The 53,210-nt window shown below is 42.0% G+C and overlaps 2 protein-coding genes across 7 annotated transcripts; both read left to right on the top strand.

Moving 5' to 3' along the window:
- Positions 1–653: 653 nt before the first annotated feature.
- On the top strand, positions 654–28,128 carry LOC103707052 (V-type proton ATPase catalytic subunit A-like). 2 transcript variants are annotated; one of them, XM_008791398.5, is made up of 20 exons: positions 654–942; positions 4,988–5,114; positions 5,277–5,332; positions 5,419–5,475; positions 5,805–5,916; positions 6,006–6,043; positions 6,182–6,283; positions 6,406–6,462; positions 6,552–6,623; positions 6,733–6,834; positions 6,929–6,991; positions 7,071–7,203; positions 11,527–11,633; positions 12,186–12,380; positions 12,480–12,566; positions 12,900–13,004; positions 26,262–26,359; positions 26,481–26,559; positions 26,980–27,068; positions 27,632–28,128. In XM_008791398.5, exons 1-20 carry the CDS (start codon positions 871–873, stop codon positions 27,744–27,746), a joined length of 1,866 nt encoding a protein of 621 aa, XP_008789620.2. In that variant the 5' UTR covers positions 654–870; the 3' UTR covers positions 27,747–28,128. The 2 variants fall into 2 exon arrangements, with proteins under 2 accessions (XP_008789620.2, XP_017698277.2); XM_017842788.4 differs by having other exon boundaries at positions 662–942; positions 26,969–27,068.
- A 7,067-nt stretch (positions 28,129–35,195) lies between these two features.
- Positions 35,196–48,803, top strand: LOC103707053 (glycosyltransferase BC10-like). Of its 5 annotated transcripts, XR_015971411.1 has the most exons (12): positions 35,196–35,517; positions 36,597–37,032; positions 38,680–38,778; positions 41,254–41,354; positions 41,440–41,511; positions 41,743–41,833; positions 44,686–44,766; positions 45,777–45,836; positions 45,940–46,062; positions 46,167–46,205; positions 48,254–48,631; positions 48,720–48,803. XR_015971411.1 is itself a non-coding variant. In XM_008791401.5 (11 exons), exons 2-11 carry the CDS (start codon positions 36,649–36,651, stop codon positions 48,380–48,382), a joined length of 1,179 nt encoding a protein of 392 aa, XP_008789623.2. In that variant the 5' UTR covers positions 35,196–35,517; positions 36,597–36,648; the 3' UTR covers positions 48,383–48,803. The 5 variants fall into 5 exon arrangements, 4 of the variants coding, with proteins under 4 accessions (XP_008789623.2, XP_026660432.2, XP_088563547.1 ...); XM_008791401.5 differs by having other exon boundaries at positions 48,254–48,803; XM_026804631.3 differs by having other exon boundaries at positions 36,505–37,032; positions 48,254–48,803.
- Positions 48,804–53,210: the final 4,407 nt, after the last annotated feature.

The following is a 53,210-nucleotide window of genomic DNA, read 5'->3' as shown; positions in this document are numbered from 1 at the left end:
GTTAGTTTGGGTATTTTTTTTTTTGGTTTTTGGGGGGTGTCCTTAGCAATAGGGGGGGTGTATATAGAACCACCCCCCCCTTGCTCATGCGAACCAGGGCAGCCCATTCCGCGAGCATTGGTTAAGCCCCGTTTTCTCAGCAGGGAAACGACCGCAAAGACGGCCAAGCACGGACGTCCGCATAAGAATTGCCGCAAGGGCTCATAAACAATTCTTAATACACCCGATTTTCTACATAGGGAAACTACGAGGCCCAAGTCTGGTACCAAAACAAAATGCTGTGAGGCCTCACAGCAGTAATCTTATCAACTTTTTTATTTATTTATTAAATGGTTCCCCTTTTTTCGCTTCACCGAACTGAACACCCGCCTCCCTGGACGTGGGAAAGGTAAAGGTGGGGCCCCTGAGTCGCTTTGCCGTTGGTTCGACGATTTAAACGTGGGTGAAGGACATCGCACCAGCGTTCTCGAGGTGACGTGGCGAGAGCTAAGCGAGATGCATGGGAGCCGTTTCTGTGGGCCCACCGGTACGTCGGATTCGTTCTTGCCACGTCATAGAATAGAGACCGGTTGCTGTAATGCTGTTCGGTGTATGACAGCCGATCCTCCCAATCAGTCTTGGTAACATATTATTAAATATTCCTAAATACGGTCGCTCTCACACTACGTTTCCGTGTAGAGGAGAGGTAACTCTCAATTCATGGCATCTCCACGGGGTTCTTGTTCTCATCTTCCGTAATCTCTTCTCCCTCTCCGGCCCTTGGTCTCCGGATCTCGCCCTCTCCCTCCCCCTTCCGGCCGCCCCAAAACCCTAAGTTTTGCTCTATTCGGATCAGTTCTTTTTCTTTATTCTTGATCTTGATCCGCCGAGATGGCCTACAGCGATAGGATGACGACCTTCGAGGATTCGGAGAAGGAGAGCGAGTACGGATATGTACGCAAGGTATCGCTTCTGGACTCGTATTTGTTCTTTTCCCGCTACTTGGATCAGATTTGATGGAGTTTGTATGGTTTGCTGGATTCGAGTTTTTGCAAGTCGAGATGTATTTAGGGATTTTCCTGTTTTCATATATGATCGGAACATATTCAATTTCTTTCGCGTCCATTTCGACTGAGTTTTAAACATAATGGATTTTATAAGATCAAAATTTTTACCTGATTTGGCCTGATCAAAATTATCTGGTCATCAAACTGTTAGATTTTCCGTGGAGTAGTGTTTGCCAAGTGCCTAGTAGCCACGCTTTTGTATCATGATTTATGTTGATTTTTTGAAAGTTGTTTTCCCCCTCCTCCCACATTATCGGTCTCGATACAAACTGTGTGATTGTACTCTAGTATGTTTTGCTTGAGGGCGAGATGGGGATTCTTTTGCTAAATATGTATACTTTGGTTGTTGCAGCATACTTTTATGTTTTTTTCCACTCAGCCTTCATGTCAAGGGAGATTTTTTGTCACGTGGTTCGATTGATTCAGTATAGAGCCATTATATACTTCTTGAGAGAAAAGTTCATTTGTTGGCATAATTCTCTTAATCACCAAACAATCTGCATAAACTTGGGATCTATATGAGAAAGACATGCCTTCTGTTAGGTCTTTAACCCCGAATGTCCAAATCAACCAAAAAAAATGATTGCATTTATGCATGTTTATCAGTTTAAATTCCATCCTGCTATAATAAAGATAAGTTTTTCTGCCTCCCCTTTCACTGATAACATTCTCCTGTGTTCCCTCTGACTTTAATCATTAGATGGAAAAAATGGCCCAAATATATTTGAGAGATACTCTGTGCGAAGAGGATCATTGTACTTAGACTGTTGCTAATTGCTATCATCATTTTCTTAAAAAAAATATATGCCTTTTATTATATTAAAAGCAAATGAAATTTTAGATTAAACTTCTTAATTTGATAGTAAAATTAAAGATCTGCTAAATGGTAGCCACTGCAGTTGGGTGGAATGAGTGTGAACATTAACTTCTGTGGCCAAGGGCTATGTACATGAATTGAAACTTTTGCTATATCCCAAAACTTAGTATGAGTACTAGGAACACTTAAATGCATTTTCAAACATTTGCCATTTGCCCAGTTGAGACCCTTCCACCATGTTCTTTTGGTTGTGAACATTTCTATGGTGAACACACCCTAAGAACTAAAACATTTTGCTATGTCCCAAAATCAAGTATTACTGTTAGTTGCATTTAAATACATCTTCAAACATTTTGCTGTTTTCCCAATTGAGCCCAGTCCACCACATTCTTATATCTGATTTTGGAAACCAGATCTCACCCTCCTCATGACATCCGCTCATAAGACTGATTCTTGTTATAAGTAATGATAGAAGAACTGAAATTCCTTTTTTAAAGGTTAAATTAATGAATGAACAACTGGTTTGTTCATGTAGCTTTATAGAAGCTTTGATGAATGAAAGGCTTTAGACTAAACAAAGTGTATCTATCAAGAAGCACTTTGACAAACTAAGATATGAGTTCTCTTGTTTGTGGTCATGATAGCTTCTTTCAAGTGCCAAACGACCAACCATGTCTATTTAAATGGATTTTTTCCATCTCATTAACACCTTATCATACTTTTCCCCTTTGTAATAACATGCCCTTGAGGGAAAAGAACTTAAATTAACTAGGATGGTTTTGGCATGTGCAACAAGGGCTTTAGGAGATTTCATTGAGAGGAGTTGTAAGATGTGTGCCTCAAATTTTGGAAATGGAGGGGGTGACATAAGGTAATTAGGTTATAAATTTTCTAAAAGGGAAGAATTTTGCACTAGTATATGAAGTGCCTTTCAAAGAATGAATGGAGAAGAGGCATCTGCAAAGTGGACCTCACATACTTAGGCAAGGGTTGTTATTTGTCAGAAGTTGTGGTTGTGCACAAGCTCTTTACATCTTCGGCGACACTTTTCGATTGAAAACTTGGTCCTTGCTCATCTAGCTTTTTTAAAAGTTTAAATCTTCCTTCTTATAGTTGGAATATTTCTTGCATCCAAATAGGTGTATGCTGACCATGAGATATGGTGTTTGATATATCACTATTAGGATCAAATGATCCATTTGGAGGTACAGATATACCTTATCCTTTAATAGTGTCTTCAGAACATTACTTTTGAGTCCTGTATCCAATTGTGAAATATCTGTTCCCTGACTGTTACTGAGACATGAGCCTACATCTTCCATTAACAAAAAGTTTTATCTTTAGCTAAATGTCTTGAGACCAGCTCTTATTTGGATTTCCACTTGGTTATATCAGGATGCAAAGGATTCTTGGTTATTCCTGTTTCACCCATGAATCGTATTTTCATATCATGTTTGCTAGCAGGTGTTTTTTTGATTTGTTTTAATATGACTAAAGTTGAGATTATTTGCCAAGGTCTGCAACCTTAGTACCAGATACCGTATCGGTTCGGTACGTTATGGTAGGGTATGCATTCTATATCGAAATAGCTTTCTAGCCATTTTTATCAATTTTTATTTCGGTACGCCTCATATAGGTTGGTATGCCTTGGTACATGTTAGTATGCTTCGGTATGGGTCGATACGTACCTCGATATACCTTGGTACGGAACTTGTACTGGCTCAAAGTTAAGTTTTGTACTGGTTTCCTTCTAGTACGATACGGAATGCTCCGCACTGGGTGGTATGATAGACCATGCTATCTGCTTATTGAAATGTTTTCATCAAAATATGTCTTTCTATTCATATACTGGATTTCTTTTTTGAATGCCATACATAAAATAGAAATATACTATCCTAAATATTTGTTAAAAAAAGAAGTCTAGATGTCCTACTTAGTTTTCTTCAACATCAACGTTTGTCGGCATCAACTTGCTGGTTTGATCTCCAAACTTATTCAAATGTTTTTTGTTGGTGGATTGTCCTTTGCCAGTATGCAACTTCATATGAAGTAGTATCTTAGTTGTAGCTGATCTTTACCACAGTTTTTTCCTTGTCAAATTTATGAATCGTTGTAGGAAACATTGGGCTCAACTGAACCATGACGAATCTATTTATTCAACTACAATATCTTTTCCAACACCATAAATAAAAGATTTCTGTGCAATATGACCACACTTGCAGGGGCATATATAGAAACATTAATCTATAGTTTCAAATTCATAGTAGTCTCCAAACCAACAAAAAATTTTATTTCCAATTCTTTTAGTTTTAAAGCTTCAAACACTGTTTCTGTAAACTGTTATTTAGAAGAGGGCAATAAGTCAAAAAAATGTTAGACTAATTGCTAGAGAGTACGGGCTTGTGAATAGACTCCAAACCAACAAAATTTTTTATTTTCAATCATGGTCTGCTGTACCAGTCCATACCGGCTGGTACAGGCCGGTACGTACCGGTCCGGCCTGGGACTGGTACCAGATCAGCGTGAAATCTAGTACCGGTAGCTTATTGTTGGAGAACCGGTATGGAACCGGTACAGACTGGTACAGACCGGTACGGAACCGGTATGGGACGGGTACGTACCGGTCTGGACTGCCACCGGTACCGATATAGTGGACCTTGTTTCCAATTCTTTTAGTTTTAAAGCTTCAAATACTGTTTCCTGTAAACTGTTATTTAGAAGAGGGCAACAAGTCAAAAAAATGTTAGACTAATTGCTAGAGAGTACGGGCTTGTGAAATGTTGCAGCATTCCTATGTCAACTGGGCAATAGAATATGTCAACTGGGCAATAGAATTTGTTTCATATTATGGGAAAAAAGGCTCTATTCTTTGGCTACTGCAAATTTTTCTTTTTTTAGACCTGTGTTGCATTAATCCTCTCCTTGCTATTGCATGTCAACAATCCCAATTAGTTTGGAGTTCCAAAATGGTCTTTTTATCATGCTCAACTCTATCATTGACCCATTGAGTATGCTTTTATTTAATATTTGGAAGTAGGACTTCCATTTCCTTGACTGCAACATGTTGATTTTGGAACTGAGCCTTTGTATGTAATTTGACTGACTCTTCCTTGAAAATTTGCAGGTATCTGGGCCAGTTGTCGTGGCAGATGGAATGGGAGGTGCTGCCATGTATGAATTGGTTCGTGTTGGTCATGATAACCTTATTGGTGAGATTATTCGGTTGGAGGGAGATTCAGCTACCATTCAGGGTACAGGGTTGATGGACCTTTAATCATATCCTTAGTTTTTTGTGTATCTTATAACATCTTTCTTTCTGCTGTTGTTCTTGTTGAATCAATTTGATTTAGTACATGATGGTACATGAGAACTTCAGAGTTGCTGTAACATGTACATTGTTGCTTGTATTTCAGTTTATGAAGAAACTGCTGGTTTGACGGTAAATGACCCTGTTTTGCGAACTCATAAGGTATATATTCTGGGACGTCTTTCATGAAATCTATATCGATTGATTATATCATGTTCCTTTTTATGAGGTTGATGGTTTTTCTGCAGCCTCTTTCTGTGGAGCTGGGGCCTGGTATTTTGGGCAATATTTTTGATGGGATTCAGGTTTGCCTATGAACTTAAGAATAATTGAAGTACATTTTGGCTTATATAATTTGCACGTTTCTACTTAATTAGCAGCTTATATTGATGAGACTTGTTTATTGTTGAGAGTTATATGGTGCAGCGGCAGTTTGACCATATATCTCAATTTCCTGTGTCTCAAAAACTATTTGGCTATTTGTATGTCTTGTAGGTTGTTGTTGTTAGTTCAGACGATTCACTTATTCCAACATCATGTTTTAGATGCCTAATGTGGTTCAACTATCATGCAGTGATTCAGTTTTAATAAGTGATTACCTAACAGCACACTTCTTTATTCTTCTTTAAAACAGCGGCCTCTAAAAACTATTGCTTTAAAGTCTGGTGATGTTTACATTCCTCGTGGTGTTTCTGTCCCTGCCCTTGACAAAGATATATTGTGGGAATTTGAGCCTAAGAAATTAGGTGAGTTGACTGAGTCATTTCAATCATTGGACTGTTGGCAGCTATTTTGTAGAGTCCAGAAGCTTGATCTTTTCTTGCACTTGTTGCAGCTGTTGGAGATCTTCTTACTGGTGGGGATTTATATGCTGTACGTTATGCAACATTGAACATGCCTTTTCTTTTTTAAAATTTGTGATGGATACTCTTCTAATTGATATTCGAAAAACTTTTAACTTTCTTTTTTTCAGTTCTATAGAGATCGTAATATTGATTATTTACTATGCAGACTGTTTTTGAAAACACTTTAATGCAACACCATGTTGCACTTCCACCGGGTTCCATGGGCAGGATCACTTATGTTGCCCCTGCAGGTCATTACAGCCTGAGGGTCTGTGAGCAGTTTTCCCTGCTTTTGAATTTTAAGTCTATTCATCTTTATTGGGCAAGCTTGTTTGGTTTTTCATCATCTGTTTTGCTTCCTGTATCTTTACTGTTGCATGATTTATTCAGGATACAGTTCTTGAGCTCGAGTTTCAAGGTGTCAAAAAGCAATTCACAATGCTTCAGGTTAATATCTTGTTTATTTTTCAAAGTTTGATTTTCTTTTAGCATTATGCCAAATTATTTCCAGGTTTACATAAGGCCATTTTATGCAGACTTGGCCAGTGCGTACACCGAGGCCTGTTGCAGGAAAGCTTGCTGCTGATACACCTTTGTTGACAGGGCAGGTAAAAATGAAATATACTTTTAATGGATCTCTGTTATTATTGACCCCATTTTTTTCTTGCGTATTCCTTCCTCTCTTTCAATTTTCTGAATTGTGTAATTGGTCTTCAGCGTGTACTTGATGCCCTTTTCCCCTCTGTTCTTGGAGGCACTTGTGCGATACCTGGAGCATTTGGTTGTGGAAAAACAGTTATCAGTCAGGCACTCTCAAAGGTGACCATATTTTGAATGATAATTCCTTTTTTATTATTTTTCTGTTTAAATGTGATTTTTCACTTCTTTTTGTCGCCTCATCCCCCTCATCCAGTACTCTAATTCTGACACGGTGGTTTATGTGGGTTGTGGAGAAAGAGGAAATGAAATGGCTGAGGTTTGTGCTCCCACCTCTCCAGTTATCAGTCCTTCCCGTTTTAGTCTTGTTGGATATATAATGTTTATCACTATTCTAGGTGCTTATGGATTTCCCCCAATTGACGATGACATTGCCTGATGGCCGTGAAGAATCTGTGATGAAACGGACTACACTTGTGGCTAATACTTCCAATATGCCTGTGGCTGCTCGAGAGGCATCTATTTACACAGGTATCTGTTCTAATCTTTGCACCCAGATGCAAATGATGGACTATTTGTATCAAGGTATGCCTATTGTACCGAACTAGGCGGTATAGGGCGTATCATACCGGTTTGATACCGATACACGGTTAGGGGAGAGGAGCGTACGGTTAGGGGAGAGGAGCGTACGCCGAACCAGCCCCCATACTAGGCCTACTGACACATTAGCAGGGTGGCACTGGTATGGGGCCCAGTACTGAAATGGCGTACCTTGATTTGTATGTTCAAAATCAGGAGAGAGTTAAACATATGCTTGGTTGAATTAAGAGAGAGAGGCAACATAAGCAAATTGGAGCTGAATACTCTTAGCCAGATTGCCTCTATTAGCCATTGCATGCAGGAACAAAACAACCATGTGTAGGGCTCTTAACTAGGCCTGCCAATTCATTGAAATTAGTTCAGATTGAGTCTTTTCCAAATCTGATTTGAAAATTTAAAAGCCAGAGCCCAGCCAACAACCAGGTGGATTGGAGAGAAAGCTACCTGAACCCAATCCAGTCTCATTGATGGTTAGGGGTTGGGGATGGGAGTAAGGGCAGGGATGAGGAAGACAATGACGGAGTGGGGTGTTGGTTTAGGGTGTGAATTCAGGGCCATGAGGTGGTTGGGCTGGTTGGTTTTGTGTGGGTGGTCGGTATTGCGGCAGAGGGCTGCAGGGCTACGGTGAAGGCATGGAGGGTAGTGGAGTGAGAGGGAAAAGGAGGGCAAGGCAGCCAGTGCTGGTTTGGGTTGGGAGAAGGTGATTGGACCTGTTGGAAGGAGGGGTAGGGTGGAGGAGATGGAGACATCGTGGGTTGTGAGAGAAGAGGACATGGAAATGATATTATACAGGTTTTGATATTCAAATATGTGATATAATTGTTATATTATTTAATATGTATTAATATCATGTGGTAAGATAATTGGGTCAGGTCATTATGAGATTGCTTGACCCAGCCTGACTTCAGTCCTATAGAAATTTTAGATTATCCACTCATCCTTAAGTTGGATCACTATTAGATCACTCGAGTCAAAGATATTGAACTGATTCAGCTTAAATCTGATCAGATTCTAGTCAGAAACAATTAATTGACAGGCCTACACATAAATTAGACTGATATAGACATGTGAGATTTTTTGTTTTGCTAGTCATGTTTGAAGATAATTGCATAGTTGATTTTATTGCATAAATTGTACTGCTTAGGGAATGCTATCATTTTTGACTATTGAATTTTCTAAGTAGGCGTTGTTAGAAGATCTGATGTATCTCTAACTTGATAATATCCTGTTGAATTTTGGTTATTTTCCTTCTCTTGATAATCACTAATTGGCTGGATTGAGATGACTCTAGTACTTATTTGCTATAATTTTTTAATTTTGTCTCTTCTCCTTCAATTGACTGTCACTCATTCTCATAGGCATGACCATGAGTGCTCCTGCATAGTTGATTTATAATTGTAAACTCGGGTTATGCAGTGTGGTTCTATCTGGACATTTTGCAATGGCTCATGTTGAAGCAAATGCACCTAGAAATTTGAACTTTTATACAAAGCCATACTGTAAATCCTGATATGCCAGAGCAAATATGTAATAGAGTGCATGCTATCTTATCGGTGCCTCTTTTAGATTTATTTATACTTGTGTTAGGCCCTGTTTGGAGGAGCTGTTAGTAGTAGAGCTTTTGGAAGTAGAGCTGTTGGAAGTAGAGCGTTTATAAAAAGCTGTTTGTTGTTTGGTAACTATATTTCTAAAGTGCTGTGGTACTTTAACATGTGTTTGGTAAACAAATTGAGAAGTACTTTTGTGTGACAAAATGACCATAAATGACATTACTAGTATTATATAACATAGCATAATAAAATATAATATGTATTAATACATAAATATATGATATAGTATAATATTAATGTAATATAATATAATATTATTATAATATAGTAATATAACATTATGTATTATAGAATAATAATTTAATATAATATTAAATTATTTAACATAACATATCAATGTATTATGATATAATGTAATATAATATTATATTTATAGTATAATATAATAATAAATATATAAAATATTATAATTATTAGTGTAAATTAATTTTTCATCCTTCTAATGATCATTTATCTTTCTATCAAATTTTCTAGCTAGATGATAAAATTGGTTAAATAATTATTAATATTTTTATTTATTTATTTATTTAGATCAAATTATTTGCCACTCACTCATTATTTTACTTTTTAATTTATTTATTTATTATTTTATTTCATTGAAATATAGAGGGTCGCCGGCCATGGGTGGTGGCCGGCATGGTGGCTGCCACCGTGGGCAGCCACGAGCTTCAAAAAAAAAAAGAAGGAACAGAGGCGGCGGCGTTGAGAGGAAGAAGAAGATAGAGAGGGAGGGAGAGGATGGGTGAGAGAGGAAGAGGCGGGATGAGAGTTTTGGGGGGAAAAAGTGTGATTTAAATGGCGGTATTTTGGTCCAAAAAACAGCTTTCCGACAAAGCTGAAAACAGCGTTTTCAGAAAGCTCCAAATTGGAGCTTCTCCCCAAAAGCTGTTTTTAGCTTCCCGCAAAAGCTGAAACAGTTTTTCGAAAATTTTACTAAACACCATTTTTTATCTAAAAGTACTTTTGAAGGGTCAGGAAGTACTTTTTGGCCCTCCAAAAGCTCCACCAAAGGTCTTGTTTGGGGGAGCTGTAGGTAGTAGAGCTTTTGAAAGTAGAGCTGTTGGAAGTAGAGCTGTCTGAAGCAGAGCGTTTATAAAAAGCTGTTTGCTGTTTGGTAACTACATTTCTAAAGTGCTGTGACACTTTAACATATGTTTGGTAAATAAACTAAGAAAGTACTTTTGTGTGACAAAATGACTATAAAGGATATTAGCAGTATTATACAACAGAGCATAATAAAATGTAATATGTATTAATACATAAATATATGATATAGTATAATATTAATGTAATGTAATATAATATTATTATAATATAGTACTATAACATTATGTATTATAGAATAATAACATAACATATCAATGTATTATGATATAATATAATATAATATTATATTTATAGTATAATACAATAATAAATATATAAAATATTATAATTATTAGTGTAAATTAATTTTTCATCCTTCTAATGACTATTTATCTCTCTAACAAATTTTCTAACTAGGTGATAAAATTGGTTAACTAATTACTAATATTTTTATATATTTATTTATTTATTTATTTAGATCAAATTATTTGCTACTCACTCATTATTTTTCTTTTTATTTTATTTATTTATTTATTATTTTATTTCATTGAAATATAGAGGGGTCGCCGGCCATGGGTGGTGGTCGGCATGGTGGCTGCCACCATGGGCAGAGCTCCCAAAACAAAAAAAAAAAAGAAAAAAAAAAGAAGAAGAAGAAGGAATAGAGGCGGCGACGTTGAGAGGAAGAAGAAGATAGAGAGGGGGAGGGAGAGGATGGGCGAGAGAGAAAGAGGCAGGATGAGGATTTTGGGGAAAAAAAGTGTGATTTAAATGAGGGTATTTTGGTCCAAAAAACAGTTTCCTGACAAAACTGAAAACAACGTTTTCGAAAAGCTCCAAATTGGAACTTCTCCTCAAAAACTGTTTTCAGTTTTCTGCAAAAGCTGAAACAGCTTTCCGAAAATTTTATTAAACACCATTTTTTATCTAAAAATACTTTTGGAGAGTCAGAAAGTGCTTTTTGGCCCTCCAAAAGCTCCCCCAAACAGGGCCTTAGTATTCTTTTGATAGTGTGAAAATTAACAGAAAAAGAAAAGGATCAAATGGAAGATTTTGATCAGGGAAAGACACAATCTTCTCCCAGTCTACGCACAGCGAATACTTATTTTCTCTTTTTAAGTTTCTTTGATAGCATTCACAGAGCCTTCTTAAGATGCATGCAATTTTTTTTGTCAACATTAACATAATCAACCATCCAGCCTAGTTTTCTTAGGCTCACTTTTTCATTGCCAGCAGCCAAACAGGGCTTTAAAAATCGAAGCATTAGAGTAGAATGGGATTTGGTGCACACGAGAATATTATGTTTTATAATGTTTCTTAATATATGGACCATTTTAGCTATGTTCCCATATTCGATATCAGTGCATGCGCCAGTTATAGTTTCATTCCTCAGATCACATGAAGACATCATTGTGCCTCGAAGAACTTTCTTTTGCAAGTTATCTTTATTCTGAAGCTTATATGAACATTTATTATGCAATCTTAAATTGTGATCCTATGGTTTTACATTTCCCGGAAAATGCATTTCCTTACGTCCAATAACCTTGGTTGTATTCAGGAATTACCATTGCCGAATACTTTAGAGACATGGGCTACAATGTTAGCATGATGGCTGATTCTACCTCTCGCTGGGCAGAAGCATTGCGTGAAATATCAGGTCGACTGGTAATTATCGTCAGATTTTCTTGTCGTGATAGATCTCTCTCTCTCTCTCTCTCTCAGCTGATGTATTCTATTTTACAGTAGTGAGGAACTGAAGGTAGGCAATCTGGGTTCTAGATCTTTTTCTTAATGTCTTTGATCTCTTAATGTCATTGGAGAACATCTTTGTAGACTGCGAAGCAGTAGCGATCCAACTTCATAAACGGCATTTAGTGGGTTGCTAGGAAAATATAGATGATTGAAGCTGCGATACAAATTGTTCTTGTATATGGAGGAGTGCTATGGATATATGTATAGACCATCTTATTGTGATTTTTAAAAGGATCGTAAACAAATAATTAACTAGCCAAGTCAAACAGGAAACTGCTAGTTAATGCAGAATGTGACAGTTTTCATCAAGAAAATTTTTTCTTAGGGAGTTGTTTAAGCAATATATATCCCATCTCAAGTAGTGTCTTGTCTTCTATGTAGCCTTTTGAGTTTACCTACTCTAAAAGGAAAAAAAATAGTGCATCATTAACTCTGTAACTTATGGTAACCATATTCCGTTGACAGGCTGAAATGCCAGCAGATAGTGGTTATCCTGCTTATCTTGCAGCACGTCTAGCATCCTTCTATGAACGTGCTGGTAAAGTGAAATGCCTTGGTGGTCCAGATCGAACCGGCAGTGTAACAATTGTTGGTGCTGTTTCCCCTCCTGGTGGTGACTTTTCAGACCCAGTGACATCTGCAACCCTCGGCATTGTTCAGGTAAAAGGAACTGCTGTTGTCTTAAGATATGAGCTTTTCCGCTTCTGCTTTTGTTAATCCTGAATTATTTGTCCATTTCTTTGTCAACTTGATTTACAGGTATTCTGGGGGCTGGATAAGAAGCTTGCTCAGCGAAAACATTTTCCATCAGTGAATTGGCTTATATCATATTCAAAGTACTCAAAGGTTTGCTAATGCACCATACTATTTATGATGTGGATTGTTATTTGGAAGTATGATTCTCTTGTTTGCTAGAGAGACTGGAACAACAAAAGAAAAAAGTGAGAAGAATATGCAGACTTTAGTGAGGATTTCTGCCAATATGACACTAAAACCAAGTAGTCAGCAACAGTAGTTTCTGTTCTCCCTCCATTACTATTAGTTGGAGCACTTTTTCCATGCAAGTTTTTATATGTATGGTCTAATTGCTGTTTCTCATAGTGCACTCACTAGCACATACAAGTGAGACACTATTTTAGCCAATTTAATTTCAACTGTCCATTATATTATGTACTGCAGGCCCTAGAATCTTTCTATGAGAAATTTGATCCAGATTTTATTGACATTAGAACAAAAGCCCGTGAGGTATTGCAGAGAGAGGATGATCTGAATGAAATTGTCCAGGTAACCTTTCTTTCCATCTTGACTAATCTTGATGGCTTGCCATTTTTAAGTATGTTCATCTCTTTACTTATTTTGAATCCTCTTGGTAACTCATTAAGGCCTCATTTGGTAAAGCTTTTGGAGGGCCTAAAAACACCTTTTGGCCCTCCAAAAGTACTTTTGGATGATATAGTGACGTTTGGTAAAAAATTAGAAAGTTATTTTTGCTTTACCAGAAAGTTGAAAAGGTCTACTTAGGAAAAGCTCTATTTTAGAACTTTTTTTCAAAAGTGCTTTCTGACCAATGTTGGAAAGCTGTTTTGATTTTAATAAATTTTTTTTGATGACTAAAATGCACATTAACAAATTTTATGATTACATATTATATCATATCATAATATATTATTATACTATAAATATAATATAATATAATAATAAACTTAAAATATATTAGGTTGTATTATATTATATTATTATATGAAAATAGTATAATATATTGTATTACTGTAGTAATACATAATTATAATATAACATATTATTACAATCATAATTTTACATTATTTTTATAATAATAATTATTATATTATTGTAATATACGATATTATTATTATAATAATATTATAATATACGATTAATGATATAAAAGATATTATATGATTATAATATAATAACATTATATTATTATCAAATATATAATCATATTTAATAATAATATAATATAATCTATTATTATATTAGATTTTAATCGATTATACTATATTATATATTATGTTATAATTATAATAATATTGTACTATTAATATTAATAATATTAATAATAGTAACAATACTAAGAATAGTAATAATACCAATAATAGTAATAATACTGCCAAGAATAGTAATAATATTAATAATAGTAATAGTACTCCAAATAGTAACAATACTAAAAATAATAACAATACTAAAAATAGCATCACTACTAAAAATAGCAAAAATACTAAAAAATAGCAACACTACTAAAAATAGAAAAATACTAAAAATTGCAATACTACTATTAATAGTAATAATACTAAAATACTAATAATAGTAACAATACTAAAATACTAATAATAGTAACAATACTAAAATAATAATAATATTAAAAATAATACTAATAAAAGTACTAATAATAATCATAATACTAATAATAGTGATATTACTAATACTCATAATAGTAATAATACTAATAATAGTAATAGTATATATTATATATGTGTCCATATATATATGTGTGTGTGTGTGTGAATATATATATATATATATATATATATCAATATATTTTTACAGATAGATATCTATATAGATGTACATATATATATATATATGTATATATGTATGTATGTGTGTGTGTGTATGTATATATGTATTATATATAAATGTATATATGTACAAATATGTAGATATACATATGTACAAATATGTAGATATATATATATTACAATCATATTTTTATATTATTATTATTATTATAATAATAGTTATATTATGATAATATACTATATTACTATTATAATAATATTATAATGTACGATTAATAATATAAATGATAATATATTAGATTAAATTATATTATATTCTATAATATTAGAATATTATAATAATATTATTTTATTATTAAGTATATATAATAATATTTAATAATAATATAATATAATTAATTATTAGATTAGAATCTAATCCGTTATATGATATTATATTGCGGTATTATATTATAATATTGTAATAATATATTATATATTTTGTTATAATTATAATAATATTATATTATATTGTAATAATATTGTTCTATTAATAATACATTACTATATCATATCATATTATGTTATATTATTATGCTGTAGTATTCAATATTATATTACACTATATAATATTAATATTGTACATTATAATAATATTTTAATATATAATAATATAAATATTATATATTATTATACTCAACTATGCAATACTATACAATATCTTTTATTGTCATTTTATCATACTTGTTGGGGGAATAAGATTTTTCCCCCAAGTGACACAAATGCCCCCAAGAAGCCGCACAATCGCCGACCCTGAACAGCCGAAGTCGGCGTCCGACCTCGGAACGCCCGACCTCAAGACATCCGACCTAGGAAAATCTTGATGCTCAAGGTCTACCCTTGTCAGCCACCTACTACGGCCGTACTCCTCCGAGGTCCAACTGAGGACCATACTCTGCCACTGCTTCAGCATTTATTGCGCATGGCCGCTGTAACCCTCCGGTTCACTCCACCATTAATGCGGATCTCCGGCTTACTCTACAATTAATGTGGATCTCTGGCTTACTCCACCATTAATGCGGATCTCCGGCTTACTCCACAATTAATGCGCATGGCTCCTGACATCTACGGATCCTCGGCTCTCCACGGCAAGTTAGCCCAGCAGAGTCTGGTCAACCATGATAAGTCTCTGATCTCGGCCATACCTCCGACACCAATGCAATGATTCGCCTGGTAGCGTACTGGCTCGGGTCGTACGACGCCCTCACCGCCTACATCAGCACAATGATTCGCCTGACCGTGCGCCGACCTGAGCCACATGCCGAGCCGTACTGTGGCCTCGCCCTGTTACATCACAGGTAAACCGACCCCCACCTATAAAAGGGAGCCTTGGCTTCTCAGGAGGGGGTTGGGAAAATTATACGCTCTACAAACGCTTTATCTCCTCTTCAACACTATTTGCCCCCTCCCTGACTTGAGCGTCGGAGGGCCGGCGCCGGAAAACCCGGCCACCGGTTTGTCTGCAGGCACCCAGACGGAGGACGCCGCCCGCTGACGGATCGCTGCCCCGCTGTGAGGACCTCCTGCTCCCTCTCTCCAGCCACCCCAGACGGAGGACGCCGCCCGCCGACTGGTCGCCGCCCCGCCGTGGTGACCCGCAGCTCCCTCTCCCGCGACCGAAGATTGCCCCCGGGTCCAATTTCCAGCAACAGTTGGCGCTAGAGGAAGGGCCCGAGTAGCAGTCATGAAGTTGAGAAGTAAGGGAGCCTCCAACGTCTCCCGGCGTCCCCCGCAAAGTCCTGGACGCTCCGTCCAGAATTCTCCAACTCCGGCTGACCCAGTTCCTCAGGTCCAGCCGGAACAGTTCAATGCCCTAGTACAGCAAGTCCAGGCCCTGGCCGCCGCCGTTCAGGGCCTGCGACGCGAGGAAGCTTTACCAACGCTTCCCCCGCGGGCCCAGGTCCCGCCGGAATTTCTTCCCAACGGCCCGGTTCTCCCCGGCCAGAATCTACATGGCTCCTCCAGAGCCAATAACGAAGAACGGACTTTCCCCCAGAGAGAGCTACCGGGGGAGGATCTCAACAGAAGACTCCAGCCTTCTGAGGCTGAGTCAGCCCCGGACCGCCGTGAGCCGGCGCAAACCGCGGCGACAATCCCGCGGGTGGGGGAGCTCGACAGAAAGGTTGAGCACTTGGAGCGCCAAATTGCAGCGCTCCACAGTAAGAAGGCGAGGCAGGAGGGAGACTTTGAGTTCACTACCAAGTCCCCCTTCTCCTGCCGGATCGAGGATGAGCCGGTCCCCGCAAGGTTCAAAATGCCTCAGGTGGAGCCCTACAGCGGAATCACCGACCCTCTCGACCACTTGGAGAGCTATCGGGCCCTCATGGCCCTACAAGGGTCCTCGGAGGCCATACTTTGCAAGGCCTTCCCAGCAACCCTCCGAGGGACTGCTTGGCTTTGGTTTTCTGGACTGAAGCCGAACACGGTGTCCTCTTTTGAGCAACTCGGCAGGCAGTTCGCCACCAACTTTGCTGCCAGCCGGCGCCAGCGACGGACGTCAGACTCCCTTCTCGACATCAAACAGAAAGAGGGGGAGTCCCTCAAGGAATACCTGGACCGCTTCACCGCCGCCACATGGGAGGTTCGCGAGCTAGACCAGTCGATAGCCATGTCGGCTCTGAAGACTGGGGTTCGCTCCTACCGATTCCTCTTCTCCATCGAGAAGAGCTTTCCGGCCGACTTCACCGAAATGTTGGCCCGGGCCCGGAAGTATGCCAAGGCCGAGGAGGCAGTTGCCTCTAGGCGGGGAGCAATTGAGCCCGCCTCTAAGAAGCAGAAGAAGCGCCGCGAGGAGCGCGACCGACAAAGGAGCCGATCCCCCCGTCGAAAGAAGAATCTCCCCAGACTGAGGAGCCCGCCCTGTCAGCAGGGGCGACCTCAGCAGAGGACCCCTCCTCGACCGAGGTCCCCACCACGGCCTCGGATGTACCCGGGGAGGTACGAGAACTATACACCCGTCAACGCCCCCCGGGCCGAGATCCTGATGGAAATCGAGGGTCGGGACTTCTTCCGACCCCCGCCGCCTATGCGAGACACGGGATTTTTCCGTAATCCCAGGAAGTACTGTCGCTTCCACCGAGACCGTGGGCACGACACGGAGGACTGCTTCCAGCTCCGGGACGAGATAGAAGCACTCATCCGTCGAGGAGTACTCAATCGGTTCGTGAGAAACCGGCGCGAGGAAAGGAGGCCGGCGGAGGATGTCGTACCAACCGAAAATCCGGACGACAACAGGCCCATTGCCGGCACCATCAACATGATTGGAAGGGCCTCAGCAGGAGCAGCCGCCCCGGGAACACCCCCGAAACGCCCACGCACTGATGAAGTCATCTCGTTCTCGGACGAGGACTTAGAAGGGGTCGAGACCCCTCACGATGACGCTGTGGTCATCTCAATGATTGTAAATAAGTTTGATGTAAAGCGTGTCCTAGTTGACAATGGAAGCTCAGCCAACATTTTGTATTATCATGCCTACCAAAAAATGGGGTTGACAGAAGGACATCTCCGGAGGATCAACGCCCCACTGGTCGGGTTCACCGGAGATTCGGTCCCGGTCGAAGGTGAGACCAGCTTCCTTGTCACAGTTGGCCTCGCCCCCCGGGAGAGTACTGTGAGGACGGACTTCCTGGTGGTCCGACTGCCCTCGGTCTACAACGCCATCCTTGGGCGGCCAGGGCTGAATGCCCTTCGAGCCGTAGTTTCAACCCACCATCTGCTCATGCGGTTCCCCACCGGCCAAGGAGTAGGCGAGGTCCGAGGAGACCAACTAGTCGCCAAGCAATGCTACACGGCGGCCCACGGAGTAAAGCAACCGACCGAGGCGACAATTCAGCCAACGGGCCCTTCATTGCCCATAGAAACCCTCGATGCGAGGGACACCCTCTGGAAAAAGCAAGTAGAGCCCGGTGAGCTTCTTGTTCAAGTTCCACTAAAAGAAAATTTTTCCGAGCTAACCGTGCAGGTCGGCTCCGGCCTCGGCACCCGCGAGAGGGATCGCCTCGTCAGCTTCCTGCGGGACAATGCTGACGTCTTCGCCTGGTCGCCTGCGGACGTGCCGGGAATTGACCCTGAGGTCATGGTTCACCGACTCTAGGTGAGGCCAACCAACAGGCCTGTAAAGCAGAAGAAAAGGGGCTCCGCCCCAGAACGGCAACGTGCTGCGGCCGAGGAGGTGGACAAACTCCTCGGAGCCGGCTTCATCCGGGAGGTCTCCTACCCGGACTGGCTCGCCAACGTAGTCCTCGTAAAGAAGGCCAACGAGAAATGGCGTATGTGCGTGGACTACACCGACCTGAACAAGGCCTGCCCGAAAGACAGCTTTTTCCTTCCAAGCATCGATCAGCTCGTCGACTCTACTTCAGGGCACCAACTGCTAACTTTTATGGACGCCTTTTCAGGGTACAATCAAATCCGAATGGCGCCAGAAGACGAGGAGAAGACGGCCTTCATCACCGATAAGGGCACCTACTGCTACAAGGTGATGCCCTTTGGCCTGAAAAACGCTGGGGCCACCTATCAGAGACTGGTCAGCCAAATTTTCAAAGACCAGATCGGCCGAAATATGGAAGTCTACGTGGACGACATGCTGGTGAAAAGCCGAGCGGCGGAACACCACATAGCCGATCTCGACGAGACATTCGCCAAGCTCAGAAGATACAAAATGAAGCTCAACCCGGCGAAATGTGCGTTCTGGGTCACCTCGGGCAAGTTCCTGGGTTTCATAGTGACCCAGCGCGGAATTGAAGCCAACCCGGAGAAAATCCGGGCACTGCGAGAGATGTCGCCTCCGAAGACAGTTAAGGAGGTGCAACGGCTCGCAGGGCGAGTTGCCGCCTTGGGAAGGTTCGTCTCTCGATCAGCCGAGCGCTGCCTTCCTTTCTTCAAGAGCCTCAAACGGCCGAAAGACTTCCGGTGGTCAGAAGAATGCCAGCGAGCCTTTGAAGAGCTCCGGAGCCTTCTGGCCTCTCCCCCGCTGCTCGCCAAGCCCCAGAAGGGCGAGGTCCTTTATTTATACTTGTCCGTCTCCCCAGCTGCAGTGAGCTCAGTCCTCGTCCGGGAAGAGGACAAGCTCCAAAAGCCGGTCTATTACACCAGCCGGGTTCTCAGGGATGCTGAGACCCGATATTCTAAACTTGAGAAGACCATCTTCGCTCTCATCATCTCGGCTTGGAGACTCAGGCCTTACTTCCAAGCCCACACAATAGCTATATTGACCGACCAGCCTATGAAGCAAATATTGCAAAGGTCGGATCGTGCGGGGAGGATCGCCAAATGGGCGGTTGAGCTCGGGGAATTTGACCTCGAGTATCGGCCCAGGCCGGCTATCAAGGCCCAAATACTCGCCGACTTCATCGTGGAGTGTACTCTGCCGGACGACCCCGAGTTGCCACCCGTATCCGCGGAGGAAGCCCCGAGGCAGCCATGGGTCCTGCACTCGGACGGGTCTTCAACCTCGGGGGGTAGCGGAGCCGGACTCATCCTCACCAGTCCAGACGGAGTAGTGGCCGAGCAAGCCTTGCGCCTCGAATTTCCGGCCTCGAACAATGAGGCCGAGTATGAGGCTCTCATCGCCGGGCTCAAGCTGGCGAAAGAACTGAAAGTGGAAGACCTGACGGCCTTCAGCGACTCCCAGCTGGTAGTGAACCAGATCCAAGGAGACTTTGAAGCTAAAGAGCCATCCATGCAAAAGTATCTCCAAAAGGTGCGGGAACTTACGTCTGCCCTGAATTCTTTCAATATTCAGTACATTCCCAGGGCGGAAAACTTCAGGGCAGACCAGCTGTCCAAATTGGCAACCTCCCGCATGAGCGAGCTTCCCAAGGGAACAACGCTCGAGTATCTCCAGATCCCCAGCACGGAGGAACCCGAGCCCACCATGTGCATCGACTCCGAGCCAAGCTGGATCGATGGGCTCGTCTGCTACCTCCAAGACGGGACCTTACCTCATGACGAGACGGAGGCTCGCCGAATCAAGCGCCAAGCCCCCCGGTATGTCCTGTACGAGAATAGACTTTATCGTCGATCATTCACTTCTCCTCTTCTCAGATGCCTCCGCCCCTCCGAGGCGGACTATGCCCTCCGAGAGGTCCATGAAGGGATCTGCGGAAATCACATGGGGAGTCGGGCACTGGCCCACAAGATCCTGCGGCAAGGATATTACTGGCCCACACTCCAGAAGGATGCGACGGATTTCGTCCGGAAATGCGATCGGTGCCAGCGAAACGCCAATATCCAGCGCCGACCTTCGGCCCTGCTGACTTCTATCGTCGCCCCCTGGCCATTTGCCCAATGGGGGATCGACATCCTGGGGCCCTTTCCCCAAGCCTCCGGACAAAGAAAGTTCCTGGTCGTCTCCATCGACTACTTCACCAAATGGGTCGAGGCCGAACCTGTCGCCCGGATCACCGAGCAAAAGATGCGGGACTTCGTGTGGAAGTCCATAATCTGCAGATTCGGACTACCCCGTATCCTTATATCCGACAATGGTCGACAATTTGACAATGTTCATTTCAGGGAATTTTGCTCCGAGCTCGGCATTGATCACCGCTTCACCTCGGTTGCTCACCCCCAGACAAACGGGGAAACTGAGGTAACTAACCGCACTATTTTGCAGGGACTCAAGGCTAGGCTTGATCGATCCAAAGGACAGTGGGTCGAGGACTTGTACAATGTCCTTTGGGCGTACCGGACCACATTCCGACTGCCCACAGGAGAGACCCCCTTCAACCTAGCATACGGCACTGAGGCCGTCATCCCGTTGGAGATCGGCCTGCCTTCTCCAAGGGTGGAGCATTATGACCCCGACACCAATTCCTCCCAGCTCAGGAGCAACTTGGACCTCGTCGAAGAGACACGAGAGGTCGCCCGGGTTCGTATGGCAAGATACCAACAGCGAACGGTCCAATACTACAACTCCAGAGTCAAGCCCAAGCTTTTCAAAATAGGGGACCTCGTTCTCAGGAGAGCCGAGGCTTCTCAACTGACCGAGCGAGGAAAGCTCGCCCCGAATTGGGAAGGGCCGTATCAAATCGCCCGGGTACAACGACCAGGGGCATACAAATTGAAGTCCCTGGAGGGGACTCCGATCCCGCGAAGCTGGAACTCCGAGAATCTACGAATGTACCACCAATGAAACCCCTAGGGGTTCAAAACAATCAGGACAATGGACTCAGCTTCCTTTTTGCAAATAATTCTCTCATTTTGATGACTGTAATTCTCTTCTAATGTTGGGTCGTCTGTGATTCTCAGATTCTCTGGCCAAAAATCGGGATGCCCCGAGGCTCGACCGTAGAGTCCCAAACTCCCTCGACCTCGAGAAGTATCGCAGGACGACGAAACGTCGACCGGCGCAAGATTCCCTCGACTAAGGTCGGGATGCCCCGAGGATCGACCGTAGAGTCCCAAACTCCCTCGACCTCGGGACGAAGCCGTGAGGGGTGGAAAGGGTGGTTCCACCCGGGGCGCCACAAAGTGGACCCCCGGGAGCGGTCGACGATCCCCGATCCCCTGACGAACGATTCCTCGACTAAGGTCGGGATGCCCCGAGTGTCGACCGTAGAGAACCAGACTCCCTCGACCTCGGGAAGCGTCGCAGGTCGGTAGAGCGTGCCCAGACCTACCGACCTGACGAACGATTTCTCGACTAAGGTCGGGATGCCCCGAGGGTCGACCGTAGAGTCTCAAACTCCCTCGACCTCGGGACGAAGCCGTGAGGGGTGGAAAGGGTGGTTCCACCCGGGGCGCCACAAAGTGGACCCCCGGGAGCGATCGACGATCCCCGATCCCCTGACGAACGATTCCTCGACTAAGGTCGGGATGCCCCGAGTGTCGACCGTAGAGAACCAGACTCCCTCGACCTCGGGAAGCGTCGTAGGTCGGTAGAGCGTGCCCAGACCCACCGACCTGACGAACGATCCCTCGACTAAGGTCGGGATGCCCCGAGGGTCGACCGTAGAGTCTCAAACTCCCTCGACCTCGGGACGAAACCGTGAGGGGTGGAAAGGGTGGTTCCACCCGGGGCGCCACAAAGTGGACCCCCGGGAGCGGTCGACGATCCCCGATCCCCTGACGAACGATTCCTCGACTAAGGTCGGGATGCCCCGAGAGTCGACCGTAGAGTCTCAAACTCCCTCGACCTCGGGACGAAGCCGTGAGGGGTGGAAAGGGTGGTTCCACCCGGGGCGCCACAAAGTGGACCCCCGGGAGCGGTCGACGATCCCCGATCCCCTGACGAACGATTCCTCGACTAAGGTCGGGATGCCCCGAGTGTCGACCGTAGAGAACCAGACTCCCTCGACCTCGGGAAGCGTCGCAGGTCGGTAGAGCGTGCCCAGACCCACCGACCTGACGAACGATCCCTCGACTAAGGTCGGGATGCCCCGAGGGTCGACCGTAGAGTCTCAAACTCCCTCGACCTCGGGACGAAGCCGTGAGGGGTGGAAAGGGTGGTTCCACCCGGGGCGCCACAAAGTGGACCCCCGGGAGCGGTCGACGATCTCCGATCCCCTGACGAACGATTCCTCGACTAAGGTCGGGATGCCCCGAGTGTCGACCGTAGAGAACCAGACTCCCTCGACCTCGGGAAGCGTCGCAGGTCGGTAGAGCGTGCCCAGACCCACCGACCTGACGAACGATCCCTCGACTAAGGTCGGGATGCCCCGAGGGTCGACCGCTGAGTTCCAAACTCCCTCGACCTCGGGACGAAGCCGTGAGGGGTGGAAAGGGTGGTTCCACCCGGGGCGCCACAAAGTGGACCCCCGGGAGCGGTCGATGATCCCCGATCCCCGAAGCGGACAATACTTTCTGAAGCAGAGCTCTGCCATTGAACTAGCGCGCATCCTACTTCGGTAGAGCGCCCACAGGCCCGCCGACCTGACACAAGACTCCTCAACTAAGGTTGGGGCGCCCCGGGGTCCGACCAGAGGGTCTCAAGCTCCCTCGACCTCGAAAAGAACTGTAGATCAATAAAGCCTCCCCAGATCCTCTCAACTTCGGTGGGTGTCGTCGGGTCCGTGAGAAGCCCGAGCTCCCTTACAAGTCAAAATGACTCCGGAGGACGACGAGGAAGGGAAGCAACCTACTCCGCCATGTGAAACACAACTCCGAGAATGCAAGAGGTACATCCAACTCGATGCCCTCCTTGACAAATTTTATCTACATACCGCTAATCATCTAACGTTGGAGTCCTATCTCGCCCCAAAGTCGGGCTACTCCAATGGGTCGGCTTAAGACCGATCTCCTAACTACATTATGCATGCTCCGTTCGACAAGTCTCCACTCGTCAAGTCTCAACTTGAACAAAGTCTTCGTAAGTTAGGGCCCAACTCGGCCCCCATACATAGACTCCGATGTCTAGCTGAGAAAGCGGTCCCGGCCGCAAGTGCACCAGCCGAACACAGATACTAAGGCGATCTTCAGAGATTCCAGCCTTATTCACTGAAATCTCGGCAGAGTCCGAGAGCAATAACTATGAAAACCTTCGGCGATAATTCGACTATTAGCCCGCGCTCCCTACAAAGGACCCGGAAGTCAAGTTCGGAAACCCGACTAGACTCCCCCGAATAGCGGCACGAACAGACCTAGCCCGGTCCTACTCGAAGGGCTAAGGCCCGACCTCAATGCCTTGGATTTTCCTAAAGGCCGAACGTGACGACTTTCGCGATTCTAAGATCCGAGTTATAGGACTTAGAAAATTTTCTGGAAACCTAAGCTCGGAGCTCCCTTTGCTCGGAATGACTATTCATGAGCGAAGAGTCTCGATTACGGGATCGAGGCGTCGCCTCGTCGAGCCCAAGGACCCTCATCATGGGTCCGCCGCACGAAGCGATCTTGGCGATCCAAGAGACGCCACCCCCGTTACACCCGCTCCGAGAAACGTAAAGACACGAGCTCCACCATAAGTTCGCTGAATAAAGCAACCTCGAAACGCCCAAGGGCGCGGGTCTCGCCATAAACACTCCGAGAAACACGAGGGCGCGGACGAGATTCGCCCCCCAACTTTAATGATAGACTTTACTTCCCACGTCCGAGCCCGCAAGCCGCTCGAACTCGGAAGTCGGGGGGTAGTGTTGGGGGAATAAGATTTTTCCCCCAAGTGACACAAATGCCTCCAAGAAGCCGCACAATCGCCGACCCTGAACAGCCGAAGTCGGCGTCCGACCTCGGAACGCCCGACCTCAAGACATCCGACCTAGGAAAATCTTGATGCTCAAGGTCTACCCTTGTCAGCCACCTACTACGGCCGTACTCCTCCGAGGTCCAACTGAGGACCATACCCTGCCACTGCTTCAGCATTTATTGCGCATGGCCGCTGTAACCCTCCGGTTCACTCCACCATTAATGCGGATCTCCGGCTTACTCTACAATTAATGTGGATCTCCGGCTTACTCCACCATTAATGCGGATCTCCGGCTTACTCCACAATTAATGCGCATGGCTCCTGACATCTACGGATCCTCGGCTCTCCACGGCAAGTTAGCCCAGCAGAGTCTGGTCAACCATGATAAGTCTCTGATCTCGGCCATACCTCCGACACCAATGCAATGATTCGCCTGGTAGCGTACTGGCTCGGGTTGTACGACGCCCTCACCGCCGACATCAGCACAATGATTCGCCTGACCGTGCGCCGACCTGAGCCACATGCCGAGCCGTACTGTGGCCTCGCCCTGTTACATCACAGGTAAACCGACCCCCACCTATAAAAGAGAGCCTTGGCTTCTCAGGAGGGGGTTGGAAAAATTACACGCTCTACAAACGCTTTATCTCCTCTTCAACACTATTTGCCCCCTTCCTGACTTGAGCGTCGGAGGGCCGGCGCCGGAAAACCCGGCCACCGGTTTGTCTGCAGGCACCCAGACGGAGGACGCCGCCCGCTGACGGATCGCTGCCCCGCTGTGAGGACCTCCTGCTCCCTCTCTCCAGCCACCCCAGACGGAGGACGCCACCCGCCGACTGGTCGCCGCCCCGCCGTGGTGACCCGCAGCTCCCTCTCCCTCGACCGAAGATTGCCCCCGGGTCCAATTTCCAGCAACAATACTAAAAGCACTTTCTTAGTTTGGTTACCAAACATATGTTAAAGTTTTACAGTACTTTACAAATGTAGTTACCAAACAGTAAATAACTTTTAATAAAAACTCTTCTTTTAAAAGCTCTACTTCTAAAAGGTCTACTGCTAATAGCAATCCCAAACATGACCTAAATCATAAAAGGAATACAGTCCATGAGGAAGGCAATATTTCATGTTTTCCAGCATATGAAATATATAGTTACTCAAATGTTTTAGGCAACAATTTTTATTTGTGAATGCCATGTATAGGAAATGTTAACATTATTTGTGGACATTATATCTAATCGTTAACAATCAGTTTCTCCACAATTTAAATGACTTTGTAACCAAGGTTCGCTGTACCGGTCGGTACCGGTCGGTACTGAGCGTACTGTACTCGTACCGATGGATACCGGTATCGGTACACCAATATCGGTACGGTCGGTACCGAGCGTACCGTACCGTACCGACACTCGGTACGCCTATACTAGTGCGGCACCGGTACGGGGTTCGGTACCGGTACGGCGAACCTTGTTTGTAACTCTAGTATTTGATGTTTTTCTTTCATTTTGATATAGTCCATCAGCATTTGTAAAAAACTTATGTGGCAAGAAGCCCAGAATGATGAGATTATTGTTATCTTTGTACATGTCCCGGTTGGGTACAAGTTCTGTTGAGACTATAATTTGCAGCAGAATAATACTATTATCCAAAAATATTGTTCAGACATTCTTTATCTTCAGCTGTTCTATTGTCATGTAAAATCTGCTATTATTTTTGATGACACCTTTTAGACCTGTAGAGGTAAGTTTTGGATGACTGATGCTAGGTAGTGATGAGAAGTTCAAACCTGCAATCCCTTATTTTATTGCTACTGAGTTTTGCATTCCAAGTCTAATTTACCTGAAATACATGCAGCTTGTTGGTAAAGATGCATTAGCAGAAACCGATAAAATTATCCTAGAGACAGCAAAGCTTCTGAGGGAGGATTACCTTGCACAGAATGCATTTACTCCGTAAGTATACTAATTCATGATAAGCTTTATCTCTGCTGTTATATCAGTTGCTTCTGTCCCTTGTATACTACTGGTTTTGCGCAATCCCCTCATAAAAGAAACATATTGGCAATTGTGACAGATATGATAAATTCTGCCCTTTCTACAAATCAGTTTGGATGATGCGAAACATTATACATTTTAATACTCTGGCAAATCAGGTAAATCCTGAATTTATTGGTTATTTTACCTTATAAAAAATCTAATGATGATTCATTGGATGTAACGAAATCTTCCTTTTTATTCTTGATATCTTCTGATTGGATATGGCTTGCCAAATTGTTGTGAAAAGTTGTCCTAAATATCTGTCTAGAGTGTTCAGTTTGTTGTTGAAGAAGAATTAGTTGTTATGATACCTGATCTTAACAATCAACTTCTGGCTGATGCTGATGAAAAGACTTATCTACAAAATGGCTGGAGGGAAATCGTTAAATTATACTTTTACTGACTTCAATTTGTTTTATCTTCTAATGTATTTTATTGCTCCATATTTTTGAGCTATATTATTTGTTCTTTTTACATATGTGATGGTTATGGTTTTCTCTGGATCTTCTAATTTACTTCATGCAGTCGATTTGCAGGCAGTTGAGCGAGGAGCAGGTTCTGAAGGCCAGAAGATAACATACAGTGTCATCAAGCATCGTTTGGGTGACCTTTTCTACCGTCTAGTGTGAGTAACTGGCCCCTCACATTAGTTTTTTTTCCCAAAACGGCGCTTCCTCAGATTTGTAACCATTGCTTAGTGCTATCTGTCCAGTTGTCCTTCGTTTGGGACATCTGGCCAATTAGACGTGTGAAAAGTTGGTGTAGCTTGAAGTTTAAATCAGAAAATAATGCAACGACAACAGCCACCTGTTTCTGTGCGACTGTATCATGCTTTTAAATGTTAACAACTCTAATAGGAGATATTGTCAACTTTATGAAGAATCTTGGAAAATTTTGCTTCAGAGTTTGTCAGTACAAAAGTAGATGTCTTATATGGTTACTTCATGCTGATATTATTTAGATTTTTCTGTTGGTGTTGTTGCTATTCTTCTACAAGGGAGGACTGTGTTTGCTGTCTATTTTATTTGAGCACAACTACAGATTGCACTGCATATTAGAGAACAGTGAAGTTTATTACAGTTGGTCATCAGTGATAGGAAGTCGTATCTGTCTTGAGGCTTTTTAAAGGCTTATATTTCTTCATGCTTGAATTGGCATTAACATGAATGCGGTTCTCTGTTACTGCAGGTCCCAGAAATTTGAAGATCCCTCAGAAGGTGAGGAAGTTCTTGTTGACAAATTCAAGAAATTATATGACGACCTCACTGCTGGCTTCCGTAATCTGGAGGATGAAATGCGGTGATGTACCATTACATAAAATCACAGATGCAAGTGATGAGGCAGTTTTCTATACATTACCTGGTCCCTGGAAAGATTCCAGCAGTAGTCTGTTTCCTTCTTTTCTTTGTAGCAGCATGTGGTTACCCACCATGCTGCTAGTCCATGCTCCGAAGTCGCATATCTTGGACATTCTATTGTTTCAAAGATCAGCCTTTTTGTTCTTTAAGGTAGCAATGGATGAAAAAGATTGTCAGTTACATTTTCTCTTGTAATAAAAGGTGGTTATATGGATAATTTTATAACCATATTAGTCCATCTATTTGAATTGCAACCATTTTGATGGGTTGCTGGTGATGGATTTTAATATATCCCGGACTTCCAATCAGGCCCTGGTTCTGGTGAAACTAGTGTCTTGTTTGTGTCATATCTCCTTCTGGTTTATATCCAACGCCATTAAATTTCTCATCTTTGCATTGTTTCTGAACAGTCGGAATAGTGTTTAAAGTGCAAATGTTCTCCAGCAAATTGTGAATTGCTGTAATATACTTATTTACGAATTCTTCGATCCACTCTCATTTTTGCGGTGTCAAGGATCCATCATGGAACTTATGTGGTAGCGGTGGCCGGCATCAGGAGAAATTATTAGGTGAACCACGTCCCATCGTGGACCTAGGATGAAAACATCCTTTGTCCTGTTGCTGGGAAATGGAGTGATTACGTTCTAGATCCATGGTGGATCTCTCTTTGGGCTCCTCACCTTCCGTCTCTCTCTAATGCGCCGACGGATCCGGTGCTTTTTTTTTTTTTTTTTTTTGCTAATATGGGTAGATCATACTCAATAAAATCAAAAAATAGGATACCTCGGAGTGCTAAAGGCAGCTTCCTATTTCCAGTCCACAAGGTGCCTCCGGAATGATGAGCTACATACGCAGCCACTCAATCCGCAGCACCATTGGCTTCACGGTAAATATGCTTGGTCTTAAAGGTTCGTCCATCCCTCACCATGGCCCAGATGTTCCGGAGCAAGGGGTGGTCGCAACCGTCACCTCTAGGACCCTCCGGATTCAACTGATAACGGTAGCTGAATCACCCTCCAGGATGATAGACCTGGCCTATAACACACCGGGCGTGGCGAAGGCCCGCCCAGGCAGCTCTCAGCTCCGCACTCGGAACCGAAGTATCAAATAGACTACCCCCAGCTACCACAACCCTAGCAGACGGGTCCTGAATAACGGAACCCGCGCCTCCCCTCGTGCCACCATCCAGAATTGACCCATCAAAGTTGACCTTGAGGAAGCTCGGGGGTGGGGGCTCCTATGTGAAAAACACCGTGCGGTACTGCTGAAGCAGAGTGGGAGCTCCAGATGTCCCGAGCTATCAAGGTTCCTCCAACGGGGGTGGTGTGGCACAGCTCTGCCGCCTGACTGCGGACACTCTCGATCACAAATCTCGGCGACATACGTCGTTCGCCGAATATGCGAGCGTTCCTAGCCAACCATATTTGGTAGGCGGTACAGCTCGCACGAACCACCTTCTCACGAAGCGCCGGGGACTCCGAGCCCTGACGCATGGCCTGTAAGAATTAGTCCCTATGGGTCCAGTGCTTTCCCCCTCTTTCCCTCTATCCAATGGAGACCATCGGTGGCTAGACAAATGCCATACCCCTGCCTCTCTCAGCCGCCGCCCCCACCTCTTTTTCGTTGGTGGCTGGACCAACTCTCTCTCTCCTCTCGTCTTCTCTACTGGCTGTCGAGAGCCACAAGCACCTCATCCCCTCCCACTCTGCATGTGGAATACAGGCCTTTTCCTTGTCATAAGAGGAGCAGGGCAGTTCCCATGTCATTAGCAGCAGAGCAGTTCGGTTCTAATTCAGGCACTATGGACCAATGAAAACAAGCTCGATGGTGTACAAAGGGACTAAACTATAGCAGCTTGAGTTATATCATAATTGATTATTCACTGTTTGGGTTTTTGAAAGGTCTTAATAATAACTCCTGCTCAAGTACATGTAGTATTTATACTTCTTAGTATCCATTTTTTCCTTTTCGAGCAATATCTTGGAATGAATATTTTGTTCCTCCAAATGTTTCCTGCAACTTATATAAATTTCCCATAATTTTTTTACCTTTCTACTGGTCCATTCTATTTCTTTTGGTAAATAGCCAATTTTTATTTTAATAATCCAATTTGCAACCCTATATGCTAGAGACTCTCTCTCTCTCTCTCTCTCTCTCTCTCTCTCTCTTGTTGTTGGAGCGGCTGCTTTATGGAGCCGTGGAATAGGTACAACTAGTAGCATCCATCACAAGAAGATCTATGAATCGCCGAGGCAGGTCCAAAGAGAAACTCCTCTCCACCATGCCACCGTGCTCTACTATATAGGTTGCTACCTAGTCAGTTGCTTGTTGGTTTCTCTATAAATGTGTCTTATCATATAGGAGTTGCAACTAGCTATGAGCCTTTGAATATCAACCAACAGAGAAAGAAAAGTCTTCCAGTGCTTCGAATTAGGAGAGATCCATGATATCACTATTTTTGAATCCCCTTCCAAGATGCGTTTATTAGCCCGCAAAATCGTAATGGCATAAACTAATCCCTCTCATACAACCCTTAACTCTATTAAAAAATTTGCTCCATATATTGTTCTTTGCTCCTCACTATCGAAATTGATCTCGAAAAAGCTGAGAGTAGGATCCCATATTTCTTCCCATATGGAATCTAAGGTGTTGATCATGGCCCTTGTCACAGTCACCACAGGGCTCCCATTAGAATTTTAAACAGTTTTCTATTTCTGGCCAGCCAGATGTAATAAGCCGCTTAGCAAAAACCAGCACGTTGGAGGAAGATCATTCACCACGTTAATAAATCTTCTATCACCAATCAGTTTTTGGATGGCGTTGGTCTCGAGTTCTTCACATTTCTAGAAACCACGTGTGCAATAAAGTTCAAAGAGGATCGCATAGCTTATAAAAAAAAAAGGGGTGGCATAGGAAAAGTCAGACGATAGGCACATTTTTTTCTTGTTTTACTGTGTCTTTTCTAATGTCCTTGTCCGAACGGTCAGAAGTTGTGGGCGATGTAATTGACCAAGTCTGACCGTGACCGTTGCATTCTTTCGTCTCTTAATCTCAAAGCAGAAGACTACCCTGCTAAAACAAAGCCATTTGGATTCTTAAAAGCAGGAAAAAAACAAAAGAAAAAGCCATATGAAGGCATTATATATTTCTTTCTTAAATACTATCTAAATTCAGATGTCTACTTCACGGATTCCTGTTTCTTAGACGTCATCCATACTGTGTTTGAGAATAAGGAAAAGCGGTATAGGAATGTTTACCGTTTTTAAGGTATTTTTTTTTTTGTTCAGCTGAAATTTCTAATTCCTGATTGGAGTAACTGTTTTTGATCCATGCCAAAAAGGGCCTCATCCCCCCCCCAAAAAACATTAATATTCTACCTTTATTTTTTTTCCTGCTCGAGACTTGTTTGACCTGGCCTTATTTCCTTTCTTTCTTTTTTTTGATTGAACCTGGCCTTATTTCTAAACCAAAAGCAACCACAGATTTGGTCGAGGCAACCTAGTGTGTTTCTTTGAAATTCTATGTTGAGTAATACTTAGCCAAGGGGAGAAAATGTCTTTCTTAAAGAAAAAAAGAAGCATCAGATAGCTACCAAAAAATAGAATCAGATTTTGAAAAGAGGAGAAAAAATTAGAAAGGGTCGAAGAAGACTTGTTAGAAAGACCTCTACTGAGGTGTAACCTGTAGCCCTCCTCTACTCCATCTTCTATGATCTATCACTATTTTAAAGTCAAAGATTTGGGACTCTCTCCCTCTCTCTCTCTCTCTTTGATGGTAACTTCTTAATACGGAGAAATTATTAATTGGACCAAGTCTGCCAGCTCATCCGTGGACCAGTCCAACCACAAAAGGACATGTGGACAAAAAAAAATAAGAGAAAAAAGAAGCAATACATATTGTATTTGTGAATGCCTTTTTGTGGTTGGACTACTCTATCGTTGACCTGATAGATTTGGTCCAACCAATAATTTCACTAATATGGGTAAGCATATAGTGATCGTGTGTTGACTAAGGAACCTTCAATACTCTGTTAGATGCCTTATTTCCATTTGAGCTGGATTACTATAAAGAAATATATGATTGAGTGAACTCTCAGATGATTTATGATCTTCTTGGATTCAGTTGTGATTAAGATATATGTAATTGTCAAGAGAAGGATGATCCTAGATCTCAACAATGATTAAAAAAAAATCCAGAGCTTAACTATAATATGTTGTAAAATATTCTTGGACCGAAGATGTGATGGAAAATGGAAGCTGAGCTAGCTGGAATGGTGATACGGATATGATGCCACATATTCTTCTAAAGCTAACAAGGTTTACCTACAACTATGCTGATTCTTTAGCAGCAAGTACGAGCACTTTTCCACTTTTTTTATTTATTTTATAGATGAAATTGCACTGCTTTTGACGTTGAAGAGCAATATTTTTAATTTTGAAACTTTAACATAGATTGCTATTAGTTTATTCAAGCTTTTCTTCGGCTTAGCTCAACTTGCGCAATGCTACACACACACATGCACATATGTGCACACACAGGTGCGCTCGCACACAGACTATCAAGTCGAGCCTGATCAAATTGGATTAATTTTTGGGTTTATTTAAAATAATATTTGAGCTTGTTTTGCTGGCTCGAACTTGATCCATTTAGCTTTGGATCGAGCTTGATTCGAGCCTTTCTTGAGCCAAGCTTAAGTTGCTCAGCTCTGATGGAAAGTCACAATGTTTTGATGATAAAAGAGAGCACCTTTGCAATATTGGATGGTCCAACAAGCATCCTTTGGATTGGAATGCTAGTTGCGGTTTAGTTAAGTGGCTTCGCTTTTTCTAAAAGTTGACTTTCTTTGGCTGGTGATGTCTTGACCTTTGGAGGGCATCATGGTGTGTGGTCCAACCACTCATTTGATATCGCACGATTAATGGTTCAATTTGTCATAAAAAGCTGAGATCATGTGCTAGTAATTTAGCAACATGCGACCCTTGGACCGTTTATTATTGGTGATTTGTGTTAGAAGCAATGCAAAACTAGCAAAGCAAATCATCCTTGAAAAATAAAGGCTAGTGCCTGCAAGACTATATGTATGGGACTTGTCAACCAAGTATGTGGTTTATCACTTCTAAATATGGTTAGTTATGTGTTAATCCTTTTTGGTTAGTATCATCTTTCAAGTGTGTGTTATTTAATTGTTTGTACACTAGGGTATTGTGGTCCTATGAGTCAACATATTGAGCCTATCCTAATATTGCTTCCTTTCATTTGAACTTGAGGTTTGCCCTGCTCTTTTGATTTCATTTTTGTAAAATTTTTGAAAGAAAGGATACAAGAAGTTATATTGAGAGTGAGATATCACTCTGCTTTAAATAATAAGATGGTGAATGAAATATTTGTGTCATTTTCCACTTTACCAACCTCCGAAGTTTTAAAACTAATGCTTATCGATATTTTGACTTTTCTAGAACAATATTCATCTTGCATAGAACTTTACATATCAGATCAAATTTGCATGGTAAGCATGCTCAAGTCTTATCCAGAGATAATTATTTACTGAAGGAGGTTGTATCCTTTTCTTTCTTGTTTCTTGCTTTCTCCTGCCTGACATTTCCAACTGTTTAATATATTGTATATTTATATTGCTTTTATTAATAAAAATGATTTATTCAATATGCTAATAGCCACGAAAGAATTCTATTTTATAGGTATTGATGCATAAAGGAGATAATGGGGATACACCATGCGTTACTTCGACATACAATTGCAACTGTCGGTATAAGAGTTCGTGTAAGGCATCGGTGGATACGAGGGGTCAACCCTCTTTTGCTTTCTAAAAATATCAGCAAAAAACAATTTTTATTCTCCTTTTACCGACATTATTGTCGATGTATTTGAAAGCGTCGGCGTTAAAATTCCCGACGCTTATAAGCAGCGGTACATGCTCTAAAAAGCATCGAAAAAGGCTATTTTTTTTGTAGTGAAGAATTAGCACCATTCTCATACTCTTCAAAGCAATTTATGCAAGGGTCAAGACACCATGTTGCGCTTTTTCATCCATATTTCGCAGCTACGATCGATCTAAAATAACACGATACGCGAAGAACATGACCTCAAGAGAATACAAACTCTCTTCTGGCTACATGTAGCACTTGTCTGATAGGAGCAGTGTGCAAATAATCTAATTTTCTTCTGCAATATGATGAATTGCATGCTCCATTCACATCCAAATTAGAAAATAGAAAGCCAATAAATACTTCGCAATTTTCCCTCCTTCAAATAATTAAAAGAAGTACAGACACGTGAAATGGCTTAGCGGATAACCAAGCCTCCTTTTCCCCAAAATCTTGGAAGCATCTGCATGTGGTGGGTAGAAGAAAGCCATCGAGCACCACAACCTCGCTATTTATAGTACCCACCTCGTTATCTGACTGATGTTGGAGCCTTGTAATCGCACCAATCCCATTCTGCCACATTGAAAGAATAGATGAAATGCATTAATTATCTCTTTCTCATAGAATCTCTCTCCAAAAAGTTGGGATCCAAGTGGGATTGGCTCTTCATGAGTCAAGCATGGATTTGGATAATAAAATGTGGATCCCTTGAAAATTTTTCCTTATCTTCTCCTAGTAAGAATTAATCACGTTATCCTCTCATTTGCATGCACACTTTTACTCATCATTGTAACAACTATTATAACATAACAACCATTGTTTGAAACATTGTAGGCTAAAACAACTTTCAAGCAGTCCAAGAAACTTAAAGTGCACCTACCAAGAATGATGTAAAATTAAACAATAAAAATAATTTCAGTGCCACTATCCAATTTTGGCATCCCACTCAACAAGAGCTCCAAGACTTATAAAATATCAAAATAGTTTCTTAATTAATAACTCCATCTTTATTCTACTCCATTGTCCTATGTGATAGTTGAAAGTTGGTGCAATACACGTGGAAGATAAAATGATTAAACCATTTGCTTTAGATTTCACATCAAAGTCGTGCCAATTTTTTTGATTTTTAAAGTAGAGGATACTCTCTTGATACTATTTTTTTAAATATGTGAAGGTGAATCAAATTATGGCTATCATGCAATATATCAATGGTTATAATTAATACAATACATGGATGATCGTGATTGAAGCACGAAAGCTTTCCAATTATATATATATATATATATATATATATATATATATATAAATGCACAAAAGAGGAGAGGAAGTCATCACCTAGAACTAAAAGAGGAAAACGCATGCTCCGTTTCCACGTAGGATTACAATTAATTGATTCTTGCCACGTGCCCTTCGGTTCCGTCACATACACGCATAAATACGCCAAGGTCGTACGACTATAGATGTCATACGAGAATAATATATATATATATATATATATACACGTTAAGCCTCATCCGGGTAAAATTTTCTTGTTGGAGGGAGAGCGAGCTGGCCGACCAACGACTGCTTCAGCCGTGCGAAAAGAGCGGGGAGGGAGAACAAGAAGAAGAGAGAAGACAAATAAAAAAAAGAGAAGAAAAGAAGAAGAAATTTGGGTTCTGAAATCTCCTCCGCTCTAACATCCTCTATATATGTTTGATTTTATCTTCTTTTCTCCTGCCCGAACGGATCTCATAGAGAGAGAGTCCTTGGATCTCTCTCCCTGCTAGCTTCGTTTGGGTTCCACTCCAGATCTTCCTATCCGATGATCTCCACCGCTATGGCGGCATCCGAGGTAATTGATCTCCTTCTCTTTGCCCTTGCCATTGTTTTTTCCTCTTTTTTTTTTTTTTTTTTTTTTTTTGGGGGGGGGGGGGGGGGGGGGTGCTTTTTCGTTTTCGTTTTTCCTTGTCGATTTCTTTGGATTCTGACTCGATCGGCGCTTCGAGTCGATCCAGGGAGCGGAAGGTTGACTTCTTGTGGTTCTTTGTGCGGGAGAGCTAATTTGGATGAAATTTGTGGGGTTCTTGGTGGGGTTGTTGTTTGGGGGTTGGTATCCGGTTGTTGGGAGCTGGAAGGGACGGAGTATTAGGGGGTTTTGAGAGTTTCTTGTACGCCACGCAGGATTGGAATTCGTTTTTGTTGATTTGATATTTTTCCTTCTTTTCTTGCAGTTCGGTTTGAAATTCTAGGTTTGGTTTTTGGAAATCTAACCAGAAGGGATTTTGACTTTATGAAAGAAAGTCGAAGTTTTTTTTTTTGACTTATAGTTTTAATTCGACAGTTTGGGTTGGACTTGACTTCTCAAGGGTTTTACAGGCTTTCGAGAACCTATGATAGGAAAAAGATTCATCTAGATAAAAGAGGAATTTTGAAGAAAAAAAGGTGAAAGACGTATGATTTTTGTGGGGTTATTTTCTCCTCCTCGTTGGACTAAACATAGCTGTTAATTACCTATGTTTCAGAAGGAGGTGTAACCTGCTGTAGAAGGAGAAATTATAAGGATACAAACCATTTGTTTTGTACAGTAACCTTTTTTTGCTTGTGTTTTACAAACTTTTTCCTCATGAGGTAGGTTTGAAGTTCCGCTAATTTTGATAACGTAGCTACCATACTGTGCGTGTTGATATGTGTTCTCTTTGAGCAACTTCTACTTTGTCCTTTAGAAAAAGATTAAAAATTGAATGCAGAAACCACTTTTTACTTGGCTTCCCCATATATAAGAATGCAATTTTTCAGAGCTCTGGTAGGTGACGGGCATGTTTTCTTTTTATTTTTGCAGTAAATTTGTACTCAATCAATGGCATACACAGCATTGTGGCTACTCTGTAGGTTCTGCATAATGTTTCGTTTTTTGATATCTGATGGTTGCAGCCAAGAAGATTAGAAGGATTGGTGATGGTCAGACTGTTATGAGAAGCACGAAATGAAGATAGCTCAGGCGTGGCAGCTAGGCATTGGGAACAAATATAAAATGCCGGTGCCGCGCCATAGGCCCACCTCAAGAAGGCCTCTATGGATAATTGTTTTAATATGTTTGGTTTGCATCTCATTGATAGGGGCCTACATCTATCCACCCCAGCATTATCCAGCTTGCTACTTCTTTTCTTCTAGTGTCTGCACTCCTTTTAAGGACTGGTTTCCTGCTATGCCTACTCGGCCACTTACTGATGATGAGATGGCTTCTCGTGCTGTCAATAAAGACATCCTTTCATTGCCATCCGTTCAATCGAAGAATCCCAAAATTGCTTTCATGTTCTTGACACCGGGATCATTGCCCTTTGAAAAGCTGTGGGAGAAATTTTTCCTGGTAAGGCTCTAAATTTAACTATATAATATCTAGGTCTTTTTCCCCTGCTACAATGCTTATATTTATTATTTGTTTATGCATTTTCATATTCAATCCAGAGGGATAGGCACACCTATTACAAGCATTTCTTCAAGTTGCTTAGAATTTTATCATAAAGTGGAAGTGACATCTACTTGTTCAAATGTATGAAATGAGCAAAACAAACATAGGAAACATATTTGCAGTCTGTTAATGCTGTTGTTGTCAGAACCTATTTGACGTTCTTGGGTTATTGAATCTTCTAAATGCTCCGTTCTAGGGAAGATCTGTTAGCTTCACATCGTCCACAATCTTGGTAAAGCTGGTCAAACTCTTTATCTACCTCCTCTCTTCTATGGAATCTTAATGATGTTTGATCACTGCCAGTTCACCAAGGAAAGGCTTTCCTTGCACGATAGATCCTTCTGGGAACTAAGAAATTTTGCAATTAAAAATAAGTGCATCTATCTGCCAAGTAGTAGACAGTTAAAAAGAGGTGCATCAAGTTTACCCAAAAAAAGAAGTACATGAAAGCATTGTTATAAGGGCACTAAAATTTGTAGGTTGTATGTGAGGATTATAAGAACATTAATAATTTAAAAATCTCCAAGCATTTGTTGTTATCTTTTCTTCTTCCAACTCCTTTTGAACACTCAATTCTTCTATTGCCTCCTGTTTAAGTCTTTATTTGTGATCAATAATTTATATTCACTCTTTAGTCCCTCTAAAAGGTGCACTTCAGCTCTTCCTTCTTCAGATCCTCTTTCCCTACAGAACTTTTTTGACTTCCCCATCAACCTTGCAGGTTTTCCCTCGTTATGTCACCATCATGAATCACACCTCTGAAAAAAGTCCAGAACTCTTTATTAGATGACCTCTTCCATTCATATATGAATGAAACCTCATGTTTAAATGCTGGAAAATTGGTGTATAGTCTGAAGGAGGTACCTTGAAGGACCGGTTCATGCCTGGAATTGGTGAATCTAGTAGAAGAAATTAGAAACTTATCCAATTTGCACAGTGTAGGATTTTTTTTTTAAAAAATTTAGATCACAAAATCCATTCTTCCAGTGAAGATCCTAGAGCTGTCATTTTTCTCTGCAAACTTGGAAAAAACCTCAAGGGCTCTCTCTTGTACCTCATCTCCTACAAAAATCTGATCATACACTAGTGAAAATTTCAAAAAACGAGCTTCACTCTTTCATGCACAATAGATCTTTTTGCGAAAGGAAGAAAAGGGTTATGGGGTTGTTCATCTAAATATCTTGTCATCTGTTACATAAAATAGTAATATGGAGGATAATCTATAAATGATAACAGAATCAAAAGTTCTCTATGCCGAAAACTATCTACTACAGGCAGCATAAGAGACAGTGTCTTAATCCAGACCAGGTCATTGCTGTATAGGTGTCTGATTTAGGTGTAACAAGGATTGTGAACATGCAAGAGAGTTATGAATTGGTTGACGCTAGTAAGCTATGCAGTTGTATATGATGACTATTTGGAACAGTAATAATTGCAATTACAGTAGTCAGTATAAAAATAACTGAAAGAATATCTACCAATAATACAATTTGTAACTGGATGTTTTCTTTTGTGTATTTACATATTGTACATTCTGTTTTCCAGGGACATGAGGGGAGATTCTCCATCTATGTACATGCATCAAGGGAAAATCCAGAACATGCGAGTCCCTTATTTATTGGCCGAGAGATTCGAAGTGAAAAGGTGCTTCAACCCTCTATTTTCTGAGATTCTTGTGTCCCTTCCTCCTCCTTTTTTCACCTATACACATGAACGTACACATACAAACATGAGGGGAAGGAAAGGCTATCTCTCTGTCTCCAGAAATTCATATCTAACATGTAAGAGAAAAAAGGTTAACATGGATATCATTTGTCGCTTGTATCATATATGAACCATGAATGGTTTTTCGGTTGTTTATGTCATCATGTTTATGCATTTGAGTAAGACGTTAACAAATTCCACTAATGATTAAGAAATCATTTTGCAGTTTGATGTGCAACATAAGGTGTTTGATAGTAGACTGCAGTGAAAAATCTATACTTATATTTAGGTATTATAATCATATGCTTTATGATTCATATTCTAGCCTGAACTGTAAAAGTGAAAAAACTAGCAATACAAGTGCAATGTCTCAGCTAGCACGTTTCTCTGTTAATGTTTCTAAATTTTTGTACTTTATCATGGTATCCAAGTGGATAAATATAGATAGCATGATATTGTGCAACTTTAAGCATGAAGATAAGGCGGTATTTCACTTGCATATACTTATATTCCTTTTTGAGGTATAAATTTGATACATACCAAATTCTATCTTAGCATTGAATTTTATTTTATGTGCTCCTCTTATTGTTTTTCATCTAGAACTCTTGTTTTCACTTCTTAAACAGCCATCTGTTCCCTCTGAATTTCATTTTTTCTCTTTGATCTTTCGTTAATCCTTCTATATTTTCTTCCTGTCATTTTTACTCTTGCCATCTTCTTATTCTTGTTTCCCACTCTCTTTTAGTTTTGCTGCTGATCCATGGTAGAACAATTTAAGAAGATGCATGTCAATATGATTAGCTAGCGTTATATTAATAAGTCACCTAATGTGTTGGCTAATAATTTTAATGTATCCTAACTATCTAGATCATGTTAATAATATCTGCTTTTGGCTGAGGGATTAGTATAATATGAGTGGCCTTGTCTTAGTAGGCCCTTGTGAAGACATCGCTAGCTGTTTGACGGACTAGATGGAAGGAAATAATGAAGTGCCGGGGTAGTAGTTACTAGTTACAGTGAAAAATAGTTGTTGATCTTAATATTCTCATTAGGAGAATGGAATGTTATGGAAAACATCGATTTGATACAATCGATTTGAATAAAACTTTAATTATCACAATTAAATTTTATGTTATGAATATGGTGCCCCAAATTAGATGTTTTTTATGATTGCATGGGCCATCTCATGTTACTGAGCATTGACACTAGAGAGAGTCAGAGATAATATTTCACCTTTTCCCCTTTGAGTAGATGATACTCTGAGAAAGATGCATATCTAGTGTTGTGATGTTAATCTATAGGATCACTAATAGAATTATTTAAGACTAAAACTCCAAAAGCTTTAGTAAGGGGGTGTTATGGAAGAGGAGGGAGTTGGTAGATCCTCTTGAGATATTATATATGCAGAAACCGCATGATGGATGCAGACGGGTTGGCTTGCCAAATGAGCAACATATCCTTTGCCAAGAAGAGATACGATATTGTAGATTAGGCCATCCAAAATTAAGGATATCGAGTGGAATCAGGGAGGGTTCATTTTCGGTTGACCATGGCTTTAAGTAAAATTGCATTGGGCATCATTAGTTTGTTTAGCAGCAAAAAAACGTGATGAGTCAAAATCAAAGTCATAATTCCTTCTTAACAATAGTTATGCTTGAGGGTGGGAAAAAATAACAATATCTAGGAAGTAGCAACCTGACTCGTCAATATCCTAGAGGACAATAAGGTTTTAAATACTGGTGGGATGGCAAAATGTCTCACCATCTCGAGTGTTGGGATGGGGCATCGTTGCGAGACAAGTTGGGAAATGGATTGGGATGGGATGGGACATCCACCATCCAGAGTGTCGGTACATGGGGCATCCATTCCATGAAAAAAGCAGGATGGCCCCATTCTACGATATTTAGAACCTTGAGGACAGACAATTATCGGAATTGACAATAATTGACGAAGGGGCATCCATTGGGATTCTGAGGAGTCTGCAGTAATTTGGCAATAATGGGCTTCGGTGCAAAAGTAGAAGAGGCTGAGAAGAGCTCTATGAGGGCAACAGAGAAAAACAACACTAGAGGGCCCATGGATATGGACTTCCTTAAGGAGTTAGGTCTAATCAGGTCTTCCTATCAGGCTTTTGTGGTTTCAAAAATCTGCTTTCTTCGATTTAACAAAGTGAAAATAATTATAAATCATGAATTGGAGGACCCTAATTTTCTTTGTTGAGATTTTGAACTACACAAACATTTATGATTCAAATGTTGAATTCATATAAATTGATTCAACTACTAGATGTAGCTTTCATTTTAACTAAAATGGTTGTTTCATCAATTAATAGATTGAATTATTTAATAATTAATTTTTGAACATTATTTTTTTCTTATTTAGAACTAATGTTGGAATAAGCACTTGTACATATAGGTGGTGTGGGGGAAGATTTCTATGGTTGATGCAGAGAAGAGATTATTGGCAAATGCACTCCAGGACACTGAAAATCAGCATTTTGTTTTGCTTTCTGACAGGTGATTGAATAAATTCTTGAGTGTTGAGATTCTTTTTTTCATGCATTTATCAAAACATTAAGTACTCATTTTTCTTATATGACAGTTGTGTTCCACTACATAATTTTGATTATGTGTATAATTATCTGATGGGAACAAACATCAGCTTTATTGACTGGTAAGACCATTTGCAATTTAACCTATTTTAATTTCATTCAGTGGTGTGTTTTGGATGCTGTTTACTGAAATTCAGAAAATTTCTCCAATGAATTCATGATGACAACTCTACCAAACACTTCTGTAGCTTTACCACATCAATAGATAATTCTTCCTGTTGAAAAATCTTAACCTGGTTATTTAGAATGGTGATCACCAATTCTTCTTGTTGAAAATTGTTTCCCACTGTCAGCTTTCAGGATCCTGGTCCACATGGAAATGGAAGGTTCTCGGAGTATATGTTGCCTGAGGTTGAAGAAAGGGACTTTAGAAAGGGTGCACAGGTAAACTTAATTCATTTTTGGTCATAGAGATGTTATTCACTGAAAATGGAAGATCAATGTGCCCAAATGACTTAAAGATGCAACAAGATGACAACCTAATCACCTGACCAAGCAGAGGGACATAAACAAAAAAAAAAAAATCTATAAGCATGTCCAATTCTGAAGCCAACCAATGACACAACTTCTGTTAATATATCCATTTTCCACTGTCTAATGAGTGTAATTTTTGTGAGGTTTCTATATTTGATTAATGAAAATGAACCCATTGATGCATCTTATATGATCTGCCATGAATGTTGTAGTATTTAAGGAAATGTCAAAGTAGAATGAGATACTGATTATTGAGTTGACCAAGATTATGCAAATTGCAATGATGCAAGCATAGAAAATTAGCTCCTGAGATAAAAATGTTACTCAAAATAAATTGTTGCTTGATTCATTTGATATGAAGAACTTGTTGTTGCATTTTAGCTAGGTTATCATGATGCTGACAACAGGTTTCCAAAAGAGATTATAACTTATATAAACAGTTTTGTCATGGTGTAAGCCATCCACTCTTTGGATGTTGTTTCCCATTGCCTCATAACTCTAAGTACAATGTTGGATCCATGGCAAGCCTCATATGTAAGTTCTGTTGTGCAGCGTGCCTCTTCCCACTTAGTTTATATTCATTAAACTGCTTATTGGCATATATGTGCTATTACTTACACATGCTTAGGTTTGTAAGTATTTGTGTGTATATATTCCAAATATAACTTAACTCAAGTCAGGCTGTGTATTATCCTACTATATTCCAAATATTTGTATCCGCTAAGTCAGCCAAACTACTAGATTTTTGTCAAAAGAAAATGTCTGGGAAGAAAATTATTGCAGCTACCTTAAACATTGATGACATATTTGCAAGTACACGAGCTAGCTCTATATTGTATATGTAAACAATCCACTTTTTACATCTATTCTCAGTTTGGAAGTGTTTCATGCCATCCTCTCTTAAGGCTTTTTTTTTTTTTTGGCACTCCTGAGTTACTAGCCAACTTCTATCTGTTAGTGGACTCTTGCATGATAAGATCTTATGAGAGTCTAATTTGTCTGGCAGTAATTAAGCTGACATGTTCAAAAGAAAAGGGAAACCTAGCACCTGGTCCTTTGTTTGAGTTCCATTTTATGCTTGGTCCTTGCTTATTCTATGTTTAGTCCCTTGCCAAGATGATGAATAATCTTGGCTTCATGGGCCATATAGAAGATAACGTTTAGCAGGAACTCTTGTAGTGGTGTTTTTATTTTTGGGATTTGGGTAGTTTTTATGAGGAGATTTGCTATTATTGAAAGATGTAAACCTTTACGCTTGGCACTTAGTATATTTCCTTAGGCAAGATGATTGGTAATATCTGAAGTCACCAGTTGCAGCCTTGGTTATTGGTCCTGGTGGAGATGGGAAGTGGAATGTTCGAGAGTATCTCATATCTGCTTCCATGGAAGCTGATCCTATCCTTGTTAGCCAATAGCATATCATGTGGAGCATAATATTTCTTCATTTTGTAGTGAAAGGTGACCACATAATGCTGCCTTCCACTTTAAGAAGTGCTTTCTGAGAGCATTAGAAGATTGAAGTAGACTTTGGGATGAGTATGATCAAGGGTTCAATCTATTTGACAAGGATGACCCTTCATGTGACATAAGGTTAAGATGCTTGAGCATCTTATTAGACATTTAAGTTCACTTGCTAAGGGTTACTAATTTAGTTTGTTTTTGTTTTTCCAGTGGTACTGATGTTTTATATACAACAAAAAGTTCATATCGGTAACTTATGCTATTTGTTGCCATGATGAATGATGCCACAAATGGCCAAAACAATGCACTGTATGTTTAATAATTATGGTGTCTGTTAGGGACCTAGGATCATGAGAATGTCAATTTTCTCTGCTTTGTGTTGTCTGCTCCCCTCTCTTCAACAATGCTAGAATCTTATCAGTTGACTGGTAGGAGATCCATTTTGTTTTGGCATGTAAAACTTCTTTATAGCATTTTTTTTACCAATTGTGCTTTACTATCTTAATCAATAAACGTTGTCCTATTTAGACATCTTTGAAATTTTATTCTTTTGTTTTGAAAGAAGTTGCTTTGTTTCCCTAGCAGATGGAGGTTGGTGTCAAGCTTTCTGAAGATTATGTAATTCTAACATTAGTTTGCTCTGGAGCAGTGGTTTCCTAGTTGATACACTGTGGTTGAGTTATATATATACATATTTATATATATAGTCAAAAGGAGCTAAGACCCTCTATACATGTCTCTCATAAGTCCAACCTAAAACATCAGACATAACACGATCTAAGACATATTTACTGAAAGAATCAGTCCTGACTGTGAACCCACCATTAGCAGATCCGTATTTTACAAACCAAGTGATTGTGGTTTACTTCACAATGAACTTTTCTTGGTTGTTGCCTCAGAAATTCATTCTTTCGTCGGAGAATTGTAGTAGTTGTATGCTCAAAGAACACAAGAAAAATAATGAGTAGAAGAAAGAAGAAACATGGGACAGCAATATCCAGAAACTAACAATACACCCAGAAAAGAGAATGCATTATAATCAAGTTACGCACCCTCAAGATGCTGGTGCAGCTATCAGCAAGTTTCATATCCTGTTGAATGTGTCTCTGTTAGGCTGAAAGTACTCTTATTAATTTCTCTTTGTACCGTATCTTGCTTATGCTTACATTACTTTTATCATAATATTTTTTGAATATAGAATTATCCTTTTTCTGATGAAGAAAAAAATGTCAAATTGCTTATGTAGGATCTTTTATCTATGGTATTGGTCTGACACATGTTGAGTCTTATGTGTATTGCAGTGGTTCTCAGTCAAGCGGCAGCATGCTTTGTTAATTGTAGCAGACAGCCTTTACTACACAAAATTCAAGCTTTATTGCAGGGTAAACATATGCATAAATTTTCTTCTTTAGTTTGTCATATGTCGAATACTCCAGCCAAATGCCAATGTGGTTAGGAGAAGCAGATCATCCATTAATAACAGAAAATTGATTTTGCACTGGTATGACCATATGATAACTGGGCCTATCAGATTAGAGATATCACTCATAACAAAAAAATCCACTTAGATCTTGTTTCTGACTAGGATCTTTAAGTTCACTCAAATTTAGCAACAAGTGCATAATTCCTCTAGGAGCATATGAGACAAATATTATTTTGTGCACTCTTCATTTATATGGAAAGCTTTTTCCATCAATATTGAAACTTTGGAGAGCTATTTTATTACTTCTAAGTGAGTACTATTTTTGCAAAAAAAAAAAATTATTAAAAATTCATAATGGATTCGAAAAATAATGTGTGTTTATATGGTATAATTTACTCATGACATTGTTGATAAAAAGCTGGTCAGAATTGTCCAATTCTCTTGGCCTCCCCATAGGATGGTAGTTACAATAAATCATGACTTCCCATCAGATGCTGCTTGACAAATCAAGGATTAATTGAGATTTTCCCCCCTAATTCATGCATGTACGTAAAGGCCAGTCTTTTTGCAGATTCTCCTGCAAGAGATGATGTTAGTATATATGTGCCTTTTTGCCGCCACCAAGTTGCCTTAAATAGCATGATTGGTTGGAGCTCGGCTGTAATTGCCATTTAATCTCATTCTTTTCTTCAATTTCTGACAATTATGGAAAGCAAAAAGGTTTAGAAAAATTCATGACTTTGTATATAACCGCAGCAGCTTGTTTGTAGAGCATGAAATACTTTGATAGAATCTGTTAAATTTATATCATGTTCCTTTGGTCACCATTAGGACATCTGCACCCTCGGGACCATGACTACCTTATTCAAGGCCCTGTGGTTCTTCCTGCATCTTTGCCTCTGGAAATGTTTTGACGGATCGCTGTTTAATGAAAGTGTACTGACATTATATATATTTTGTTTTTGACAGCCAAATATGGACGGACGCAATTGCTATGCTGATGAACATTACCTGCCAACCCTATTCAATGTCAGCACATAACAACATTTGCAATGTGGGCTTTGCTAATTTCCTTTTGTGAAAATAGTTTAATTTTGTGGCTAAATACATGAACTTATTTGTGCATTCTTAGATGGTTGATCCTTCTGGAATTGCCAATTGGTCAGTGACACATGTAGATTGGTCCGAAGGAAAGTGGCACCCAAAAGCATATCGGGCTCGAGATGTTACTTTTGAACTCCTGAAGAATATAACAGTATGTCTTTCCCTCACATGATGTTTCCCATTTTATCATAGGTTCAACCTAATTTGAGGTTCATGGATTTTAATTTCATTTTTATGATTTGGATGCAATTGCAGTCTATTGATGAGAGTTATCATGTTACAAGTGATGAGAAGGTAATGTTAGCAGATTTTGTTTCCTATATGCTTTCCTCATCCTTCTATTTTAAGTAGCAAGTAATTCTTTTCCTGCTCCAAAGGATCTATATAGTTTATGGTGTTACTTATATCATGGAAAGTTGGAAACTGTGGATATTTGATTAGGTAAATGATGCATATACGTTCATGTGTACGTATGCTGAGATATCATGTGTACACTGCAATTCAAACTTTACATGGGCATTCAAAATTTTCTCTCTCATTCTTGGATGGTAAATTGTGTCCTCATGATGGACAGGAATTTTATCATCACCATTTTAATGGTCCAAAATAGATAGATTCTTGATAATTGAAATGTAGTTTTACAACATTCACATTTGAGGTACATGTGGATCCTCTTGTATTGATGTGATTAAATCATGACCATCAAGCCTTGATCCTATAAATCGCTATTGACCTTCTAAATCCCAATTTTAGTAATCATACTTATTAAGGGATAATCGTCATTGTATTCTTTTCCAACTTCTCGCAATTTCCATCTATTAAGATTTAGTCTCCTGTTCAGCATTCTAGATTCTTGGACATAGATTTGTAAGTCTCTCCTTCCTAGGGGCTTCTTTTCTGCAAATATCTATCACCTTGATCAATTTTCATTGACTTTGTCCTCAAATCATGGCAACTCCTACACCTTCTATAACATACCTTTTTTACACTCTGTTCTCGATACTTTCTCCTTGCATCTGTCTCATAATTCTTGTTTCTGCCATGGTCATCTTGTTTTCTTGAACCCCCTCCATCGTCTAATCTTCAGAACCATAAAATGTTTTGAAATGTATTCATTTCTTTCATATTGTTGTGAATACAAACTATAATGTATTTTCATTACTGGATATAGTAAGGAATTTTTTATATTGTCTTTTACCGGATGCAGTGAGGAGTTTTTTTCATTGTTCTGAATGAAGAAGTTTGATTTTACTAGAAAACAAAATATAAATTCTGCAAACTAACTCTCAGAATCATTTTGTCTTTTATTCTTCACTTCCGCCAAACATTGGATTATGCCAGAACACAGATAAGAAACATCGAGTAATGCTCTGAAACATTGGTTATGTCACATAAATGATCTTGACTTAGTTCATACACATTGCCTACATTGACGGATCTAGTTTATGTCAAGACATCTTGTTCCATTGGTTAGCTATGTTCCCTTTGACTTAGTTCATGCTAAATCTTTAACTGGTCATAAGTGATTGCTCATTATGTATTGTCTTCAATTTTTAGTCAAAGGTGGTGAATCCACCTTACTAACAAAGGTAAACAGGATGGAAACAGTCTACAACCTCAAATCTTGACAGAAACTGAGAACAATCCAGGAAAGTCGGAGAACAAAAATGGTTCCCATGTTACAACAACCGCACCCTACCACCCCAAAAGCATCCAGAAACAGCACGGTAACAAAACCAAGCTAACAAAAGATGCATCCAGGCACCAAAACCACTAGACAAGGGAAGAAGGATTAGTTATTTGTTATATTTTGAAACAAATTGGAACTCATAAATTTAAATGATGTTGGAAACACGTGTGCATAATATACACATTAGAGTCACATATTGGTCATTGAGAGGCATGGCTACAGAATGCATAAATCATATTTGACATTGCACTCAATATCCGGACCATTTCTAAGCAATGTAGATTTTCTACTTGGGTAGCCTTTTAACATTGTACCATTTCTTGCAAAGTTGCTGAAGAGGGATTGGTAACGACAGCAGTATCACCCCTTGCAGTGGAAGCATCATTATGATTGGTGCAACATAGCTTCTGAATCAATCTTACTGCAATTTCATCTCCACATGTTTGACCTACAATTCCCCTTTGCATCACCTCCGAGAGGTGCCAACCAACTGAGCTATCCAAATCAGTTAATATATACGTACTTTGGACGAACTAAAAGACATAATGCATTCTTGAACAAATCATGCATGTAAAAATCTGCGAGTAAGTGCAATTTTTGTCCTTTTTATGCAAAGCTGACAATCTTTTATTTTCCTTATCTTTTCTTGCAGAAAGTGAAAACGTGGACACCTTGTTTGTGGAATGGGGAGAAAAGACCATGTTATTTATTTGCTAGGAAATTTTATCCGGAAGCTCTTGATAATCTGATGCATTTATTCTCCAACTATACAGCTATCTGAGTTATCCACATGCTTATCAACCATTCTTTGGTGATGCAAGCATCTGCTTCTGATCTCTGCTGCTCACCCTTTAGCCATTATTTTTTATAGTGATCCTGTAAATTGAGAAACCACAAGAAGCTCTCCCAATGCATTCTGGTTCTGGTTCTCGATATATGGGAGAAGTTTTTTGGGTTAATTTAGATTCCTGTGTCTCCAAGTAGTGCTAAAGTGGCTGTCTCTAAATTGGTACGCTATGCCATCTCTCAGGTAGTCTGTTCTTGTATTTTCTTGCTTTGTTTTGTTTAGTTTTCTTTTTTGGTTCACTTATTTATTAATGATTCTGCCTTTTGAACAGCAATTTTTGTCTATTTAACTGTTGTAAGATGATCCATTTTTGGTCGAGATGAAGAAAGCCTATAAATTACATTTCTTCTTGTAAGCATCGCATCTCAAATTTATTGACTACAAAGGAAACATAAATTGGGACCCTATGGTTTAGATACCGGCGGAAAGTGAAATTGCTGGATCATGGTTTGCCGTATTGGCTTGAATCGGATGGTATGGGGCATACTATAATAGCTCAATATCCGTACCTAATATGGGTGGCATACCGATATTTGATATGCCGAAAAGATTCTGTATTGTACTGACATAATGGTAGTATGGCATCGGTATGGAGTCCAGTACTAAGATGACAGATTTAGTTGGATGGTAGATGTGTTCAAATCTTTGTGAGGCTCGGATAAAAACAATGAGGAGAAAGTGCGGCCATAACTGAAAAAAAAGCTTTGGAAGCTTTGGAGAATTTACAGTTCAAATATTTGGAAAGTTAGGAGTTAATATTTAAATAGAGAGAATATTGCACCTTTGGATCATTTTATTAACAGATTGGGAAAAATATAATTTTCTATTTTAAAATAGATTATTTTTTCAGATGGTTTTAGACCTAAGTTTGTGAAAAACACTTTACCCTGTGCAGGCACACAATGCATTTAACAAATATGTACATTTAATATTAAAATATGTGTATTCATATAATATAGAAGTTGACCGGCAAAACATATGCATCCATGTCGCTTAAATGTACCCATGGGGTGTGTTGCTGGAAATTGGACCCGGGGGCAGTTTTCGGTCGAGGAGAGGGAGCGGCGGTGAGTTCTCACGGCGGGGCGGCGGTCCGTCGGCGAGCGGCGTCCTCCGTCTGGGGCGGTCGGAGAGAAGGGGCGGCAGGTCCTCGTGGCGAAGCGGCGGTCCGTCAGTTGGCGGTGCCCTCCGTCCGGGTGCCTGCACACGAACCGGTGGCCGGATTTTCCGGCGCCGGCCCTCCGACGCTCAAGTCAGGGAGGGGGCAAATAGTGTCGAAAAGGAGATAAATAATGTCTGTAGAGTATATCAATCTTCCAACCCCCTCCTGAGAGGCCAAGGCTCCCTTTTATAGGCGGGGGTTGGTTTACCTGCGATGTAACAGGGCGAGGCCGTAGTACGGCTCGGCATGTTGTTCAGGTCGGCGCATGGTCAGGCGAATCATTGCCCTGATGTCGGCGGTGGGGGCGTCGTATAACCCGAACTAGCACGCTGTCAGACGAATTATTGCATTGGTGTCGGAGGTATGGCCGAGATCGGAGACTTATCATAGTTGACTAGACTCTGCTGGGCTGATTTGCCGTGGAGAGCTGAGAGTCCGTAGATGACAGGAGCCATGCGCATTTATGGTGGAGTAAGTTGGAGATCCGCATTTATTGTGGAGTAAGCCGGAGATCCGCATTTATTGTGGAGTAAGCTGGAGACCCGCATTTATCGTGGAGTAAGCCGGAGATCCGCATTTATTGTGGAGTAAGCCGGAGATCCGCATTTATTGTGGAGTAAGCCGGAGAGTTACAGCGACCATGCGTAATAGATGCCAGAGGGGCGTCAGGGTATGGTCCTCGGCCAGACCTCTGAGGCGCGCGGCCGTAGTAGGTGGCTGACAAGAGTAGACCTCGAACATCGGGGTTTTTCTTAGGCCGGAGGTCTCGAGGTCGGGCGTTCCGAAGTCGGACGCCGACTTCGGCCGTCCGGGGTCGGAATTTGTACGGCTTCTTAGGGGTATTTATGTCATTTGGAAAAAAATCTTATTCCCCCCAACACTACCCCCGACTTTCGAGTTCGAGCGACTTGTAGGCTCGGACGTGGGAAGTAAAGTCTGTCACTGAGGTTGGGGGGCGAGTCTCGTCCGCCCCCTTGCGCTTCTCGGAGCTTTCATGGTGAAACCTGCGCCCTTTGGCGTCTCGAGGCTGCTTTATTCAGTGAGCTTATGATGAAGCTCGTATCATTACGCTTCTTGAAGCGGAGGTGGCGTCTCTTGAATCGCCAGGATCGCCTTACGGCAAATTAATGATGGGGGTCCTCGAGCTCGTCGAGGCGGTGCCTCAATCCCGTAATCGAGGCTTCTCGCTCATTAATGAGCGTGCCGTTACGGGGTTTAAAACGGGCACGCGGCGTGACCCAAGGTCGGACGCTTCCGATTTCGTGTTACTGGATCACAATTCCGAAAAGGTGGAGGCCACATCGAGGCTCCACGTGTCCCAAATCTTATTAAATGAGGGGGGCGGGGCAGCGTCCGCTCGTTCCTCAAGACGATTTGATTTTGCAGACCCATGATGAGGCCCCGAGACCCGATGGGACAACGCTTCGATTTCGTACCCGATTTATTAATCCGGAGTGAATACGGTGCCTCGGCTTCCGAGGTCGGCACGTGGCGCAACCCGATCCGGGGATGGGAACCGACCCCATCGATCTGGGCCGTCAGGGGGGGTCTATATAAACCCCTCGAGGTTGCCCTAAAGGTCTTATTTGGCTGCTTCTTATTTTCGTTGCCTTTCTCCCTTGCTTCCTTTCTCCACCGAACCTTGCCGTCGGTGCCCGGAGCGATTTCCGGCGATGTCTAGTAGGTTTTCACCCTGTTTTCACTAGGGTTTCCTCTTTTCTTCTCCTCCCCAACTTTCATTTTCCGCTCTTTTTAACTTTTATTTCGTTCTTCTGTGGGAATGGGTTTGGGTCCTGAGGAAGTGGGATCGAGCCTGTCGGGGGAGGAGTTGGAGCTGATCCGCTCCCGGTTCTTCTTCCAGCCCGGGTTTCGTCTTGAAACTGCAGGGCCGGAGGACAGGGTGACGCAGCCGCCCCTAGGTCGGATCGCGGTCTACCGCGAGACACTTTGGGCTGGCCTGCGCTTTCCCGCCCACGAGTTCGTGAGCCAGCTGCTGGCCGAGTACCAGCTTGTCCCGGCGCAGTTGGCTCCGAACTCGTGGAGGACCATAATCGGGTTCTTGTCCCTGTGCCTCGGGCACGGGATCCCGATCTCGGTAGGCCTCTTCCGCCGGTGTTTTCTGTTAAAGAAGAACCCGGCGGATGCAGGGTGGCTATACTTCGCCTTTCGGGGCGGTATGTCACTCTTCCAGGGTGCCCCTTCCTCGATTCATGAATGGAAGGGGAAGTTTTTCTTCCTGGCGTCCGAGGCGCCTTGGGGGTTCGACCCGAGGTGGGGGAACCCTCGGTTGAAGACCCTCAATAAGCTCTCCGAGCCCTCGAGGAGGGAGCTGAGGACCCTGGACTCCGTGCGAGCCCTCGGGAGGGGCAACGACCTGACCGAGCTCCTGCGGGAGGACGCCCTGGCGAGCGTAGGTCTGAGCTCGGCGCGCCCCGAGGGTAAGGGTGGTTACATTATTTTATTTTTTCTTCGTTCTTTGCTTTTACTGTCACTGGTCTGACACTTAACTAAATTTTAATTTCAGATATTCTCCGCCTGCCGACCAGCAACACATCACTTTTCTCTCGCCTGAGGAGGCGAGAGACCGAGGCCGGGGGAGCTAGGCCCCAGCCCCGGAAGAGGGCGAGGTCGGACGGCGCCTCCAGTTCAGCCGGCACGAGTGGCCCCGAGGCGGGGGCCCCTGCAGCCGACCCGAGGCGGGAGCGGGTCGTTAGTGATGCGGGCCCGTCGGCCCCTCCCTGCCCTGCCCCCCTTGCCCAGTGGGGGGAGTCGTTCATGACCCCGCAGCAGCCAGAACCCGGGCTTGCTCGAGGCCCCGAAGCGAGCGGCTCCGGGACCTCGGGCCCGGTCGTGCCAAGCTCTTTCCGGGCTTTCCGAGAGGAGTCGGTCGAGCCGGACTCCCCTATTCCCGAGGGGAGCTCGGCCTTTCAGGATGCCGAGGTTGCGCGCTTCATGTTGCGGCGTGCGGTACTTCCAGCGGACCGGGTCGTGTTCCGGAATGTTTCGCTGGAGGAGGTCGTTGGCAGCGCTTACTGCAACACCGCCCGGGTAAGCTTCCTTCTTAATTTCCTTGAGTTACTAGCGTACTTGTGTGCTTTTCAACTCACAATACCCTCGCTTCTTTCTTTTCAGCATATTCTCGAGCTCGACACCTTGGCGTTCATTGCCCACGGGTGTCGGGAAGAAGTCCGACAGCTCGGCCGACAGCTGGAGCCGGCCAAGAAAAGAGTCGCCGAGCTGGAGGCGGCGTTGGCCGCGGCCGAGGCTCGGTGGGCGGCCACCGAGGCTGAGCGCCTCGCTATGACGGAGGGGCTCGAGGAGGAGAAGGCCGCCCACGCCCTAACCAGGTCAGCCTTGCGCGGCGCGGAGGCGCGCTTAGGGGAGGTCCAGGCCGAGGTCGCGGCCCTCAGGTATGAGGACGGGGTCTCCCGCCTCCGAATCGAGCAACTTGAGGCCCGGGAGAGGAGGGCACTCGAGCGAGCCGAACATGCCGTCGAGCTCTTCAAGGAGTCGCAAGAGTTCCGCGACATGTTGGAGGAGGAGACAGTGGACGGGTTCCTCCGAGGTTTCGAGAACTTCCGGGCTCAGATGCGCCGGTAC

This window comes from Phoenix dactylifera, chromosome 11 (assembly GCF_051530095.1).
Source record: "Phoenix dactylifera cultivar Ajwa chromosome 11, Ajwa_hap1_PhDact_Kaust_v1.1, whole genome shotgun sequence".
Classification (NCBI taxonomy): Eukaryota; Viridiplantae; Streptophyta; class Magnoliopsida; order Arecales; family Arecaceae; genus Phoenix; species Phoenix dactylifera.
The sequence above is the reverse complement of the archived record's forward strand: the minus strand, read 5'-3'. Positions and strand labels throughout refer to the sequence as shown.

What these genes read in the sequence shown, in the direction of transcription:
- LOC103707052 (XM_008791398.5), top strand. Translation starts at nt 871, where the DNA reads ATGGCCTACAGCGATAGGATGACGACCTTCGAGGATTCGGAGAAGGAG. An exon ending in ATTTGAGCCTAAGAAATTAG is followed by an intron (nt 5,917 to 6,005) that starts GTGAGTTGACTG and finishes CACTTGTTGCAG; the next exon opens with CTGTTGGAGATCTTCTTACT. An exon ending in GACCTTTTCTACCGTCTAGT is followed by an intron (nt 27,069 to 27,631) that starts GTGAGTAACTGG and finishes CTGTTACTGCAG; the next exon opens with GTCCCAGAAATTTGAAGATC.
- LOC103707053 (XM_088707421.1), top strand. Translation starts at nt 36,649, where the DNA reads ATGAAGATAGCTCAGGCGTGGCAGCTAGGCATTGGGAACAAATATAAA. An exon ending in TTTGTTTTGCTTTCTGACAG is followed by an intron (nt 41,355 to 41,439) that starts GTGATTGAATAA and finishes CTTATATGACAG; the next exon opens with TTGTGTTCCACTACATAATT. An exon ending in AATTCAAGCTTTATTGCAGG is followed by an intron (nt 44,767 to 45,776) that starts GTAAACATATGC and finishes TGTTTTTGACAG; the next exon opens with CCAAATATGGACGGACGCAA.